This window comes from Salarias fasciatus, chromosome 16, assembly GCF_902148845.1.
Source record: "Salarias fasciatus chromosome 16, fSalaFa1.1, whole genome shotgun sequence".
In the NCBI taxonomy this organism is placed as follows: domain Eukaryota; kingdom Metazoa; phylum Chordata; class Actinopteri; order Blenniiformes; family Blenniidae; genus Salarias; species Salarias fasciatus.
The window spans coordinates 27041048-27093592 of NC_043760.1; the positions used below are offsets into that span (position 1 = coordinate 27041048).

The 52545-nt window shown below is 43.6% G+C and overlaps 3 protein-coding genes across 5 annotated transcripts; 2 read left to right on the forward strand and 1 right to left on the reverse strand.

The window, feature by feature from the left end:
* Positions 1–4488: 4488 nt before the first annotated feature.
* LOC115402946 (uncharacterized) lies at positions 4489–7789 on the reverse strand. Its single transcript, XM_030111646.1, has 5 exons — positions 7694–7789; positions 7292–7612; positions 7122–7203; positions 4996–5065; positions 4489–4889 (listed from the first exon to the last, which is right to left on the reverse strand). The coding sequence occupies exons 1-5, from the start codon at positions 7758–7760 to the stop codon at positions 4788–4790; spliced, it is 642 nt and encodes a 213-aa protein (XP_029967506.1). The 5' UTR covers positions 7761–7789; the 3' UTR covers positions 4489–4787.
* Positions 7790–16491: 8702 nt separating this feature from the next.
* fstl1b (follistatin-like 1b) lies at positions 16492–37457 on the forward strand. Of its 3 annotated transcripts, none has more exons than XM_030111797.1 (11): positions 16492–16634; positions 16768–16824; positions 29630–29731; positions 29870–29999; positions 31573–31605; positions 32113–32243; positions 32896–33014; positions 33326–33438; positions 34455–34565; positions 34665–34759; positions 36089–37457. In XM_030111797.1, exons 2-11 carry the CDS (start codon positions 16768–16770, stop codon positions 36128–36130), a joined length of 933 nt encoding a protein of 310 aa, XP_029967657.1. In that variant the 5' UTR covers positions 16492–16634; the 3' UTR covers positions 36131–37457. The 3 variants fall into 3 exon arrangements, with proteins under 3 accessions (XP_029967657.1, XP_029967658.1, XP_029967656.1); XM_030111798.1 differs by having other exon boundaries at positions 16493–16640; positions 16766–16824; XM_030111796.1 differs by having other exon boundaries at positions 16516–16600; positions 16756–16824.
* A 1643-nt stretch (positions 37458–39100) lies between these two features.
* On the forward strand, positions 39101–46158 carry lrrc58b (leucine rich repeat containing 58b). The gene is made up of 4 exons (XM_030112704.1): positions 39101–39822; positions 43755–43883; positions 44001–44278; positions 44356–46158. The coding sequence occupies exons 1-4, from the start codon at positions 39371–39373 to the stop codon at positions 44547–44549; spliced, it is 1053 nt and encodes a 350-aa protein (XP_029968564.1). The 5' UTR covers positions 39101–39370; the 3' UTR covers positions 44550–46158.
* The last annotated feature ends 6387 nt before the right edge of the window (positions 46159–52545 follow it).

Here is a 52545-nt window from a genome sequence, read left to right on the forward strand (position 1 = left end):
AGCTACTTTTTTAAATCAACAAATATCTTAAGTCATTCTTTATGTCCACAGATTTGATAGTTTACACCAGAATAAAAACACGTTGAGCTTTGATTAGGAAGTTTCATTATAGTCCGCTCTGCCTCTGAAGGCACGGAGTCAGAGGAAAGTTTTTTTTTCTTTTATTATTATAAAAAGACGTGGCGCCCGAGGCGGACGTCTAGTTCGCCTATGCCGAGAGCCGGTGTCGTGCCGAAAACAGACTGCCTGCCGAAAAATGACTGCCCCGGCGCGGGAGCGCGCATCAGCGTGTTTCTCTATTTCTCCACTGTTCTCACTCGCTGTGCGGTAGTTGCTTCCCTGTTTTTACTTCTGGCATTGTTATTGTTGTCGTTAGCTACTCCTGCGAGATGAAAAGCATGTTGATTTGTTTTGTAACGTGATTTTGCACCATTTTAACGTAGAAACAAAGAAGTTTTTCTTCTTCTTCTTTTTCCTTTTCTGTTGTTTTGCTCTGTTCACCGTCAGCTGTAAACTGTTTATGTAGGGATATTTTTTGTGGTTATGATTTTAACATTTTGTAAAACGTTTATATATATATGTGTGTGCGTGTATAATATATATATATATATATATATATATATATATATATATATATATATATATATATATATATATATATATATATATATATATATACATATGTATTGTGAATAACAACGGGTTTTAGCCTCCATTAAATGTCCAGTTCTTTCAGTTTCATTGACTTATGAAGATGAATAATTTGATGGCATCCTGTAATACAATAATGAGCAATTTGTGATAATTATCAGGGATCCACAGCAACAAGGAGCAGATCTGGAGGGACTGCAGAAGCAGGTTGCAGGGCAGGAAGCAGAGGGGATGAGGTGCATGTAGAGTGGTTTTGGTCAGTGTCACCCCTCACCTCCCTCGGTTACAGGGGCAGTCACTTTTCGGCAGCCGCCTGCCGAAAAGTGACTGCCCCCCTGCAGCTGAGGGAGGTGACGAGTGATCTTCACAGTAATTGCAGGGCAGGAAGCAGAGGGGATGAGGTGCATGTAGAGTGGTTTTGGTCAGTGTCACCCCTCACCTCCCGCAGTTACAGGGGCAGTCACTTTTCGGCAGCCGCCTGCCGAGGGAGGTGAGGGGTGACACTGACCAAAACCACTCTACATGCACCTCATCCCCTCTGCTTCCTGCCCTGCAACCTGCCTCTGCAGTCCCTCCAGATCTGCTCCTTGTTGCTGTGGATCCCTGATAATTATCACATATTGCTCATTATTGTATTACAGGATGCCATCAAAGTAATTTTATTCATCTTCATAAGTCAATGAAACTGAAAGAACTGGACATTTAATGGAGGCTAAAACCCGTTTTTATTCACAATACACACACATATATATATATATATATATATATATATATATATATATATATATATATATATATGTGTGTGTATACATATATATATATATATATATATATATATATATATGTATATATGTAATGTATATATATATTATACACACACACACACACACACACACACACACACACACACACACACATATATAAACGTTTTACAAAATGTTAAAATCATAACCACAAAAAATATCCCTACATAAACAGTTTACAGCTGACGGTGAACAGAGCAAAACAACAGAAAAGGAAAAAGAAGAAGAAGAAAAACTTCTTTGTTTCTACGTTAAAATGGTGCAGAATCACGTTACAGAACAAATCAACATGCTTTTCATCTCGCAGTAGTAGCTAACGACAACAATAACAATGCCAGAAGTAAAAACAGGGAAGCAACTACCGCACAGCGAGTGAGAACAGTGGAGAAATAGAGAAACACGCTGATGCGCGCTCCCGCGTCAGGGCAGTCATTTTTCGGCAGGCAGTCTGTTTTCGGCACGACACCGGCTCACCACTGCCTGCCACGCTCCTATGTCCCGAGGAGTCTGATTTCAGCTAAGTACATGTTTATTCAGCACGACGCCCACCGGGCCCCCTGCAGTCTCCTTATGATGGCCCCCTCTGTGTCCTGGAGGATGAGCTCACGGATTTTGTGGCGGACATGTGCAGAAAGCAGGTCCAGGTTTCAGTGGACCATCTGAAGCCTGACATGACTCCAGAGGAACCTGTGGAGGTCGCGCAAATACATTTCATTTAAATTATTACTTCTAATAAATACAAAGGATGTCTGTAGTTTTATTCCTGTCCAATGTGTCATGTTGGTCATTTTTCCTCTGATTATTATAGTCAGTTCGAATCTGCACCTCAGTGATTGGAGGTGTTTAGTGGGATTTTTCCACTCCACTGACGGGGAGCGTCTCAAGCCTCGCCTGTGGAACAGAGGCCGACCGGCAGAGCGCTTGCTGCTGAGTGTATCATGAAGATCTTTGAACACTATTTGAGCAGATATCCATCAGGTAAAAGCACTGCTAGGGGCTGAAGACTGCTGACTACAAAGCTGAACATCAGAACCTGGAAACTGGAGAGAGACCTTCAGCTCATGTCACAGATACTGAATAATCCGCTTCACCTGGGAGGATTGAACCTGGATTGCTTTATAGATGCTTTTAACACATTTATTTTTAATCTGAGTGGAGGGCTGCAGCCAGACACTCTTGGTTGGAGGAAGATCCACTCAACTCTTGGCATCTTGGATTTGGATGAAGTTTTCTAAGACTTTAATATTTTCATTAAAACGTATCTGAACTTTGCAATTTCTGTCTCTGCTTTTCACACACGAGCCTCTGACACGCACTGTGACATGCACAGCCACTCTCACTCTTATCACTTTCATTTCTTTTCAGTTATTTTCCTACATATTTTCTTTGTATTTTAACAACAACCTGGCTTTAATCACTTTTTTGAATCGACCACGTGAACTACATTTGATTCCTTGTCTACATTTTTTCAATAACTAAACCCCTTTTAGCAAAATGCAACATTCCCCCATTTTGTTCCTAAATTTTGTTTTTATGAAGATCTGTTTAGTGTAGCTTAATGTTAATGTTGAATTCGTTTTATTTTTCTCCAGTAAATTTTCTTCTTTTTTCATCATTGATAACATCAGCAGCATGTTACAACTCTACATGTCTAAAAGCTGCTTCCCTTTACGAAAAGTGTGAACCTGATAACAGGTCTTTCTGACTTTCTTTCAACAGCAGACTCGTGAAGATAAACAGGGCCGCTGCAACTCTTCCTTGTATACTTTAAAGAGTTTGCGGTTTGAAAAGCTGCAAGTGATATTTCATATCACTTAAAGTGGTCTTACCTGCAAGTGAGACACTAGCTTCACCTCACTGGTTTTTTTTTTTTCTGTTTTCCGCCCCCAATGACACTTATGAAGGCTTCGGTTGTTTACTGCGATCTGTCGTTGTTGAGGCGGCAGCCTCCACCAGGGCAGACCACTTTACTTTTTGAACAGGGTGGGGGGTTGAAGCGAGGCGTTAATCTTCTTCTCAAACAAATGTGTCAGAACTAGTTTTTATATCTTTAAACATATATTTGGACAGATGAAGACGTATTATGGACCAGAGATTTTGACCTAATTCCGCCCCCACCACCCCCCCACGAGGCCCTACATGCAGTGCATGGTGTGTGGTGGAAGCGGCGGCGCTGAAGATAAATGTCATGAGTGCTCAAAGAACAAATTTTCTGCAGACCAGACCTCTTCTGAAGACAGTGTGGGTGTGCAAACACTGCTCTGGGGGAAGGTGGACTCCTTAAGAGCAGTTTCGTACTCAAACTATTCAACAAAATGCATGTCAGTTTAGATACATTGCTGAGAATATCTCCAGTTGGTTCTGCTTTGCAGAGAGCATGAGAGCATGAGAGAATGCATTTCAAATCAATGTCTTGTGGAATGACCAGAAGATGGGGAAATTGTTATTTTTAATAGGTCTTGCTTCATATATGTGCCAACGCAGTGACACTCCTGTAAATGCTTGGTTTGGTTAGAGGCCACGCGACATGGCTGTGGGTTACTGACGGTCTTTTGCTCTGCAACAGGAAGTAAAAATCTCCCACATGTTGAAGCTGATGAAATCTGTATGCCCAGAGCTTGTTGTGTTTTCAGGTTTATTCCACTATATATGAACAGTTACATGGAAAGGTCGAGTGGAGAGACTGAATTTTATATAAGATACCAAGAAGACTGAACACTGAACACAAAGCGAAGCAAAGCACTTGGACCAGCATTTTATTTGTCTTGCAATGGATTAGACTGAAGCAACAGTGTTAAAAAGTTGTGGTTCAACTTGTGAGATTCTATTGAGAGAAAAAGTGTTTCATCAATGAGCAGTTTCTAGGAATTTGTGGCATAATTAGATTCAGGCCAAGCTGACAGAAATATATATATATATATGTGTATACATATATATATATATATATATATATATATATATATATATATATATATATATATATATATATATATATATATATATACATATATATATGTATATAAAGCTTCCTTCTTTTTTTTCTGGTACAAATTTTCAATTTCAATTTTCAGCAACTTACACAAACTCACAAAGCAGCATGAGAGCCCAAAATTGAAAACAAACAAGATTATATTAAATTACTGAAAGCAACATAAATAAAACAGATAAAGTAAAAATCCAATCCATCATCTGGAGTTGCTTTCATACTGTAATGATAATGCCATGGCTTCATCAATGTCCTTCCTGCTTTTCTTTCAGCACATATTTGGAAACTGAATCTTGAAATGTCTGTCATCATTTATCTCTGTTTCTTCATTCGAAAGACTCTCCAGCTCAGATGTGATTGTAGATTGAATTGTGTCGTTCAAAGTATTGACTCCGCCGACTGTTTTCCGTCCTTTGACCTGTGTGTGTTTGTGGTCGAGTCGGGTCTGCCTGCAAAGACAGAAAATAAAAACAGAGATCCAACGTTGGTTTTAAGACAGAAGAATAACGGACTGAAATGATGGGAACTCTTTTAGACAAGTTCTTGTTTTTTTACCACTTCCGCTGACTGTGGTTGACACTGGTCTTGCACTGGATCCTGATTGGTGGTTCTCGTCTTACATTTTCTGCAAAGATGAAGTGAAGAACATCATCGACAAGACAGCTGAAGGCTCATCTAGTTCATGTATTAGATGAGACCCAGCCGTTAAACTTTGAAACGTAAAGTAGATTTATCTCACTGCGTTTCTTGGAAATAACCCTTTGCTGCACAACATGGGCCCAAATGGACCTGACTGAGTTTTCGTGTTCCATATCTTTTATATAATTGAATTCCATTGTTCAGTATTCAGGTATTCCTCTATTAACTTGTTTTTGATCATGCATCCTCCCTCTTTTTAAAAAAAAAAAAAAAAATCTTATCCTCTCTTACTTTTAAAATACGGACACTTCTTATATCACGAGTCTTCTAATGTGCAGCATGGCTCCAGATAGACCCATGTGCATTTCCTGTGGTTACATGCTTGTGTGTGTATGTTTAGTTAAATGTATTTGATCAAGTGTTCAGTCAATATTCTCTTTTTTTAGTAGCAATCTCTTTTTTTTTTACCTTTATTACTTCATGAACCAGTTTAACCTTTGTATGTCTACAATACATCAAGTTTACACAGGATTCTAAAATGTCCCACATGCAGACAGGACATTATTTCGTAGGAACCTTTGAAATTTGTGCTTTTGCAGTCAAGAATGTTTTTACTGCAGATAGCTATTTGTCTGCCTGGCCAGACATTTCACAGGCTAGCACTGCTTCTTTCTTTTTGTTGTTGTTTTTTTTTTTTGAACAAGGTTTCTTTATTAATTTGCAGTTCATCTTTAACAATTTACAATCATGTAACTGTAGTATATGGAAAGCACCTACAGAAATAAAAGTAGGCGAACTATATAAAATAAATGAATAAAATTAAATACAATAAAGCACCCCGCTTCTTTTACATCTGTTCCAAGTCTTGTTTTATTTATTTAAATCTTACCAACTAAAAAAATGTATGAAATGTGAAAGATGTGTATAATAATTGATTAGGTTTAAGTTACTTTGAGAATCACCACGTTATTTTTTCAGAAAGGGAAATATGTTCAATCCTGTTAACCAGCTTTACTACTATAGTTACCACAGGTCACCAAAATTAAGCTCAAACTGGCGCCCAGGGCTGCAACACCACAAATGCACATTGACATGCATTTAAAAATGTTTTGTGCTTCATTTTCAGTCCTCAGGTCATGACTGTTAGCAGATCAGCCGTCAGATTCATAGCTCTGAATTTGGGTTCAGTGTCAACATGACCACAGTGTGTTATGTCCAGAAGAAGAGCAGGAGTGTTTTCCTCCTGAGTGCCAGGTACAAAGCAGTGGATGACAGCAGTGAGAAGAAGGAACCAGAATTGATCCAAACTACAACTAAACCAACGGAGGAGTGGACACGATGGATCAGACGGTTAGAACCCGCTCTTACCAGTGTAGAACCCGGAGGTGGCCACTGGTGCTTTGGTACAACATGCTGGATGGTGCCACCTTCAATGCCGACACCTACTTTACTGCACAACACCCGGATTACATGAGCGGCGTAAACAACGCACGCCGACTGTTCATCAAGGAGCTGGGCAAAGAGCCTGTCATGCCACATATGAAGAGGCGTATGGAGGATACGCTCAAACTATACAAACATATCTTGGAGGGAATGGCAAGACAACTCAGCCACCACACAGCGACAGGAGAACATCCACATGCGGCCCTTCAGTCCAGCCTGACCGGCCGTCTGGGTTTCAGAGGGAAACTATGAACCAAATGAAAATTAGCGTACATGATGCAAGCAACCCGTCTGCTTTTCTTTCATTTTAAGGTCTCTGATTTTTAAGGTTTGTGCTTGTAGGGATCTTAACCTGCAGAGCTGTCAGTCTTTTCAATGCAAATTTGAATAAATATACTAATTTTACTGAACAAAACTCAGGTCAACATCTTGCTCGGTCCTTCACAGTGACACTATTTGTGATGTGGCCGATTGGGAAAAAACAATTACCCGCCCCGTTTTGGACCCATGTTGTGCATTAGAAGGGGTAAATAATCAAGTGTTTGTAGTTTAGGGTAAACTGACTTTTAAATTACAGATCATCTCATACTTTCACTCACCTGTAGATGCAGACAGTTAATATCATGCAGCAGAGAGGAAATCCTACGGCGAGAATAATCAGAAATTCCCATGAATCTGCATCTAAACAGAAGAGAATTAGATCTCGGCAGCATGTGGATTATATTTTATCTTCTGTGGAGTTACTGAGTCATCCAGAAGGTTTACCTACCTTCCTCAGGTTTCTCAGTCACAGTTACATTCCATTCAATTCCATTTATGCCACTTTTCCTGATTACAGAGCATAAATAAAGTCCTTCATCTTCAGCCTGAGCATTCAGAATACTGAGCCTGGTGAAAGAGTCCTGATGTATGATTTGTCTTGGAGAGGAGAGGTTACAAAAAGTCTCATTACTAAAGATGGAAAAAATCAGAACTTTGTCTTTCATCCAGGTGAGTTGTGGTGTATTTCTTGTTGATATATTACAGTTGAGCTCTACTGGTTCTCCTCTGAACACCTCCACCGTCCTCCTCTGCTGAACTGAAACATCCACTAAAGAAAACATCCAGTCAGCACTAAAGACAATCTGAACTTGAATTGAATTTGTTATCAGTAATGTAAACCTTGCCGTACCTCCAAAGACACGATGCATCCCCAGCAGCTGGAAGAAGAGCAGAGCTGCTTGGTTTGAACTGAACATTGTGTCGTTCAGACAGAGAGTGAGAAGAGTCTCATCAGCCCTGAATGCATCTGCAGAGGAGGCTCCACACGAGGAAGTGGTTAGTCGCTGTTTTACTCAGCTCAGAGCAGAATGGACGCCTTTTGAGGAATAAAATATTAAACCATGTGTCAGCACTGTGAAAAACAAAGAAATTGGTATCATTGATCCATCAATGATTTCTTCGTGTGAAAAAGAAAATGTAGCTGATAAACACAGTAAACCACAGGAAGACCACTTCTTCATATTCCTCAATTCAAGAATCTCCTCCAGAGATTAACAAAGTATTTTGATTCCAAAATGCAAATGTGACCATATGTGGTCACTCCTATGATACATGACTAAACTGTGAGAAAGTATTTATATAATTTAAAGAAGGCTTCTTATGGGTTACATGGTCACTCTGTCATGACAGATGACTTTTTTCATCACTGATAACATCAGCAGCATGTTCTAACTCTACATGTCAAAAAGCTGCTTCCCTTTTAGAAAAGTGTGACCCTGATATCAGGTCTTCATATCTTTCTTTCTTCAGCAGATTGGATGACAGACTCATAAAGTTTTCTTTAGACCAGACCTCTTCTCAAGAAGGTGTGGGTGTGCAAAGACCGCACTGGGATGCCTTAAGATCAGTTTTGCACTCAAACTATTCAGCAAAGTGTTTGATGCATTGATGAAATTATCTCTGGCTTGATTCTTGCACGTCTTTACATGTGACATTTGGATGTCACTCTTCAGTTCACTTCTTTGCATGATTGTCCAAAAAAGAGCATGTGAGCATGTATTTCAGGCCACCATCAGAAGATAGAGAAAGTATCATTTTTTTAAAGAATAGTAACTAATCCAGTCTCATAGTAACAAATGCATGGATTATTTCTCAGTATCACTCTGAGCCGACATGTTGCTGATCCGGAACGCATTTTTGAGTCCTGGTCAAAAGTAACTCCCAGGTTCCTCACAGAGGTTCTGGAGCTCAGAGTCAAACCATCCAGTGTTTCTATGTTTAGATAATTCACCTCTCAGACGTTTTATCAAAACACTGTTACTGCCACCAGAGGGCAGTGTAATGGAATATTATACAGGAAGTTTTTATGGGAAGTCTGGATGACATTTATAAGTTGGTAAAACAGAGACTTTAAAACATGCTATTATATGTAGAAAAATAAATGTGTGTTTTTTTAAATATCGGTTAATTTTGTCCGTAATTTGTGAGATGTTGCAGGAACATGTTCAGTCTCTTCATGTTTCCAACCTTTTGCATTACTGATGATGAATGTTGCTCCATGTTATCAGAGAGTCACTGCAGTCCTGAAAAGCAACATCCTGTGTCCTGTCCTGGTTTAATTTCACCCGACTACATATATTTTATTTTTCTGTTTTTGCCTCTTTGCTGTCTGGTGCAGAAAACCGCTTAATTTTTAATAGTCCTCGTTTTTACATTTAATCAGAATTCATCAGACAAAACTCACATGCTGTGTGTCACAGTGCTGTAAAGCCTCATTGACTTTAGTAATTCATATTTCCATTTGTATATCCACCACACCCTTCAGCTGAGGCTAAACCACAGGATGTCTCATGTCTTCAAAATCTGCACACAAAAGTTTCACACTTGTACGTGTCAAGAAAAACAGGTAGAAGAAACTCACACTTTGACAGCAGTGCCAAACAGACACTGAACCGTGTCAGACTTCAAGCAGACTCACAAAGCCCCGACAGTTCTCCGGTTTATGCTAAACAACACACCTCAACACTCTTGTTGAATCATTTTGGGTTCAGCCATTCAGATTCTGATTTGATAAATTCCATTTTGGAATTTTCTGGAAGTCTTGCTGATCTTCCAGCCATGCTTTAGGTATAAATTCACCAGACAAAAATCACTTTGAATGTAAAAGCAACACCCGTGAGGCTTGCAACGCGTCCGGTGTGAACACACCATAAGAGTACTATCGAGCCTCACTGACATGTAGTAATTCATATTTTGATTGATAAATTCCATTTTGGTCAATAACCACAACACACACCACTGTGTCAATGCGTCTGGCAGTGAGAGGAGCAGAGTGTGAATATCTTTACAGAGTGAAATGGCAGTGGAGGGTTCATACAGAATACAAGTTAAAAGGTGTGTGATGCAATGAGGAAGTGTTTTAATTGTACTTCTTGCCAGCAGGGGGTGCTATGATCACCTCTGTTCTTCCTGTTTGAGCTTCTCTTCACAAGAGCAAAGCAGCAGGTCAGTAAATCCGAAGGTAATGTGTGTTGCAGGTTTTATTCATGTTTTGGACACAGTTTGTGATGTTTCATCTTCATAATATGCAAAGTAATTCAACTTATAGAGTATTGTTGAGTTTCAAAGCCTATAAAGGTTTTTGATTTTTTTTTTTTTTTTCAAACAAAGTTGATCATGAGAACTACATCAAAATATTTCAGAGTGGAGAAACTACAGGTGAGGGAAAAACATAATATCTAAAGGAACGTTTGGGTAAAGGAAGGAGACATGAAAAACCTCAGAAAAGCCATCTGGTGATCAGTGGGCCTCTGAGGAAGTGTAGGAGGTTCCCTTTTTTCAGTTGTGGTCGTGGTGACATTTAGATTGATAAATAAGTTACATTGATCTAAACAGTTTGTCAGTGTTTTTGTCTCCTAATGCTTTCTGATCTGGACTGTCTTGTGCCTGAATATATAATGTAACATTTAAACTGCTGCACGAGATCCACTTTATTAAATCCACAGAAAAGTTGTGCATTTTTTTGCACAATTTGATGTAGGATTCTTGCAAATTTTTTTAAAAAAAAGTTATCTATAAGGGAGTCCTGTTTCCTCTGGTTTTCTGTTGACATGCACTGCTTGTCAGGATTTAACCACCGTGACTGCAGAGTCAATCTCAGGGATTTCTTGCTGTTTTTTGCACGTGTTTCCATACAAGCTGAGCTGACACCCTTTTCTCCTCCTCCTCCCTCTCTCCTCTCTCTTCTAATGCTGAGCCGTTGGAGCTGAATTTGATTACATGCTGAGGATCTATTTAAAGGGTTCAGGTTGACAACAGGTCTGTGGAGGGCTGAGACTGCCAGGCATTCAAAGAAAAAGAGAAAAAAAAAAAGCAAGCCTCTTCAATTTATGTGACAGGATGGAGCAGCACATTTGAAATGTATGTCTAATATATTTTGTGTGGAGGAGCATCGGTACTTTATGGGTGCTGTATCTCCTCTTATTCACATGCTTGTTCGAATGCCTGCTCCCTCCCACTCAGTAGAAAGATTTGTGTGTGCGTGTGTTTGTTGTGACTGATTTCGATGCACAGATTTATGTATGAGTGTGTGCCTACTGGCGTCCTGTTTTGTCCAAATGTTGGGTTAATAAATGAGGACTGTGGTAATGGCAGCGGCCGTGGTCTCAGCTCCCCGGCAGAGAGAGACCACTGCTTTTCACCACGGCACCGACCGTCCGCGAACCCCTCCCCTCGACTCACTTCCTCTCATCAGGGCCAGAAAAAAAGAAGGGTCTTATACCACCACCACGACCAGCGCTGATGAACAGTTTTGTTTGCTTTCATTATCGCTCTTTCCCTGCCTTTGATAATTGCAACTGGGAAATAATCAGGGCAGAGCAATATCGTGCGTATCATAGTGAAAGCACAGTCACATTAACCGACGCTGTCTTCCCCCGCACACACACACACACACACACGCACACACAGGACGCCTCAAGTGTTCCAACCACTAACCACACACATCAACAACAACAACAAAAAGTGCTTGGTTGAGTCCATTTAAATGCTGTAATTTGCTGTGGACTCACTCCAAACTCAGCTTTATCTATTACCTGTTACCTGGTTAACCAACCTTAAACATGACACTACTGATTTTCTTCATGTGTTTCCTGGAAATGACCCAGAAATCACTGCAGCCTCAGTATCATCCCTCCCCGAGCCACTTCAGAGTGGAACAGCTACTCTTGAACTGGACCTCAGTGTTTCCACATTGTTTTCATTGTGTTTACATTTTTATTCCTGCCTTAAAAACAACATTTTATCTGAAGGGACTTCCTGGTAAACTAAAAGAAATTCCTAAAATGTCATTATGTGGAGTAGAAGGACTGACCACACATTTCTGCTCTCTGAATCACGTTCAGAGAGCCAACTGATGGATGAATTACCGTGAGTAAAATAAATAAAAACCATACTAATGGAATGTGTGCGGCACGTTTGCGAGCCGGGGGTTGGACGGGTGGGACTCGACGCCGGCTCGTCTCTGACCCTTTCAGGCCGTGATGGATGTTTGTGAATATTTAAGATGCCTGGCGGAGAGGAGAGCCTGTGGAAGAACACAGAGACATCAGAAGGCCTAATAACCCTGCTCTCCGTTCTGAACGCCGCGTGATCCCCTCATGTGTGCAAATGGGCACACGCAGCCCATAAATTTAGATTCATGAAAGAGGAACACGGTTTTAGCTCAAGCAGCTCTCTGACAGCGCGAGGACTGAACATGAGATTTTGAGGAAGGAAAGACTTTCTGTCCGTCTTCTCCCAGCTGCTTGCAGAACACAGTGAACACATGCGTGTCTTTTTCTGACTTCGCGTTTGCTATTTTCACACGGATCTGTGTTGGTGTGAATGACACAGCAGACCAACTGTCTGACAGCTTTTTATATTAACATATCAATCAAGCTCCCCCGAGAAGCATGATGAACATACTTTACATATACTGTATATCAATATCTGGATATACTTTGATTATATGAAGAAAATGCAGTTTTTTTGTGGTTGGATTTTTACATCTGCATTATGACTCTGAGCAGTGGACAGAGGTGCATCCTGTCTGCAAATAAAAACACAGTGCGATGTATACCTGTGGCCAGTTTAGAATCGTCAATTCATCTCATGTGCGTATGTTCTTGGACTGGACTCATTTTTAATACAATTACATTAATTGTTGAAGACTCTAAGGTTAATTTGGTCGAACTCTTTTATAAAACACAATAAATTCCATTTCAAAGTTTTATTTTTGTTATTCATCTTCTTTCAGTGTCGCTTGCTCACCATTATTTTGGTTTTGCTGGATTTTCGAGCTGCTTTCGACACAGCGGACCACAGCGCGCTGTGTGACAGCCTCAAAAGAAGGTTGGGGATTTCTGACACTGCATGACAGGAATAATTCTGTGCCAGTAGATATTTATGAATCACTTGTGGGTTTCCTCAAGGTTTTGTGCTTGAGCCTCTTTAATTTCACGTCCTCATGCTCCCTCTGGCTCAGATCAGGGGACACTACATCTCCTGTCATGATTATCTTCTAATGCTTTTTTTCTTTTATTCAAACTCAATCTAATGTCAGTGTAAAAAAGACAAAAATTAAGAATTCTTTATTCTTTATTGATTCCAATAACATCATATAAAGTAAAAAAAAATAAATTAAAAATGAGAGAAGGTCTGAGTGGTTTGAGCCCAGAGGGTGGGCTCGTCCGTCTCACGCACCGGAATGGAAAAACACAAAGTGCAATGAGACCAGGAAGCAGAAGTGCCAGATGAAGTCAGCGTGGTTCAGCTGAACGTCGGCCGCAGCTGTACCCGGCAGACCGGAGCTCTGAGCTTCTCGCCTCAAGCAGAACTGAGCAACATGCTACAAAGGTTTGGTAAACTCATTTCCTTCCTGCTGCACAGCTCCAGATAAAATTTTTTGTAATTTTCATCCTCAAAGTGCCGGACCCCATGCCATGCTGACACAGGTAATCACTCCAGGCACCTTATCAGACGCCACACGGCGCTCTGTGAAACCACAAAAGACAACCCCCCCCCCAGAAGCTCACTTTGATGTGTAAAATCAGCCCAGATCTCCTTCTACTATTAATGAATCATCTCTTTGCAGGAAGCTTCACTTTACAATATCAGTCAACTAGAAAAAACACAGCAGAGTACAAGGCCACTAAAACACTGCTTTATCCTGCTTTGTTTCCAAACCTCTTCCAAATCATCTGATTTAGCGCTTTATTCAACATGCCACTGCAGACAGAAGATGAAACCAACCAACAAATAATATTTTGTGCACATTTTCACTTCCTTCAACATCAAAGCAACTGCAACAACACCAAACTGTTCACACATTAATACGACAAGCCACAAGGTGCCAAATAATCACACAATCTTCTCAAAGAGGCAGATTTGCTTGAACAGGATTAAGTTATATAAAAAAAATGTAGCCTGAAGTGAGGAAGAAAAATTCAACCTCCTCTCTCCTATTCAGAATTCAGAGTGCTGCCGCGTTCAGTGTCTCAGCCTGTCGTCCTTAATCGCTCTTTAATTACTCCTCACTGGAGCATGCACACCGAAACTGGCCTGCTTTTCTGAAATATTGAAATGATCAGAACCTCCGAGCATTAATCTTCCAGTGCATTCTGATAGAAAGCAGCTCTGCAGAGGACGATCTGACCGGAGGATTCTGCCGCTGCTTGAGCTGCTTTGAAGGCCAAAGACGTGACAGCTTTTACAAAGCTTCGACAGGATTTCATACAAAAATAATAGATAACATGAAAGGGCTACACCTCAGCTGAAACCAGGAGTCCAATCCAATGGATGGATCTTTTCTTTTTCCTTTTATTTTTGCAGTCATACAGTCTTTGACAAAAGGTTGGGACAGTGTTCATCCTTCCATTGCATGTTCAGTCTTTATCTACTGATCTTAGGGGAGGAAGTGAAGGTTCATCTCAGACGGGCTGAAATACCCCGAGAAAACACAAGAAGGCAAAATGTGACATGTAGCCTGATTAAAAACTGAATGCATTCACTTGTAAACCAATATTTATAGAAGTCATAATGTTGAAATGAAGAAATGTGAATACTGCAGAGACACAGCTCAAGACGCTGTGGCAGAGCCCGTTTCCACTGTCGTCTAGAATCCCTCCGGATGGGAAGTGAGAAAAGCAACAGATGGCGTTTTGGACTGATGGAAAAGGCAAAGCCTTTAATGTGTGATATTTTGGTTTATTTGTTTGTTTGTGATTCTTTGCATTATGAAAGTGTTTTAGATTCAGAGCTGCTTTGTTCAAAAGGTTTGTGAGTGAAAAGAGAAAAACAGTGAACTGATTTTGAATGTTAATATTATAACCGGGCTGTTTGTCTCTTTATAACTTTTGCCCTGATAATATGTAATTTTTGTGTTTATTAGTGCAATTTATTTCAAATTCTCTAATCCTGACTAAAACTTCCTGATCTTTTGTTGAACCTGTGTTTTTTTTCCCACCTCATCTATTTCAATCACACCTTCTTGTGGTGTAGAATCAAGGTTTGTCTTCAAGCTGCTTTGATTTGTTTGAGATGTGAAATGAAGATCAGTCATATCTTGCAGCCACATCAATGTTTTTAGCTAATTCGGTGGTGGCATTTTACTGTGACTGATTCAAAAAGGTTCACATGCCTGTTCACATGTGTTTCAGAATTTTATACTAAAGATATTTTCACAAACTCAATTACAAGAGAATTTTTTTGTATTGTTTCATGTGTTTTTATTGTGCATTTTGTGTTTCATTCATATATAAAGAAGACAATTACTCTGTCAACATTTTTTTTCTTTAAAAGTCTAAATAACCAACATTTTACGTGTGTTTCCATGTGTTTTAGCTGCTTTATTTTTGGCATTTTCAGTTTTCATTAACCTGTTTTGTCCAGCTGTTTCTATATTATAGAGATAACAGACATTGATCATTTGACTTTCCTTTGAGAAATCCCTGTTAAAATAGCATAATTTCCTTTGAGTATCAGAGCTGCAGAGACCAACACCAGACAACCATCACACCAGCATGAACCAGTATGAACCAGGATCAGACCAGTATGAACCAATATGAACCAGTATCAGACCAGTATGAACCGGTATGAACCAGTATCAGACCAGTATGAACCAATATGAACCAGTATCAGACCAGTATGAACCGGTATGAACCAGTGCCAGAACAGCTTAGTGCAGAATCAGAACCAACATCCACCAACAAACGTCAGCCAAGCGGCAGCCTCCGCTCATAAAACATGAAGATAATGCGGAAGTGCAAAAAGCTGTAATTCCGGAGAAATTCCAGCAGGGGGCGATGATGCTGATTTCAAAAAGAGCCCTGGTCTCATTGAAACCCATTCAAAAATGCCGATTTTCAGAGTACAAATAAACATATAAAGCGCCCGGTTTCAGAACATGTTTTGGTCTCTATCACTAGTTTTTACAACCGTGCTGGCTTCACCAGACTCTGATTTTCACTTATTATTTACAATCTATGACAGCAGCATCAGGCCAGTATAGACAGCAGAGACCAACTTTGAACAGCAAGGGAATAAAGCTGACCTGTCTATTTTTATGTGTTTATTTATTTATCTATTTCCTTATATCCTGCAATTACAGGTTTGATTTTCTTTTTCCTATTAATGTCCACAAATGAACTGCTTTCACCAACAGGTGACACCAGTCAGCAATTTTTCAAGAACAAAAAAGAAAAAACAGCAATTTGATGTCTTTCTTTTTTTATTTAGAACACAGGATTGTTCATTAATGTGAGATCGTGAGTGATTACCGCGGTGTTCTCCACTGAACGAGCCTTTTCCCAGATGTACCGAGCGTAAAAGCCGTTTATTCGACTTCCCGTGGTTCCTCCCCCTCCGCTGCTCCGCTACTCCTCCGGAGACGTCCTCGGAGGACTGTGGACGTTTTCATTGGCCGCAGTGGAGAGAAGAGGAGGAGGAGAGGAGGAGGAGAGACTGACGGGCTGGCAGGAATTCCTCCGCTCTTCTCATATTTCTTGACATCGCGGATCTTTATTTCTCCTCCACTCCGTCCGGACGTCCTTCCGAGCAGGGTTCAGAGCCGCTTTCGGGGGAAAAAAAAAAAGGTAAAACGCAGCAGAGCGGCTTTATTTCCTCCACACAAGTTTTCTGGTTCGGTGCGAAGGAGGAACGGACGCGTTGTGTTTGTCCCTTCTCCCCCTTCTGAACCGGACTTTCTCTCTTTCTCTGCCCGTCCAGATGTTGCGAAGTGTCGCCGCGATCCTGCTGCTGGCCGCGGCTCTCTGCCGAGCGCAGGTAAGTTCCGCCTCATAACTTCAGATATGTGTGAAAAATGGTTTCCACTGGCATCAAATGTGTTTTAATACACTTTAAAGAGGAATAACGCACCAGCACGTTTGTTCACAAAGGTCTAAATCATCCTGTTATCCCTAACCATAAAGGAAAAATAGAAAAGTACAGATCCTGGAAGAGCTCTGGCACTACTGCTGGCTTCATTACTGAGACAGTTACACCAGAAGAATCCTTGGTTTTCCATTCTTGAAGCACAGTAAAAGTGATGCTTGTTTGCCTGTTAACTCAAACAAAACACACATTCACATTTGCTGCCATCTTGCTGGACCACACACACACACACACACACACACACACACACACACACACACACACACACACACACACACACACACACACACACACACACACACACACATTCCTCCCAGTGTTGTTGTGGAGTTGTGAAGTTCCCAGCTCAGCCAAAGGGAGGACGGCGGTGACAGACAGCTGTGGCAGAAGAGACATGCCGGCCGAGCTGCAGGGTTCGCTCTCCGCCGGGCTTGATGGCCCTTCTTCATCAATATTGTAGGATGTTGTGGAGCGAAACGCTCTGGCAAGTGGCAGCTGCTCTAATGACACACACACTCACTCACTCACACACTCGCACGGTGTTTGGGTGGCCAGTCAGACGGAGCTGGTGTGTGGTGATGCGATGAGACCAGCCTTCCAGTAAACGCAGAGGCAATGTGCTGGGAGGTCATGTGGCCTGATGGCACATTAAGATCATTTCAGATAATTATGACATGATGATGAACAGATGGACATTCACCTGCGTCATATTTTTCCGTTTTCTTAATGTAATTATGTCTGAATTCCTCCTCTGTCCTCATCCGGCTACTTGTCCGCCTACCTAATAAGCTTGTTTTTGGATTGTGAGAGGAAGTGACTGACCACACAGCGTGCAGGCTTCACTGAGTGGGCCAACAGTTTGAAACCAGGAAGCGTCCTGATGAGAGGTGACACTGCAGTCCTCTAATCCACCCCTGCCGCCCTCCTTCTAGCTCCTTCCAGACCAAAAACAGGCTCAAAAACAGCGGCTTTTCTGGCCGAAACAATGAGCTGGACATGTTATGTCTTCATCTTCATTATTGAGTCTTTCAGAGTCAGTGGAGAGGAAACATCTCTAATGTCTTCATGGTGGAAATGAACCAGCAGCAGCTAGTTAGTGCAGTTTAAACTAGACTAGTTGGTCAATCAGTAATGAAAAATCACAATAACAAGGGTCTCCGAAGCATGAAAATAGTCGGCGAGTCGCCTCACAGCTCCCTCGATCCATCCCATAATTTACCATAAAGTTAGCATTTATTCACCAGTTTCCTGCGTTTGTGCAAAAAAACCAGCCTCACTTTTCCAACTTCATGAGGCCTGATCGTTATCAGAAATACGTGGAAGCTGAAACAATGTGCTCAAAAAACCTGTTGAAAGTGATCCATGAAACCTCAAAATGTGCCTCTGAGAAATGGGTACACACACACACACACACACACACACACACACACACACACACACACACACATCCCAGATGTACATTGATGACGTTATTGTGAAGACACACAGCTGTTGCACACCTGGCCCGGCGCTGACGCTGCTGTCCACCAACTCCACAATTGCAGAGTGAAAAAAACAAAGAGGGGAATAACGAATAACTCCGCTCTAATCAGAGCCTCCGTTATTCAATTAGAAACTGCGAATGTGAGACACGGACTCAGCCGGTCGTCTGCCTCTGGGTCTTTCTTTACGGCGTAACGCAGACGGCTGTCAGCGTCGCCGCTGCGCCGGCATCTCCGGCCCTCCCCGCTGACCTTCCTCTGCCGTTTCCCTCTCTGCCCGCCGGCTGCTAAATGTGCCATTGTGTGCGTCTTTATCGAATCTGCGGCCGTGATCTGCGAGGTACGACACACTGCGCTCTGCTGAGCCGACCCAGCAGCAAGAGAACAATAATAAATGGGGAGACGGTGGAGAGGCGCTCAGTCTCCAGAGGTAATTACCTTGATAATATACGTGCTGTCGACTGGCTGTGGGACGGACTGGAGCTGGCATGTGAAGGTTGTCAACAAGTTGGGGGAAAACGCTTGGGTTACGTCTCCATCATGGCTTGTGTGTTAAATTAGAGTTGGGAGGATGGGTGAAATTGTGATTCGCTGTGTGTGGACGGATGTTTGTGTTTGCTGTCATGAGGGCAGGCTATTAAAACCTGGACACTAAGTCCTGATTTGTTATGAAGGAAAAGGCTTGTGTGCTTTCCGGAGTGAGAAATTGCCGTGTTTGAAGATAAGCTGCTCAAAAATGTAGTGTGGCGGGGTGGCCGAGGTCGAGGCTCAGGGAAAATCGTGTGTTTGTGTGTGTGTGTGTGTATGTGTGTGTGTGTGAAAGCTAAGCTGGAAAAGAGATATGCATCTTGTGAATAAAATGTTGATGTTTTAGTCAAACACACCGGGAGCTTGATATGCAAAAGAGGTCGGCTGCAGACACAGTGAAAGTCATGAGAGTTTGTAGCCTTGGGGGACCTGTGTGCACACACCAGCATATAAACAGAGAGCGAGCGAGAGCGAGCGAGAAGTGTTTATTTTCTCCGTTTTTTATGGCTCGCTGATGTTATTGTATTATCCTGCATCATCCGCAGAGCCGGGGTGGAATGACACAGTGGTTAATGGAGTTATCAGCGGGCTGCGTTGTGACAAAACACAGATGTCAGGGTGAAGTACGCCCAACAAGGCAGCCACGCAAACACCAGCTCTCCTCTCCTCCAGCCCAGCAGTTGATGGGATTAAAAACACAAAAAAAGAACCAGGATGTAGAGAAGCAGCAGATCTGTTCCCTGTTAATGTGGCCCTGGATGTGTAGCGGGCTCGCGTTGAGTCACGGCCTCTCAGGCACGCCGCCATGTCGCCGTGTCGGCGCTTGTTCTTTCTCAGTCAAGGTGGGCTAAAAATATCTGCCCAGGTGGAGGGAGCACGAGGGGACGCCGTGTCCTCCGTCTGATTCAGACTGCTCTAATTACTGGAGCTCAGCTCGCAGCCGTGGATCCCGGAGCAGGGATGGTGGAGGGCGTCGAGATGGAGTGATGTAAAGCAGGGAGGAGATGAAGACACCGCCGTGCAATTACAGCAGAGGAGATCGGTGGTGAGGTAAGGCTTGGCTGTGTGGTGAGGGGGTGGGGGTTGGGGGGGGTGGGGGAGAAGAAGGAGAAGAAGTGGGGGTTTGCTGCGTTTCATGTCCCTGCAGTGTTTTCTTTTCACTCTTGGCTTGGCTTTAAAGGAGTCCTCATTTAGCTTACCAGCTGTACTGGTGTCTTATCATTACCGGCACTCTGCACTCAAAGGCACGTATAAATGCGCACGCACACAGACACACACACACACACACACACACACACACACACACACACACACACACACACACACACACACACACACAGTGTCTGCTCGCAGGGTAACAAAGATATATTGAAATCGCTCACCAATACAGACTAAAATTTTAACATGTGTTTTAGTGTAAAGGCTGTTCATTCAGCGATTCCACCAGAAGCAGCGAAGTACAAGTTTTTTTTTCTTTTCTTTTGAGCACTTAAACCCACTTTTTAATGTTCCAGCCAATATTGCAGTGAGGCTGAACTGGCTTGTGTCCTTTGACCTCTGCGATCAGGTCCTGCATGTGATGCCGTTTGCTCGGTGAAAAGAGGTCAGTTCGCTGTGTGGCGTGGTCCTCTTCCCATGCCCTCCTTCAGCCACTCTCACAGCGCCCTGTATTCTATTTATTATATATTATAAGTAAATAACCAGGCATGTAAAGACAGCAAATCTCAGCTGTCTCACATTGGAACTAAAACTCTCCCCCCACATATGGTTTGTCTAATGCAAAATGGTACATTTTGGTTTAATACAGGGTGTTTTCATATAAGGAATAGTTATCGTCGGCTGTTAGAATGTCAAAGCAAATCACAAATACATATACATTTCACAAACTTTCTGCTCTCATATTTATATTGAACGATTAAAAACTACTGGAAAAAACCAGTGAAGCTACATTCATTGCTACCTGTATCAAAGACACTGAAGGTATCAAAGGAATGATGAAATCAGAGGAAAAGTAATGAATTCCAGTGAGAAATGAGTTACCCAGAGTCCAAGAGTGAGTTTGAGGTGAAGGTTGAAGGCGTTAAAGCCATACAGTGACCCAGAGTACATAATGCTCCAACGTAAAGGTTCAGAAGAGCTGGAATGCTTCAGTAAAGAGCAACAAACCTCTTTCCAGAAGATTTGAATGAAAAACCAAATGAGAATAATTTTTCTTGGAATGTATTTCTCTCCCTCGGCAGACCAGATGATTTTAATGGTCTCTGAGAAAAGTGTCCCGCCTCATGTCCGCCGCGCTCACCCCGGCTGTAATGACACCGGCCTGAACGCAGGTCGTTCTGCAGCTGTCATGTTTGGTGGAGAAGAGTTCAGAGGTCCGCCTTGTGTTCGTGGAACCATGTTTAAAAGTGTCCTGAAGCGACTCTAAATGAGTGAAATCCATTGTGCTGGAAAGTCTCCTTCTCTTATTAATCAGGCAGTGAGAACATAAGGCTGAAAAGGCTCCATACCCCTCTTTGAAAGTTTTGTTCTTACATATCTTGACTTAATCCAAGGTCCGTCTGAAAGCTGGTAGCGTTTTATTCCAAGTTTTAATTAGTCGGAGGATAAATAATGGAGCTCGCTTTGATTTTGACGGCATGAATAAGAAGAAAGAGAAGATACATTTACACAGGGGGCAGAGGACCGTCTAGTCCTGGGGTTACCGGTTCGATGCCACATCTCACCTTGTCCCAGTTATGTGTGAAAACTTCACATGGCTGCTGTCAGTAAAGCTGTGTGTGTGTGACTGATCTGATCATATAGACTGTAAAGCAGCAAAGTACACTCCATATATACACTTCTTTTTCAATAGTTTATTTATTGAAGTGGTTACTGTAGCTTCATATAAAGGATGATAAAGGTTTACATCTGTAGTCCTGCACATTTCACACGGTAAACACAGTCTGTAAATTGACTTTTTCCTTGTACAAACACGTTCCGGCCATTAGCCCCGACGCCGGCCTCATGGAGGGAGCGGGGAGGAGGGCACAGCCCGGGCCCTCCCTCCCTCTCACACTCAACTTTCCATCAGCGGCGGTGGAAGAATGCCCAGAGCAGAGCGGGAGTGGGTCAGAGGGGGAGAGAGAGGTGACATGAAGTGGGCAGAGAGAGAGGGAGAAAGTTACAAAGGATTAGAGGAAAAACACCAAGGTTATCTGGCGGAGGAGGAGGAGGAGAGGGGAGGAATACAGAGGAGGATGGCACAGAGGAATGGGGGACAAAAGACAGGTGGCGAAAGACGTGGGACACGGCTGTCCCCGCGGTGTGACGACAGGGCGAGCGGAGGAGACGGGGCCGAGGGGGGGTGGTGCTGCTTTCACGGCGTTTTATGTCCTCTGGTGACGTTTTAACTGCTAGCAGATGTGTTTCTGTGACGTCTTTCTCCTTCTCCCCCCTTCCCTTCCTCCACCTGCCCCATCTTTCTGCCGTCCTTCTCTTCCTCGTCTTCTTGTCCTCATGTTCTCGTTCCTGTTGCTGCTGGGGTTCGGCCGCAGACCGAGGTGACATCATCCCGTCCGTTGGTGCATTCCTTTCACACTGAATAAGAAGCAGGGAGAAGAATAACAGGCAGATTCCTGTAAACTCTCCGTTACCCACAGTGCCTTTTGTTTCCTCGGGTTTTATCTCGGACCTGGCCTCTAATGAGTGTTTGGGACCACCCGCAAAGCTCCGACAAAGCCCCTCTGTCTTTAGAGCAGACTCAAATTAGCTTAGCTTTGGCCTCATTATTCCAAGGACAAATCCTTCTTTTTCCACTACATCCACTGCCACTCAGCTGTCAGCTACTCCATTAAACACAGACGCTGGCGTTCAGAGGAAGGAGCGACGGTCTTTGAGGGAGCCGGACGCCTGTTTCTGAACGGCGGCTTTACAGTACGCCGGATCACAAGAGGCTGTCATGTGGAGAAGAAATTAAACACCAGCTGATTTGATATGAATGAAGATACGGCCGAATGGATGCCGAGAGTCTGAGAAACAGCGGATTAAAATTATTGAGGGCAAATGCTGCAGCTTTCTGTAATGAGTCGAAACTCGAGGCGGTGATAGTCTGTGATGTTTCTCCCATGTGTGATGGATTTAGCCACAAGCTTGCATAAATTCCTTAAAGAGGGAATCTGGATCCCAGTTAGCTGACAGTGCGTGGAGGATGAGAGGTTCATATTCTTCTTTGGCTACGCTCCACTTCTGCTCCGGTGAGGCCCGGTTACACAGACCCAGAGAGGAGGAGGCGTCTGAGGCCTGCAGAAAGCAGCTTGAGCCCTCCCTGTCCTTTTTGCTCTTGGCGCGTGAGCCCACATCTCGTGAAGCTGACGACTGTTGGACAAACTCGAGCTGGAGACACTCCATGGGGAGAAAAAAAAAAGGAAAAAAAGAGGAAATGCTAGAGAGGCGGAGAGCAGAGGCACCTCCATGACCCAGATACTGAAGAGGTTTTTGGCTCAAGACGAACTGTCCTGAACCCCGGCTGGGCTCAGGAATGCAGCCCCCCCCCCCAACACCTCCCCACCTTCCATTCTCTGGATTCTGCCTCTTGTCTTTATCCGCTGTCTTCCTCTCTTGTTTTGCTTCCATCAGTTCAGCCCATTTTCATGAAGAACATAATAGTAAAATGGTAGGTTGCATTCTGAGGCCAAATTTGCTTTCTCGTGTGTCTCGTCCATCACCATCAGTGTCTCTGTGTCGGAATATATGCACACTCGAAAAGTGTAAAAATGAATACTGCTCTCTGTACACTGGATATAAAGCTACAGCCAGGACCATGGAATAGCTGAAAAAGTGCAAACAGGAGGCAAACACTCTCCCGATTTGGTCTGAATGTAAACAAAAACTTTGACTTCCTGAAGCAAAATCCAATTTAAACATCCTTTACTTTGTTTTTCTTGTCTTTTTCATGTGCGTGCCATCAGAGTGATCCAGATTTATTCTGTTTTTTTGAACATCCCTCTGTCCATTTTCTATACCGGCTCAGGAATGCGGCGAGCTGGAGCCAATTACAGATAACTGTAGGTGAAGGCAGGGTAGAGCCGGACAGGCCGCCAGTCCATCACCGGGCAAACACACAGGAACACCGTCACACACACCCACGAGCTATTTTAGAGTCACCAATTAATCTCAAGTGCATGTTTTTTACACTGTGGGAGGAATATAAAAGACCTGGAGAACACACACACACACACACACACACACACACACTGACACACACACTAATGAACACAAGCAGAACATGCACACGAAAGACCCTGGAACACAACCTGGACTCAAACTGCAGACCTTCAAACTATGAGGCAAGAGTACAAAGCACCACACAACCATGCAGCCCTGGAGACAAATTAAAATGACGACATGAGCTTCAGCGGAGCGGCTGCAGGTTATATATATCAGATTGAAAGCTTCGAGGTTGCAGAAGAATTCTACTTTTTGTTGCCAACAAACCAAAACCGTTGCTCACAATAATCTTATTACGTGCAAAATGCTGCCGCCATTCGAACCCCCCCCCCTTCCCCCCCCATAAGACCTATTTGTTACTGATGGAAATACTCAATTTCTGACTTGTCTCCATGATATACTTCTTACCTCACATGCTATATTTTTTTGGCATCATATTCATTTGAAAAACCCGGCCACAGCGGAGATGCACTGTCGTAATATTGTCAGTGAAGTATATAACAATAAACCTTTCTTACACCCACCCACACACACACACACACACACACACGGGCGCTTTTCTTTTATGCCCTTTGATAAAGTATTAAGCTACAGCAAAGCCGACAGCAAAGCTGCTGAAAATCCACCCAAAACACACCAAACAGAAATCAGGCTGTGCTGACGAGACTCAGATGCCCACACAGTTCTAATTAATGCCCATATATCCATATATCTATATATCCATATATCCATATATCCATCTCCTTTACATGTGCATGACACCAGGATGCTTTTCATTGGTCACACGTCTTTAAAATGTCATCACATTCCCTTCTAAAGGTTGAACAGTATGGACACATACACCGGGTTGAGCATTAGATTTGTGTTGTTCTGATTACACGCCTTCAAAGTATGTGAGCTGAGACAGACTGATGCCATCAGGCCACAGCTGGGAGCAGTAATGACTCCGTGCGTCATCGTTTCTCCTAAAAATTACAATTACAGCTCCCCGACGTCTCCTCAAAGTTTCCCAATCAAATTAGAATGTTTTCCTTTCCCTTAATTTAGTTGTGAATGATTCACTAGACATTTCTTGCCTTTTAATGAAAATGCAAAAACAATGTGAAGCTTTTTATTGTTCTCTTCCCTGAAAATACCAGATAGATTGGATATCTGGAAATGTGCTCATCAGGGGGCAAACGGACTGTTGGAGGAAAACCCCCTCATGCATAGGGAAAACATGCAAACTCCACACTAAAAGGCCCCCAATGCCCAGGATCAGATCAGAGTTATTTTTGCAGGAATGTGAGAGGGCTGCTTCACACCACAGCAGAAAATGGAAAGCTAAATGATGTGAAATAATTTCCGTGTCGTTATAGAAATGATAAAGTTATCATGCATTTACCAAACATCTCTGTGGAAAATAGAAAATTGCTCTCAAGCAGAACAAAGCATCGGAAATTAGTCCAATTAATAGTTGAAAGTAAGACTGTGTGGATGAGTTTTACATTTTTATGAGATTTTTTTTTTTTTTTTTCTAAACAGTTACCGGCTGAATAGAAACATGTAGAGACATTTGATAAATTCGACACCTCTGCAGTCAATCCAACTCTATTTAGCTTTTTAACATTCACTTAAAGATCAAAATGTGTCACAGACATGTTGCTGCAACTCCAGCGGAACTGCCTTTCACCTTTTTACAATGCAGTGACATTCTCCGGCGGTGGGAAGTCCAGCCTCCACGCAGAACAGAGCTCTGAATCAACGGCTCTCCAGCACAGCGGCCTGGAATAAAGAGCCAGCTTTGTGGTGCCGGATCGCCATAAGAGCAGCATGATGGACCAAATGAAAAATAATCATGACGATTTCCAAAGCCACATGACCATTAAAAGCACTCATTCCTTAAAGGCGTCCCCATTATGGTGTACACCACTATAAGCGCACTCACAGTGTGTTTACTGTCAGTAAATCGATGTTTTCTATGCTGAAGGGGCGCAGTGTGCACGGTAGGGATGGATTCATGACTCCTGTAAAGTGACATCCACAGGAGATAAGCATTGATTGCTTGATCGGTGGGAACGTCTCTCTAGTATGTATGCATACGTGCACACAAAGAACGTTATTATGCAAAAAAATGCATGCAAACATGCACGTATGCACGGCCCATGCTCCTCACTGCAGCGTTTTTACATATATACAGTGTATGTGTGCAGATAGATGTTTTTTTTATGTGTTACTGTTGGCTGATTCTGTTTCTTTTGGTGCGTTTGTCCTCATGACAATTGAAAATAAAAGAATATTGTTCTTTTGTGAAGCAAGAATACATGACCCTCTAGCTGAAGTGAGCCTCGGCGTGGAGCCATTCAGCATGTAACAGGGGAGAAATCCACTCCAGAGCATAGCCAAGCTTTATCGTTTGTAGCTTCACCTGTCTCTTAACGTTCAGACGCTCTTCACGGCTTCCTCCCATTATCCTTCCTCTCACGACGCCTTTATTTAACACCTTTGGCTTCCAGCTCTCCAAGGCTGCTCTGGATTCACTGGAACTCGACGCTGCAAAAGAGCACAGTGGCCCGGACAGCCTTGACAAAGACTGAGAGAGAACTGTACAAGTGGTGGAGTTGAAGCACACTTAACTTGAAAAAAGAGGGAAGATGAAAATGACGCACGAAGTAAAAAAAAAAAAATCACTTAACAACTAATCTTCTTAAAACATTCAAACGATTCCGTTCCCTCGAAAAAATCCTGCAATGAGGGGAAAAAAAAAAAACAAAAACTGGAAGAAAAGGTCAAGAGTTTAGAAGCGCGAGCTGTGAAATGTGTCTTTATGCAATCGGCGACGGGCTGGAGGCAGCTGTTTGATACGAGGGACTGGCTTTATTTGCTTATGATTCAGCGCTGGCTGCTGTCATTAGCTTTAAATGGGGAGAAGCCACCGTTTGTTGTCACTGAAAGATTTATGTCTTTTAACTGGGACGCTCACTGTGGGGGTGTTTGCTGTGCATTTGCTGAGTTTCTACATTTTTAAATGACTTTCTTTTTGCGGGTGATTAGGTAAATGAGCGTGTTTACACACACTCTAGATATTGCTTTTCGTGTACAACATTTCTATCTGGCAGATTAAGTATTCTTGCTCGATGCAAGAAGTGACGATCCATTGATTTTTTTTTCTTCTTCTTTTTCCGGAGTTGAAAGAGAACATTAATATTACACCCACGTCATGTATAGCGCCTGGAGACCTCTGCTTGTTCATGCATGGAGACGACTCTGTAAGCAGCCGTCGCGATTCTGTCAGTCAATCAATGGGCAGTTGTACTTCCTGAGTATTTTGTTATTTACTTTGCGATGCTGTATGAAGTTCGTAAATTACTGCCTGCAATACAGGTATTGATATTCCTTCATCCAGTTTATAGTTACGGGGTGCTGGAGCAAGAAAAACAGCTCGTGATTTGGGGTTAGACTCGGTTTCTGCTCTTCCAGATGACATCCTGAAACGGCTCTCAGCTCTTCGTGAGTGTTTTCTCCGAATCTGCTCATTTATATAGATTCAGCATGTTTTAATGTGGAGAAGGCGCGAGTTCGTCTTGATTCGCACTGTGGCATCTAACAGCATCTAGTCTAACTCAAAAAAATAACTCAGTGGGATTGTTTAAAGCAAATCTTTGGGTCAGTTTTGCTTGTTTTCATCCATATTCTAAATAAGTGCATCAGCCTGTAACAGCAGAGCGCCTGAGAGCGCTATCAGCCCACACCTGCTCCTATCTGTGAATCATAGCAGCGACGGCCCCGGGCCACATCCTGCCGTGATTTATCACCGCGCATAGCGACCGCCCATTGTTTGGTGGAGGTGAGATCACAGTTGTTTTTGTCCGTTGTTTTCTGCGGTGGCATAAAGTCAAGAGAGATACTTTATAAACTCCGAGCGGCGATCTCATTACGGGACTTTGCCTCGCTCGATTGACACCGTCGTGATCTGACCACAACGGCAGGCCGTGTGTGTGCGCTTCTCCATGGCAACAATCCACTGGAATCGGCTGTGAAAAGAAGACCTCGCAGCCTCCGTGTTCATTAGTTAAATGTCAGCGATCGTCTGCCGGTTTTGCGCCGGCAGAGCGACGGGCGGACGCCGCTCCACGCTCGCGCCCAGCTCGTCTCAGGCACCGGCATCCATTATTCATGTTCCTGTTGGAGGTTTCTACAGGTTTCAGCAGGCCTCCAGCTCATCCGTGTCCAACGGACTGAATTGTCCGACGCGCCGACGGCCACCGGGCTCGCTTTGAAGATTTTTTCCATGACCCCAACTTTGGAGTGCCTTCAGCGCGTTGCATAGGAATGAAGTGAAAGCCCACAATTCCTCTGCTCTCACTCGTTTTGAGTTAGAGTAACTACAGCGTGATGCTCTCATGTGATTCCTCCCCCCGGAGCTCCAGGATCCATCCCGCTTGCTACATTTCATCATTAGAGCTTATGAAAGTTCCCTGCCAACAGTCCGCCCCGGTTTTAACCTACATACCAGAGTCCTGCGCTCACGCAGAAACTTGGAAGTCGGTCCTCGTGCAGTCGCACACTGAAGGCCAACTTTCTGTCTCGGCCCGACAGGAAACCGGGACTCGGGGAGGAGGGAGGGCGTCTACAACGAGCAGGGAGGAGAAAAGATTGTTACAGAGCATGGGAATGAGCCCAAAGGAAAACACAGCTCAGACTCCAGATGTGGAAACACCCCGTACACACACGCACGCACACACACACACACAAACAGAGAGAGGAGGAGGTAATGGGGGTCGTAAAGCAGCTCTCGGAGCTCCGCTTGGCGTCTCGTGATTGGCTGGTCTGTAACTCGGGTGAACTCATTTGTTTGAGACGACTGGCAGCGTTCTGAAATGGAAGAACAAAAGACGAAGAAACAAAGAAAAAAAAAGAAAGAAAGAAGGGTGAATTAAAAACAAGCAGGAGGTTAAAATCTAATAGAAAAAGAAAGTGCCAGAATCCCATGAGACATCTGCATTAAACAAAGGAGGCTTTCTCCAGGCTGGCACTTTCTGAGTGGAATGAAGGCTCACTCTGTTTAACTACTCGGTTCTCAGCCTTGTTTGCGTTCTTTGAAAATGATAGTTGTGTTTTCATCTGCATAATTGTCCTGTTTGAATCAGAGTGGCTTCTCGGTGCAACTCTGCCTTTCATTGATATGGCCGCCGTGTAATCAGTAAATATGCAAACACTAAAAGCAGACATTATGTTGATGATGTCTTTCTTCAAACGCAGCAGGGAAACAGCTCGGCTTTCACTTTGTCGTGTAGTTTAATCTGGAGCACAGCATTTTTCTCTTTATATGTCACCTCAGACTAAAACATTTGTGTGTTTTTTTTCTACCACTTCATGCTTAATAGAGTTGCTTCCAACATATTTTCAGTAACTCTAATGGATCGCGTTGTCGGTGCAACAGCGCCGCCCTGTGTGTGAAACCAGCAGATCTGCAGCCGACGCTGTGTTTTCTCGTCTCTCAGGAGCCGCAGAGCAAGAGCAAAGTGTGTGCCAATGTGTTCTGCGGGGCCGGCAGAGAGTGCGCCGTCACCGAGAAGGGGGAGCCCAGCTGTCTGTGCATAGAGGTAAGGAGAGCTCTCTGCGCTTCCCAGCAAATGGCGTCATGTTTAAGAGAATAGAAAATGGACTTTAAAGTTTGACTTGGTTTTCAGCTCATGTTTTACTCTTGCTCCTCTTCCCCTCTTCTTGTCTTGGTTTTCCAGAGCTGCAAGCCCCACAAGAGGTCAGTGTGTGGCAGCAATGGCAAAACCTACAGGAACCACTGCGAGCTCCACAGAGATGCCTGCCTGACCGGCTTGAAGATCCAGGTGGCTCACGATGGACACTGCCACGGTACGAGCAGCAGCAGCGACGCTGGCCCGCCGCTCAAATAACACAATCATTCTAGATTTATTCATGAAAGCATTTTATCTACTGTTGTATTCGAAAGATGAAAGAATGTGAGTAGATGTATCAAAACACCTCTGAATTCTCTGTGTTCAGTTTAAACATCTGACTGCACTGAAATCGAGACTCACTTTTTTTTTTCACCACAAACCAAAGACTGCTGTGGTCATAAAACCAGATTAAAGGTTTATTGTGAGTTATGAGTAAACCAATGTTACAGATTGAGGAAATAAAGGGAATATAGTTTTTTCTAATGCCTCAGAGGGGCCAGTGTTGAGTTGAAGGCAGGATGGAAGTTGTCATTCAGTTTTATTATTGTTTTTGTTATTTTTGTGAGAAATAAGTTTCATAAAAACTCTCTCTGTAATCCGACATAATATCTCTGAGCTCAATAGAACAAACAGTCAGATAGAATAGGGTAGAATAGAATAGATTACCTTGTAAAAATGTTAAGCAGCACTATTAGGTTATTAAGAGTCCGTATCTCTTTCCAGACAGCAGCAGGGGGGTCAGGGTGAAGATTAGAGTGGCTGAGGTCTTTTAAGTTCTGTCCCTCATGATAAGGTTGGGAGCTCTGCTCTAAAACACAGCTGGCCTTCTCTCGCAGTCGGTCAGTATATACCGTATCTTGTGCAGCCTTCGCCGCAGGTCCCTCCTCTGTACCGCCGGAGAAGCAACAGTGCATCAAAAAGTCCTCGCTGGCTGATTAGCAGGGATGAATCAGGGAGGGAGGAGAGTTTGTTTCAGCTTCTGGAGGAAGTACAGTCTCTGCTGAGCCTCCTTTATCTACCGGGAGATGTTTGTAGTCCAGGTGTCGTGTCGTGTATGGCGACGGCTTCAGACACTAGACTTCAATACTGGAACAGATTCGATCACATCCTTAACTTCCTGGTTATTTGTCAGAAGTACAGCTTCGTGCCAAACGCTGACGTTGTGCTGTTCTATTGTTTGATATCAGCCGTGCTGCGTCGGCGTTGCCAGCAGATGATGACACTACTACGCAGAGGTTTATTTAGCTGATTAGCGTGTGATCTCTGAACTAACGCATGATGGAGGCGCTGATAATCCGAGGTGTGTGAGTTCATTGTGTGCCGGAGTGGCTCTGTGAGCCATCAGTGGCGACGCCCACGCCCCTGGCCTTGACTCATCTTCACCACAATCTAATATCAACATCTTATCTGGACTGAACTTTTACTTCTTCTGTCTCTCTCTATCTCTATCTCTCTCTCTCTGTCCCTCTCTCCCTCTCTCTCTCTCTCTCTCTCTCTCTCTCTCTCTCTCTCTCTCTCTCTCTCTGTCGCTGTCAGCCTGAACATTTATCAGTGACAGGAGCGGCTGTCGGGGAAAGTCATTATGTTGCGCTGTCCTCCTTCCAGACCTTTGGCCAACTCGTCTGTGACAGACAAGTTTATCTGCATTAATCTGAATCAGGCCATTAAATTGATCTTTTGCCTCACGTGTTGTGTTACTCATCTGTCTTTTTATTTATTTATTTATTTTGTTTTTTAATGGCCTTTAGAGAAGAAGACGGAGCAGGCTGCTGCCAGCCCCGGTGAGTCAGCGCTCGTCTACACCTGTTTGTATGTAATCATGTTTACAATGTGAAATATTAAAAAAAAACAACATCAACATATGCTTTTGTTCGATTTTGACTTTTTTTCCCCCCTACATTTGATTCTTGATTAAATCTGCTAGAAATATTCCAGTGTTGTTACAGCTCTTATTCTAATTGCTACTAATTGTTGCCAGCGTCCATGTGGTTTCTATGAATTTGACTTATTCGTAAACAGTATATTTCGTTTATTTGTATGCACCGTGCAGCAGTGTCTGTGTTTAAATATTCATGTTACAATTTAAAATGAAACGAACCCTCATTCCAGCTCTATGTTGCATAATGTCCTAACTCGGTTATGGTCCGATGGAGAATAGGTTATGAAACCAGAGATAAAGAAATGTATACACAAAGGTCGTGTAGCATTTGTAAATGAGTTTTCCCTGATAGATGGGGACTGTTAAATTATGTATGCGGCTGACCTTTGTGAATATTCCCACCGTGCAGTGGTGTGCTACGCCGCCGACCGCAACGAGCTGCGGAGCCGCGTGATCCAGTGGCTGCAGACCGAGATCGTCCCGGACGGCTGGTTCGTGAAGGGCTCCAACTTCTCCGACATCCTCCTCAAGTACTTCAAGGTGGGAGCGGACCCTCGCCGCTCGTCGTCGCTCCACGCCGAATAACCCAGTTTATTCAGGGCCCCCTCCGACTGCATCGATCCTTTGGCGCTGCTTCAGCCTGTGTCTAATTATTCATGTGACAGACCTCTGGAGCGTGTCAGCTGATGGCTGGAGTTCAGCTTAATGAGGATCTCTCACAGCGCGCCGTCAATGGCATTAAAGCAGGGGAGCAAACGCTTCTTGCAAAAACAACTCCGTGTTCCCATCCTGGAAATATACGGCACATGTGAAAAGCCGATTTTATAAATCCTTTCTGCGCTTCAGCCTTTCACAAACTCTTCAGATAATTGCATAAATGATGGATATCTGACAGCGAGCTGCAGTATTTCCTTGGTTAACAGAAGCTGTACGCTCTGCAAACAACCCACTTCTCAAATGTGGAGTTATTCTGAGTCATGAATAGAATTTCATCTCAAATCATGCATCAGAAATAATAACTTTTCATCAAAACTCATTCTTTTCATGTTGTGTTATGCTGCCAGTGCAAATGAATTATTGACTGTGGTTGAAACATATTAGACAGAATCTTTAAAAATCTTATTGTTTGGTGCTTTTTCACTTGAATTATAACTATGTTGGTGTGTGTGTGTGCGTGTGTGTGTTTCCACAGACGTATGACAGCGGCGACTCTCAGCTGGACTCGGCAGAGCTGCTGAAGTTCATCCAGCACAACGACTCGGTGGTGGAGCTGGAGTCCTACGCAGACCAGGAGAGCAACAAGCTGCTCAGGTCAGTGTTTTCCTGGGTTGAGTGTTTGAGTGAAGCCAGTGTAAACCAGTCTCTTTTTATTTTTTTCTCCCTCTTTCCGTACATTTCTTCAGCGGTCATGCTTGTATACATAGAATCCTATCTTAAGTTCCCACAGCGTGTTGCTGAACCTTATCTCCACCAGAGCAATCATTACTGGAGGCCTCCCGTGGGACTCGGCGCTGGCACAAACAGCTGTGTTCCCCCGGCTAATTGCCATTTCCGCACACCGCCTGTTTGCGTGCGGCTGACTTTGTCTGTTCTACATTTGCGTGTGTGTTTGTGCGTCCCAGGAGTTTGTGCGTCGATGCCCTGATCGAGCTCTCTGACGAGAACGCCGACTGGAAGCTGAGCTTTGACGAGTTCCTCAACTGCCTGAAGCCCGGCTTCAACCCTCCAGAGAAGAGTGAGATCAAAGCACCACTCTGTGTATTTTCAGATCATGGAGCAGTAACATAGTTCATATTAGTGCACAGACTGACAGACGCTCGGCGGTGCTGATGTGACAGTGCTGGAGCGCGTTTCCCTCTTTTTTTTTTTTTTCCAAAGAAGACGTAGCCAAAGTTTTCCTGGAGTCACTTCAGCCGAGCCGGACAACTGGTGCCAAAGTATCTGGGGTAAAGTTCACAAGGAACAGAAGCGTAGCGGCACCAAACAGAGCGGAGCTCTGAACCCTGGAGCCTGACCACTCAGATCGGCTCGCCGATGTGGAGTTTATGTTTTAATTCAACTCAGTTTAAGCCTATTAATATTCAAACCTTGAAGATCTGAATGCTATTTAAATTACAAGGATTGTGTTGTTAAAGTTTATGTAGTACACAAACAATGTCTGTGAGGATCGTGCAGTTAACTTTACCACAAACATTCACAAAATACAGGACAAAATAAGAGTCATGAAGCATTTCTTCATTAGAATAATGAGAATGGAGTCACACAGCTCTGAGGAGAGAACTGCACATGAGATGTTTCAGATAAACCATATCCAGGCTCCATAAAGCCATTTCAGATAAGATAAGATAAGATAAAAGTGGCCTTTTTATGTGCCACAGATGTTAAAATTCATGACAGTAAGTCACATCCAGCTTCAAAGAGACTCGTTTTTCGTGTCTTGATGAGTTGAAACAATAATGCTCACTTGACACGTTTTGGCCAAGTCTTTTTTTTTTTTTTTTCTACAGATAATTTTCCAAACTTCCTGCTCTGCGTGGGCGTTGGAGGACTTTGCTGACTCTTACATGATTCAGCTAAAAGTAGCCGAAGGCGTGCAGCGTGGCCAATAAACTGCTGGATGAACGATGTGGCGTTTGGATCGCTGACAAGCCTCGGTCACGGGAATCAGCGTTGCGCCGTTCCCCTTATCGGTCCCCCGCACTCCGTTATCTGCGGCGAAGGACTGATTGGCCGGTTGTGTGTGCTCTGCAGAATGCGCCCTGGAGGATGAGACCTACGAGGATGGAGCCGAGACCCAGGTGGAGTGCAACCGCTGCGTGTGCGCGTGCGGCAACTGGGTGTGCACCGCCATGACCTGCACCGGTGAGGCCGAGTCCTCGAGGGATGTCTCCATCCTTCATCTTTTATAGCCGATTTCTCAAAACGCGTCCTCTGACCGCCGTGCATTCTTTCTGTGTGCAGACAAACAGGCGACAGCCGATGAGTCGGCGGACGCCGGAGCCGAGATGACCGAGGAGGAGTGGAACCTGCGCGTGGCCGAGCTCAACAAGCACCAGGTTGGAATCCGTCTGACAGCAAACAGACACTTTTCATCTGGGATCCAGCTTTGAAGACCTTTTGAAACATGAAAACGTTATCATCCGCCTGGATACAATCAGAAAGGTGTCAAAGTTTAATTGCGGCGTACAGGTCTTATTCTCCTGTCCCCGTTGTTCTCTTTTAAGACAACTTTTACTACCTGCCGTGTACTTTTGAACAAGGAGCGTTTGAAAGGACGCTGCCGGCGTAACACGGTTCACAGAGGAATGGGTCGGTGTAAATTGCGGAGTGACTGTGTACCCGCCTAACGCAGCAGCTTTATTACTCCCGTCATAAAACCCGACTCGGTAAATCAAAAGCCCTGAAATGAAAAATCATTTTCTTTATTAGATCAATAAAACAATGTTATGACTATAAATTAGAGGCCAGGTGGCAGATTAGAAAAGCCGAATGATTGCCGGCGTTTTCATTGTCTTATGGATTTTGAAAAGGGCAGGATGCCCTGGAAAGAGGCTTAATCATCTCCTGCTCCAAAATTTCTCCTCAAAGCTGATCACCGATGACTGATCATGGGCGAATTAGGCGAAGTCGGGAGAGGAGTTATCGGGACGTTGTTCAAATAAAAGGAGCATACGGTTGTTCTTGAAACGATTCTGCCGTTATGCAGATGGGAACTGGAGTGGGAACATTTTCCAGTTCACAGCAGGTAACAGACCAGGTGGTAACGATCAATTCACCGCCTTTAAAAGACACAAGCAGGCTCAACGTCACATAAGCCATAGTTTGTAATGTCAAGTCTTTTCTTGTGACAATGCTCATAAAGATTAGATAAAGTTTTATAACTTAACCAAATCAATAAACGTTGAACCTGCTTCTGGGCAGCTCGGCATGAAAAAAAAAAAAACTTATTGTTTTCCATTCTTAATGTATTCGAAGGATGTAACGATGACAAACTTTCTTGAGTCTCACCTGCTCGTGCTTGTCCTCAGTGGCCTTGTGAGTGAAAAGTGTTTGCAGCGTGTGTGTTTGCCTATGGGTGTGAGCGCCAGCGCGATGCTCTGGGGATCGAGATGAAGGCTTTGCCTGAGTGAGCAAGGTCATGTCATCTTTCCCCCGAAGAACAGCGGGATGCAAATAAACCGTCCTCTTGCGGCTCGTGGGCGAACATTGAGTTCATCTTAATAACACAATTTCCATACCAACAAGGGGAAGAAAAATCAATTGATATGAATATCGTCATAATAGAGTGAGGAGATGCAGATGTACCCTTGTAAATATTTATGCAGTATGTTCAGCGATTCGCTGCGCCGCCTGTTTCCTTAAACTGTTTTTCTTTCCAAATCCAGGAGACAGTTGAGAAGATGAAGAGCAGCACGAAGGAGGCCTGAAGAGGGACGCAGAGAAGGAGAGGATGCATGCCGTCACCCTTCCTCCATACTTGATTTGCCTTTTTGGCTGTGTGTGTGTCATCAAACTGACTTTTTCATGTTTCTCCAGTATGTTAATTATTCTACATTTTTACAGTGTTTCGGCGTTTGTGTTGATGTTTGTTTAGATTTCAGGGGCAACCAATGCATATATTTGGATTCCCTTGTGCTCAGTACTGTCATGTTTGATTGTATTACTTTGCCTCCACACTAGCACCGGGGCTATTTTTACTACAATTCTTATATTTTTACAAGTATGGGAGAAAAAAAAAAATAAACAAGTTGGGTTGTTACTGTTTGGAGGTTTGGCGCTTTGACGTATTGAGAGAGCTGACTGCTTGACACCTGGTGCTGCGTGTTCCTTCATCCGCCCTCGGTTGCAGACGGTTGAAGCAGAAGTTGGGATGAAAGAGTAAAACTACTCCTGCTCATAGGTTTCCTGTCATTTAGTACTGCCACAGTTGGCCAATACTTGACCATTGCACTTCTCTTTCTTTCTCTTGAGCTTCATTAGGTTTTAGATCATCACAAGGCTGAACTTTATTTGTATTGTACTGCTAAGTAATTATTTTATGTCTGTGTACAGTGTGTTATTGGCTTGAGTTGAAATTCTTTTTTGCTCCCATGTTATTTTCAGGCAAGTCTCTCTGGTGCTTTTTTTTTGGTTTGACGTCCCACCGGTGCGAGACCTGATCTGACCGCATAGCGTGGCGGAAATTAAAAACCAAAGTCTTGTTGAAGTGTTTGAACGATGTACAAACTTCTCCGGGTAAAACATTACTCTGGACCCAGCAACAACACTATACCTGTGCTTTCAGAATCACTCTAACAGAAGGACGAGCCTCACTGTCCGCTGAAGTAGCTTAGACGCATCAATAACCGGGTGCAAGTAAAGCGTGTGTGCGTCTGTGTGTGTGTGTGTGTGTGTGTCGGTGTGAATGTTGCTAATAGAATACAAATGCTGAGTGTAGCTGGTTTTTGTTAAATGTGTTATTTTTTATCTAAATTGGGATAAAACTCAGTGCCTTAAACCTGCAAGCTATAGAGGCGTCTCTCTCCTTTGCCTGCACGTGGGCTGTTCCCGCCGCGTCGCGTGATGAGAACGAGCGCACTTTGCTAAAGTTTAGCAGTATTGTAATGTTTCGTGACTCCATCCCTGATAAATGTCTGTGTGAAAGTTACATTACGAAGATCATGCTAAAACTTTATACTCCACCTAAATACTTAAAGAGTGCAGAGACTGTAAGGAAATGTACGTATGTATGAAAATAAAGCCCATACACCACTATACTGATGTGTCATCTTCTTTGTGTCTGTGATAATTAATAAGAATACATTTTTAAAAAAAAATGAAACAAATGTAAATTATCATTGATTTTCCTAAAATACTCTTCTTCTTTTGCTCCACTTGAGCTGTTCACAATTCTGTTTTACACTGCTCTTGAAGAGACGAATGTTGAATTATAAATGGGACATGTTCAGAATCATATTAATGTGCTCAGTAGGAAATGAAGCCGTCTGAAGTCTCTTTACAAAAAGAGTTTGTAGTCAGTTGTAGTAGTTAACTAAAACCTTGAAGATAGGGTAGTGAATGCAGTGTCTGGTTCTCAAAGTGCTGAGGAACACCAGGAGATCTTCAGGAAATTAAAAGGTCAGGGGGCATGTCTTTTAAATTTCTGAGAAGAAATTCTCATTTTCCAGCACTTTGAGAACCGATAGTGAACATGCTCATTACTGTTCAACACTACTTCAGAGAGATGCCAGTGAAAGCCATTTTCATCACTTTACAGTACACAGTATATGGCCCAGGGACTGTGTGACCTTGCAAAGAGCGGAATTACAAAAACAACATTAAACAACTTTATCAGCTTAAATAACTCTTTCTAATTTATTGACTGAGGATCACATCGTAGACATACAACTCTGAGAACAAAGATAAGACTTCAGTGATTCAATATTTAAAGCATCAGCATTTTTTTTTTTTATTTAAATATTGGATGCAACTTTAGTCGAGAACAAACCAGAGCAGCAAATGAAGTATTTTTCACCAAGAAGCCTCAGTAAAGAACTGTAAATGAAGTTGTAGCTATTTCACTTCTACTTGCTGAGGCTTGTAAAAAGACATTTGATCAGATATTGATGTTTTCACAATACTTCTTTGCATTTGATCATAGAGAAACGTTTTCAGCTGTATTTATAAGTTATTTTGCTCTCATTTCTCTGGTTCGATCTGAAGACCAAATTGAGATGTGCCTGCTCAAGTTAAATGAGCTGAGATTGGCTTTTTATTTACTCATTTAAACATTGAACTCCTTCATAACACCTGCAAATAAAATAAGAAGTAAGAACTGATTCTATATTTTCATCAAATATGATCGCAAGTGTTGCAATCAGGGCCGGCCCGGGCTTCAGAGGTCCCGACATTTGTTGAGTGAACAATGTTAGAGAAAAAAAATCAATCCACCAGCATTAAGGATGAGTGACTGTCTGGACCAGACTCTCTCTCTCTCTATTAAATGAGACTGTGGTAGTATTGTGGCCGTGGAGCACTGGAGTCAGAAGGAGAGGTCGGAATACTGTGAAGCTGTTTCTCATTCCAGGCACAGCGAGCAGCCAGCAGAGGGTTGCATAATGTGACAGAGGAGGGATGTTGCATAAGAGTTGGAGAAAAATGCAGCTGACACGATGCGTCGCTCTCATGTATCTACAGGTTTAAAGAAAAAAAATAGAAAGTCGGTCTTGGTTTTCCCACACGGCGACGTGGAAACTTTACGGCTGTAAAGCCACAATAAAGACTTTTCTTCTCTCAACTTGTTGCGAGTGTTAATTACACGCATCTGCAACGTGACGGATCGGGAAAGGAGCCAATCGGAGCGGATGTGGGCGGGGCTTCGGGCAGACATCAGCCAATCGGTGAAGACGTCCGCTGCCTTTCCCTTCAGCCAGCAGCACGGCGCTGTGCTCGGTTAAATGTGGCCCCAGTATTCCGATGCCACGGTTCTAGGTTAGTGACCTAGATTTTACCAGAGATGCTGTTTAATGTCGCCGGCAGGTGTGTAGAAATCCATCCTTTGTCCATGTCAGAACGAGGCAAAAGGTGCTGGAAGTGACTCGGAGCTCACACGGGGACGTTTGGCGGACCGGGGCGGACTTTTGGCAGGACTTCGCGTTGAGGTAGAAAGTTACGCTAAAGTTACCAAAATGGAGATTCACGAAGGAGCGGCGGGCGACTGCGTGCTGGACTTCTCTCGCCTCAGTCTGGAGAGCCTGAGCGTTGACAGCGTCCGCGACGAGAGGAGACGGGACACCCGGCAGATCTACCTGAGCTACAACCGGCTGACCTCGCTCCCCTCGTCGGTCGCGGTGTTCTGCAACCTGGAGTTCCTGGACATCAGCAACAACCGGCTGTCGGTCATCTGCGAGGACCTGAGCCGGCTGGCCAAGCTGAAAACCCTCATCGCCAAGAACAACCGCCTGGACGAGTTCTCCCTGCCCAAAGACTTCGGCTCGCTGCCGCTCGAGGTGCTGAACTTTAGCGGGAACCGGTTCGAGGAGATCCCGCTGCAGTGCACCAAACTGCTGCGTCTGCAGTCGCTCTCGCTCGGCGGAAACAGACTGAAAAGTATCCCTGCGGAGATAGAGAACCTGGTCAGGTGGGTCAGTCCGCGAACACTGATCGGTTTGATTAGTTCAGTTTAGTTAAGCTTATTCCAGATTAGAGCTGCCTTTCCATTGAGGTGAGTTTTTTGACAAGCTAAGTTGACTTAGTTGACATCAATATCGCACAATTTTCACAGATTTATCAGCATGAATAACCACGTGGAGACACGACAGCAGCTCCGGGTTTAGTGTTTACTCTGCCTCCCATCCCATATTGTCAAGTTTCTTCCCTTTAACTTGTTCGGACTGTTTGAAATTCCCTCGATTAGCTTAGCTGGAGTTTACCTGTTGAACTCTGGGGCCGTTGCCATGGTTACTGTGTTGACATCGACCTGAGAAATACCCACACTGGGGTTGTTGTTCCGGGTTAACCTGGATTAAGGAGGAATAGGGAAAAAACATGCAAATAAAACCCACGAAGTATTACTTAACCTTTTAATTTGACCCAAATTAGAATGCGGTGTGAAAGGTATTTTTTCCCCATAAGATGATACAGTTAAATACAAACTATAGGTTTATTACACATGACTCAACATGTATTTAGGACCTTTATTTTAGCTTGTAAGTCACAGGAATCCAAAATAATGTATCTTGAAATATTACAATCAATTAAATAAATATTACAAATCAGATTATTCTTATTTTCTTCACCTGACATTTAATTTCCTCAGTATAAACTATTTCAATGATCGAAACCTTTTAGTTTGCCTTTTTTATTGGTGTAGAAACAACTCAAGAAGCAATTTTCATAATCCTCCACTTTTTTTTAAGTACATTTCTGAGTTGAGTGGTTGAGACATTTATTCGTTGTAGTTTTCCTTCCTTCCAAAGATACCTCTCTTTTTTAGAGTTTAGGTTTTGTTCATGCATCCATCCATCCATCCATCCATCTTCTGTGCCATTCTCTGTCGTGTGCAGGGTCGCAGGCGCTGGAGTCAGTCCCAGGTTACTCTGAGTGAGGGCAGGTTTCACTCTGGACAGGTCGCCACTCCATCACAGAGCAAACAGATGGCAAAACTATTCTCATTCACATGCATTTTTTTAGACTGTGGGAGGAAGCTCACAGAAATAGAGAGCATCCACTATCAAATGTCCTTCTTCACAAGAACATCTAATGGCTTTTTTTCAACTGATGTGGGAATAAATAAACACAACGAGCAATTATGATACTCTAAAAATGTAACAACAGATAAGACTTGATAAATTAATAATTTTGGGGAGTGAACTCTTGCATGATACATCTGTTCCAACAGTATTTGAGATTTTTAATGAAGTGGACATCTGGGAAGTTGGCAAGCAAGCTGAAATTTACTTTTTTTCCAGATATAATATGACTATCTTTTCACTGTTAAAAGAATCAAACACAATTTCTGACCAGATTTTCAGGTTAATAATAAAAGGCATTGAATAAACTATGATAGTGGTTCTAATTTCAGCCTGATATAAGATAAACCAACAAAGTGCTTCAGTTCACATGTTGAAATTATTAACGATTTGTTGCATTTGATTTCTATTATTTTGAGTTGTCATATAAAGTATTATAAATCCAGTTTTATTAAAAGTTGATCCAGTTATGTAACCTATCAGGAGTTGCAGTCACTCTAAATCAAAAAGTTAAAGGAAAGTCACTGTTTTATAACCCTTCAAACGTGTCTTTTTCTGCGTATTACGAGTCTGTTTACTCTGGAGACACCTTGCGTCACCATCTGGCAGGATAATTGTGGACTTAAACTGTTCCTCTGAATATCCTGCTGTGGGTTTGGAGGCTCACCAACTGCTCTCATTACCAGGGGTTCATTTCAGTCCACTTTCAATTTGGTTAACTATTGTAGGAAAATGTAATAAACCTAATGAATGACACAGATACAGCAGGAAAAACTGGCGACAGGGAAATTAATTGTTCCAGGTCTTTCCCGTTAAGAGAGTTGTAGTAAATGGAGAAAGCAACACGTGGTAGATCGTAAGCAAAGGGCACAATTCTCTGAATATCACGTAACTAAATTAAATGTTAAAGTCCAACTCTCTTCGGGGGGGTGTTGTTTGTTTGTTTGTTTTTGTGGGATGTGTTACGGGCATTCACGGTGACCTTGTGTCAGGCCAGTGATCCAGCGGTCTTTTTAAATGTTTACTTACGCACACTAGTGTGTGAAAATCGATTTTATGAGCAGGTTATTAGAAATAACTGAATTTCATTTGAAAAGAAGTGCTCAGATTTCCAGATTGAGTCTCGTGGATGCGACCGGAAAGCTTCAACCAGCTGTTTCTCGGCTGTAACTTCCCATAAAACAGGCTCTCAGTTTTGCTTGGCTGTGAAAATCCTCTCCCTCCGCTTCGTCCTTGATGCCACCCCATTACCAAGCGGCCGGCGCCGGCGTCTGCCGCTTGATTTGTGTTACTGTGTCAGCGTGGGCAGAGAGCAGATCCCGGATGTCTCAGTCCCCATCGCGCTGCTCGGCCACCAAGGACAGTATAATGGCTCCGTGTCTCACAGCCGCTGTGTCATCAGTTCCAGCAGGCAGATGGCCTGACAGCTTACTTTTGCTGACCAGCCACCCATGGCTCTCTCCCCGTCTCTCTCTCTGACTCCCCATTATTCCTCTGTGTACTCCATTAACATGGCAGGCCCATCTGCACTCTTAATAACACTGACATGTTCACATCAACTGTATTCCCAACTTAAACTGTACACACTTTTTTTTTAAAATTCAGTTTGACTTGAATTACAACCATTACAGCATAATCACCACTCTGTACTTTACAGCTTAATAAATATGTGTTTAAAATAGAGTAAAGGCTGAGACGTGCAGTACAGAACCAACCTCAGGACTCTAGCCTTCTAGCTGGAGTTGGGGAATCGCAGGAGAGAAAAGACAAGGCCAGGGAAGGACAAAACAAACAAGTGAGCAAGAGAATGCTTCAACCCCCCCTGCAGATGGATGGGGGTAGAAACCACATACCACAGGGGTGCCGAGCTCCTTTCAGTTCATCGGCCACATTATGTCATGTTGAATAGACCGGAACATGTCCAAGTTCACGTTAAAAATATTCTCTAAGCTTTAACAGATCTGTTATCACAAAGCCATAATCACACGGTTTCCACAAAGACAAAGAAAAGAGCAGCATGCATACTGAGACTCTGGTCTCAGTTTTGTGGTATGCATGCTGCTCTTTTCTTTTTCTTTGTGGTTTTTTTAAATGTTCCCTCCCGTCCTGCAGTGGATCCTTCAGCTGGGTTGTCGTGGCCTCCTGGCAGCACGTCTGATCCTCCTGACACGTCGCATTCTCTGAGCTCTACAGCTGGAAATATCAGCACCAAGATCCAGAAAGACGAGAGCAAGGAGAGAGATCAGACAGTAAACTCATGGCAGCATAAAATAACTTTATCATTCACATTATTTCTCATTTCATGTATAGTTCAGTTTAGGATTTCAAATGTCATTTGGCTCTTTTTGGTGTGAAGGCTTCTCAGTCAGATTTAGGCAGAAACTCACATGAACTTTGACCATACACAGTGTACCTTTAGCTCCCTCTTGTGGTTGGTTTCCTAACTGCAGTCTGCAGACGTTTAGATGTGCAAGAAATACAACTGAACTCCTACAAACAGTGAAGACATTTTACTTCACGAAACACTCGGTGGCTTTTTCTTCTTTCATCAGATACATTTAAACACATGTTGATGAAAGAAAATGTTTAATTGTTTGGAACATTGGAATACATTTGGAATCAGTAAGTCAACCTGCGTCGGTGTAATAACCACCAAAGTCATCTGAATTGAAAACTGTTTGATAAAGAATATGTGGCATTTCTCACTTTAATCTTATAATTTTGGGTGAGTTAGAACTCTGCGAAGCTTCTTGCACTCTAAGTGTTTGACCTTCCAAAAAGCCTTGACCTCAACTCAAACGGTTTCCTTGTCCTCTGGCAGTTTGGAGATGTTGTACCTGGGTGGAAATCTCATCACAGCCATTCCTCCTGAAGTAGCCAACCTGCCCTACCTCAGCTACCTGGTTCTGTGTGACAACCGCATCCAAAGCGTCCCACCGCAGCTCACCAGGTAACAAAACCACCCGGACGCCACCAGGACGCCACCCATCAAAGCACTGTTTGGGATACTTCCACCCTTCTCCGGTCATGCGTGTCGAATGTTAACGGCCTCCCGTGTCTTTCACAGGCTCCACTCGCTGCGCTCTCTGAGTCTCCACAACAACCTGCTGACGTACCTCCCCAGGGAGATCCTCAGCCTGGTGCACCTGCAGGAGCTCAGTCTCCGTGGCAACCCGCTGGTGGTCCGCTTCGTCAAGGAGATGATCTACGACCCGCCCTCGCTGCTGGAGCTGGCGGGACGCACCATCAAGAGCAGGAACGTCCCCTACTCGGCCAGCGACCTGCCCTCCAACCTGCTGCTCTACCTCAACCTGGCCAGCAAGTGTCCCAACCCCAAGTGTGCAGGTGAGATTCCCCCTGTTGGCGCTGGCCGCCGGGCTGAGCGGCGGTCCCTGACCTGTCGTTCGTCCACCTCCTTTCAGGCGTGTACTTCGATTCCTGCGTGCGCCAGATCAAGTTCGTGGACTTCTGTGGGAAGTACCGGCTGCCCCTCATGCACTACCTGTGCTCCCCGGAGTGCACGTCCCCCTGCAGCTCCAACCCGCAGAGCGACGCCGAGTCGGAGGAGGAGAACAGCGTCCCGGCCGACCGCCTGCAGCGAGTGCTGCTGGGGTAGCGACCGCGGGGGGAACCTCCTCGTCAGCCGCCCGCACTTCTACAGGAGCCTGCTCTGGACTTCACCACATGCTCACACACCCACACTTCTTTTTTTTTTTTACTTTAACTCACAGGATGTGAGAAACGGAACATGTTTAATCCATTTTTCCAGTTTTTTATTTTGGGGAAACGTCTGTTTTGTCACATTTACACATTATTCTGCCCGACGGCTGAAGGAAGAGTCCGGTTGACCTAAAAAGACCTGCTGGTCTCAGGACTGACCACAGGGGGGCAGTAAAACTCTGGTTTGGACTGTGAAGACAGATCCTGCAACATGCTTCATTATTCCGACACATTCTGCTTTTTATTGGCTGCGGTACGACATCCTGAGCGGTGAACATCGCTCTGCTTATTCCAGATGTTGGAAATACGCTTTTCTTCATTTCTGACTGACCAACGGAAAATCGGGGCCAAGATGAAGTTTTTAGAGATGACATTTCAAACACTAAAAGTGGTTTTCTACTCAACATCTCTGAATTGATTATGAAGTGGAAGAGTGTGTTATTTACAAGACACAATGGATAATCTTCCATCAGTGTTTTTGGCAGCACTGCGGTCGTCGTGTAGTATTTTGAACTGGCTCCGGAGTAAAATGAGGTTTTGCTGGTGGAGAAATGCCGGTGCAGGCTGGCTCACAGGAAGTGGAAGTGGGGTGGACCAGGGAAAAGCGTTTGCCGTGTTAGCACAGGAACAATAGGTATTCAGCAGGACGCGGCGGTCGGCTTCACCTCCGATTTCTCCGAGCGTAAACAGACGAATGCGACTGAAGCCCACACTCAAGGCTCAGTTTTTTATTTTTTAGGATTTAACAGCGGTGTAGTGGTTAGCACACTAGTCTCTTAGTGAGGGGTCCCTGGTTTGAGTCCGGGTTTGGTTAGTTTGCATGTTCTCAATATGTGCTTGAGGTTCCTCCACCGACAGCCAGAGAAAAACACACGTTTCAGATGAATCGGTGGATCGAAATCGCACATAATGGTGAATGTGGGTGTGTGTGTGGGTTTGTGTGTCTGTGTGTGTTTGCCCTGGGATGGACCGTGACCTTTCCCGGACGCACTCTGCCTTCGCCCGTAGTCGCCCCCCCCACCCCGCTCCTGTGCTGATAATGAAGATGATATGATGGATGTTTAGAAACATGAAGAACTTTACCCTTCATGGTCCTGTAGCAGATCCTAAGTGCCTTACTAATGCTAACGGTTACTTAAAACAGAGTAGCAAACTAAAAGAAATATGTCCGAGTCTAAAAAAAATAAAGTGATATATGCACCCTGAAATGTGAAACGTTTAATACAAAAAAAAGACTGATTTAGTACTCATCTGCTAAACCACAGATAATGAGAAGGTTACCTTTTCTTTCTTTTTTTTTTAACAAAATGTATGGCTTTTATATAAATTTTGCTTTTGAAACGTTGAACCTACTACATTTCAAATTACCTGCAGAATAACCGGCACTTACACAGAAATGGTATTGATATGATAATTATATGTACTTTCTCCCTAATGAGGTAATGTAAGTAGATGGGACAGTATATAATTACAATGATATTAATAAAGACTGGTTGTTATCTTTACATTGTGTTTGTTTTTTTTAAATACAGTCAAGTTGTGATTGTAAAACAATATTGATCATTGTGATACTTTATATTTAGTAACTTAAAGAACCAGACATGTTTACCAGTAGCTCAAGCTGTGCAGGTTTTCATCTGTCTGGGAGTTTTAAGTGTGATTTTTCTTTTTCTGGTTCTACTTCAGTCAGTCCAGGTTCATTTGCATATGAAGGTGCGTTCGTTCTCCAGTCCTCGTCTTTAAACGCGTCCTGCTGCCTCCCACAACCTGCTAATCCTTCAAAACGTTACCTGCCAAGCGCTGCTGACTACATTATTTCTTTTCACACTTTTCATCCATACGTTTTGTTTTTTCTCTCCCTCTTTTCATTTCTTTCAACATCACTGTTTCTTTTAGGCCTGCTGGCAAAGAAAAAGAGGCAGTTTGGAGCTAAGCTGTGGTTTTGAATGGTTTTTGATGCCAGCAGTAGAAACACTTCAGGATATTACACAGAGTTGTGTTACAGGTGTGTGTGTGTGCACTGTGTTTCAGTCATCTGTAATTATAAGTGTGTTCTCACTGCTGAAGAAGAATACACACATCTCTGCAGGTGATCAGAGGGCAAACTTGCTTCAGCGTTCTGGGGGAGTTCTGGGGGAGTTGAGATGCTCTGATGGTCTTATCGGCCCCGGCCAGACGCACGGCGGACGCAGCGAGCTCTAACAGGCGTGCCAGTCCTCGCACATGACTCCTTTCACATTCACGCTGAGCTGATCCTTCACATGCGGCGTCCGCGCAGGCTGGACGCCATGACGACAATCCAGCTGATCTTTCCCGCTTCTAATCCCTCCAGGAGAAATTCAGAATAACACAATCAGCTCAGAAACTATGAGCTACTTTCTAAACTCATTTAATTCTATTCCAAACAGTAAAGTGTATAAAAGAAATTAAAGTTACCGGCTTCTAAAGTCAAGATGAAAAGATGTAAATATTACTTTGTGGCCATGCTCACCAGCAATTTGTGATCTTAAAGGTTATGAAGGAGATTACGTTGTGTAAATTGTTCTTAAGAATGAGTCAAATTACATACTTGGAAATAAATACAAGTCCCACAAAATCCTACTTAATTATAGTCATGTAATTTAATTCTTCCCTTCCCGATGATGTGCTGATGTTTCCTCTGTTACTGGTGAGATAGGAAACTTATGGATCAGTTTTAACTTTCGTCTTCACTCAATCTATTATATTTATATCTCTGGCAGTGTAACCGGAGGTGAACAAATGATTTCCAAAAAAAAAGCTCTTAAAGTTACTACACTGAATAATTATGGAGTCATTCTGTAAATGCAGTTCACTTGTTACTGACAGCAGCAGTCTTGGTCTTGTTTGTTTTGAACTCTGTGTTGGTCTGGTGTTGTTATGCATCTTAGACCTGGCAGCCCTGCTGTGACCCTTGACCTTAGACAAAAGAGTTTTCAGAGAATCGTTTCCACTTTACAACAGTTCAGTTGTACTCTATTAAGTTTTACACCATGATCTTCAGAAACGTCTTCATCCTTTGTGACCTGGTCAACAGAAAAGAGATCAAAGCTCCAGATCGATTTCTGTCTGCCTGAGTGCTTCTTTCTGCTTTCTGTGCTGCAGCTGCAGTTCGCTCCCAGGTCGGCATTAACTGTAGCTGGAGGATCATCAGTTTCCAAGCTGCTGGTTTTCTATTAGCAGACAAACACAGAAAGCTGTAATGAGTGAGCGTATTCTGGTGCTTTTCCCCTTCATTTATCATTATAATTACCGCGCGCCACTAGAAACACCACGACTAGAAACTTTCTCGGGAGCTTAACTCCTCTGCTGCTAATCCCGGGCCATGGAAACGGGGCAGGAGGAGCCGCGGCGTTCCAGGGGAGGATTTGTCTCTGGGTATATGACTGGGCAAACCCGGGCATGCCACAGGGGAGCGTCCAGGCTCGGGCTGGCAGAGGCCCGGCGATGCCTCACTCTCATGGAACAATGCGTCTTCACCCACACGGGGCCTTCGCTGGGCGCCGCGACTCGCCGGCAGCGCGATCAGATGTTCAGTCGCAGTTCCAGATGCTTCCCTGTCAGGAAGCAGCAGCCGGGCCGGTCTGGAGCAGGAAGCGGCCCGACACCCTGCCTGAAAGCTTTGCTTGTTTTTTGTTTGGTTTGGTGGACCTCCAGCCGCTACATGTGCACAAACAACATGGCAGTCCAGGAACAAAAAAAAGAAAAAAGAAAGAAAACAAGGGCCTGTTACTGACACCTGTATTTGGTAATTATACGGTTTTAATGTTTCAATTGATCCCCGGTAACCTCAGTAGAACGGCGCGTGTCCCGTTTCATACAGCCCATCGTCTCCTCTCCTCTTTGACTCCTGCTTTTTGAGCGACGGCCTCGTGTCTCCACATGAAATATTCAAGCCCCAAGTAACCCGAGCGCCGGTACGGTCCACCTGCTGCCGCTGCAGACCGCTGGAACCCGACCTGAGGGGAAACCTGAGAGCTGCTGCCACGCTCTGGGTGTAACAGAGCTGCCGACAGAGCCTCGGCCCTCCAATGGGTCTCGAACACGGTGTCATCCGATCTTCAATCGCCAGTGAAAATAGTTACTTTAAAGGCTTTTGTCACTTCATCTGCAGGAGTTCACTGTTTGTGTGTGTCAGACTTTGACCTAATTAAGTTGTACTTATTAAAGACCTGTCCCGTTCTTATTGTATGTGTGTTTCCTGGATCAATGATGCTATCTGAACCCAATTAGATGTGCATGCATGATGAAATAGTAGCACTGTATATATATATATACATATATATATATATGTATGTATACTTAAAACCTTTCTACAGTTAAAGCTTAAAAGCTTGAAGGCTTGGGTTCTTACATCTCATTTTTACATTGCTCAATAGTCTAATAACTGAGGGAATTTTATTTTTCTGTGTCAAATTATCTCATTTTTTTTAGTCTCCATAATTACACACAATGTCACATTTGAACAGTAATATCCCAAAATATTAATTCACTGAATGACGTCACTGACAGTAATACAAATTACAATCCATCCATCCTGATGGAGAACGTTTATTTCCTCCATATTAAATTCTCCACCTGGCACTGCTTCCCCTCTGAGGCGTTATAACTCAGAAACCAGTGGCTGATTATGCAATGATCCGTTTCTTTCTCTCTTGAAACATAATGTTTTATATCTATATGTGTTAATTTCCAGATTTTTCAGCAGCCCACCTTGTTCTTCTCATGTAACTGAATTGTGAAGGAATAGGGAGCAGCGGAGGCATGTGACTGACTGCCTGCTGGGGTTGCTGAGTGCGCTGATATCCAGATATCCCTCCTATGTGATAACCTCTCTGTTTCTCCGTTTCCCCTCCGTCTCACAGCTGTCAGGAGTCTTGGCACTCCCTCATCAGGAATGACCCTGTGCAGGCTCACACTGTAAATCTCTGTGACGTCTTAATAACAGCTTTATGCCTCTTATAGCTGGCGGAACAAATGCTGAAATATTTTCACTGGCTCAATGTGCTCAGAGAGCCCTTCTTGTTTTGTTTGTTTTTTTGTGATTTATCATGCTGCAGAACTTTTCCCCCTCCAGATATCTCCACTCCAAACTCCTATATGTCTGCTTATGAAGAGCAAAACAGGTGATGCATGTTTCTCTTTCCATTAGCACGGTATTTATTTGCACTGTGGATTGAGAGCGAGCCGCCCTGTCCCGTGTGCCACCCAACCCCCTGAGGCCCCGGGGCAGGGCGTCCACGGCGGCACAGAGGGAGGGGAGCCCTGTATTCCCACTGACCAACCAACAAGTCCCGTTGGTTCAAAGTGATGTCAACCTGGAAATAATTTCTTAATGACTCTTATTATGTCCTTTATTTTACCTTTGTGACACTTCTGTGTATTCACTGAAAACAAAATCAACCAAACGGTGTGAATTTACTATTTGTTTATATCTTTAAATCTGAGGTCTGAAGTCGTACAGTGAGAGGGGTTTGCAGGAGCATTCAGGTCTGCTCAGTGCCGAGAGCCCACAGGCACAAAATGAGAGATGGACGTTTTGGTGGAGGATGCCAACAAAAAGAAATTATACAGCAAATAATAGTGGATTTAGCAGCTGTGGGATGACAGTGGTGACCTCCTGGTTCCTTCTCCTGAAGAACCGTCTGGATCGAGCCCTGGTCACAGGTCCTCGTGCGCCACAGGGGGCTGTTACAGTGTTACACCACTATAACCCCTGTTAGTGGGGCAATTACTCTCTCTCTCTCTCTCTCTCTCTCTCTCTCTCTCTCTCTCTCTCTCTCTCAGAGAGAACACCTCCTCCTCCTCCTCCTCCTCCTCTTCCTCCCTGTGCGTCTTTACGCACAATTTCGACTCCGGCTCTCGGCTGAACTTTTCCTGAGTGACAGAATCCCCTCGAACTGACACTTCTGACGGCGAGTTTAAATCATGGAAACCGATTTCAGGGAAGAAGCCGCGGAAACCACGTAGCGATGTCAGGTCGTGGTTCATCTTTTACCTCGTTCTCACAGTCGATTCCAACTTTTCGGAGCGTCGCGCGATGGAGTCCGAGGCGGGACGCGGCGATGGGAACCTGCACGCGCTCTGAAGACCGAGGTTTGACTCTTTACACTTCTCTTTTATGCTCTCCTGTCTTTCTACCTGCCACTCCCAAAGCCGCCTGATTTATAACGACATTGCATTTGTTACAAACCGTCGCCTCAATTCAAGCCCGACTCGTGCACACTTTCGTGCACGTTCACGTACGGATACGTCAATTTGCATAAATTATTAGTAATCAGTCTGCTGAGCTGCATATATATTACTTTAATATATTCCTATAATTTGTTTAATTAATATTTAACCCTTTCAGTAACACTCAATGAAGTAATTAGAGCTCAGAAACGTCAACCTTATGTTGTTGAGTATTTAAAGTTAGTTTCTGTTCAAACCAAAGTTTCAAAAAGTAGATTGCCTTCACTTTTCTTTACAAGTCTCAGCTCTAAAAGCATGTCTTAATTGAAGACAGCTCTCCCTCTATTTTCGCCTCATGTTTTAAAATCCTGTAACCACATCTTAGATGCTGTTTCACCATCTATCCTGCAATAAAAAGAGCACCCAAAGTGCTCTATATAACTTGGTGCATAGAGTTTGCCTTTTAACATAAACAGTTTCTCTTGTTTTATGTGTGAAGTGCAGATGTTCAGTGGCATTGTGCACTAATAATGGATCCTTGTTAGATTCCTTGCAAGTCAGAAATCTATAAAGGGCCAAGAAAAAGGAATAAAGGGATCAGTGTGTCTTACAGTCTTACAGTAGTCAGCAGTGTATTTCATAACTTTCACTGATTCTACAAATCCCGTTCAAACTAAACATACAGTATCAAGATCTTTAACGGCATTAAATTCCAAACTGTCGAAATTACAATACAGACTTTTAAAAGAAACTGTGAAATACAAATGTTAAAGTCATTATACAAATAAACAATCGAAAGACAAGTAGAGACTTCCACCTGAGGTGAATTTCAGAGACATTGTGTCATAGTGTGGGATTGATTCACAGTTAATTCACAGAATAATAAATGTAATTTGAATAAATATTGGTGATTAATCTGCAGCAGGCTGCAAAGTGCACCATGTGCTCTCCTGTGGCTCGCTCCTGGCTTGAAGTGGGATTGCACTGCCAGTAATTGCATTCTAAGGCAGCTTAAGGAATAAACTTCTAACCGGATTACTAACACAAAAGGAATGTTTCAATTTTGCAACTCTGATCTTTTCAGATAAAGTGACTGTTTGACAGGACAATGAATGGACTTGATTCGATCTTTATTAGGAGCTATTTCTGCATTTGACTTGTCAGAAATAGTAAAATATTCCCAAGTGGCCAATAGATTGAAGAATAAAGAGGGTTCTAAAAGGAAGTGAACAAGTGAAAGCAGAGCTGCAGGCAGGTTAGGCCCAGCCCACATATAAGTTTGACTTCTGAGGCCACAGGTAGCTCAGGCATTACTTGCGGTTTAGCCTTCAAGATTTCAAAAGACACTCCTCGTGACTGTTTTGAACTGTCAAAACATGTCCGTAAACCCTAACTCAGCTTGGAGCAGAGCCCTGTTTGGGCTGCTCACACACTGACCCCTGCAGCTGGATGCTGGCCGACCTTTGTCGACCTCTGCAGGGTGGCGGGTCTGTTCCTGAACGGAGACCTACGGGGGCAGGATTTTGAAAAAGTGGCGGAAATGCCTCTCTCTGTCGGCTTTTCCTGCGGGAAGAAGCGGGGCCGCGATCTAAACTTGGAAAGTGACGACAGAACACGAACAGGAACTCCAGACATTTCCCAGATATGCTGCCCAGAGGGCTTCATTGTTCTGTTAACACCATTCATTTGTCTGAATCGGG

Bases quoted from the DNA above. Each gene is read 5' to 3' on its own strand.
- LOC115402946 (XM_030111646.1), bottom strand. From the start codon at position 7,760: ATGTTCAGTTCAAACCAAGCAGCTCTGCTCTTCTTCCAGCTGCTGGGG. The intron at 7,204-7,291 runs GTAGGTAAACCT...TCTTCTGTTTAG, and splicing joins GACTGAGAAACCTGAGGAAG to ATGCAGATTCATGGGAATTT. The intron at 5,066-7,121 runs GTGAGTGAAAGT...TCATCTTTGCAG, and splicing joins TTAACTGTCTGCATCTACAG to AAAATGTAAGACGAGAACCA.
- fstl1b (XM_030111797.1), top strand. From the start codon at position 16,768: ATGTTGCGAAGTGTCGCCGCGATCCTGCTGCTGGCCGCGGCTCTCTGC. The intron at 29,732-29,869 runs GTAAGGAGAGCT...TTGGTTTTCCAG, and splicing joins CCAGCTGTCTGTGCATAGAG to AGCTGCAAGCCCCACAAGAG. The intron at 33,015-33,325 runs GTCAGTGTTTTC...TGTGCGTCCCAG, and splicing joins GAGAGCAACAAGCTGCTCAG to GAGTTTGTGCGTCGATGCCC.
- lrrc58b (XM_030112704.1), top strand. From the start codon at position 39,371: ATGGAGATTCACGAAGGAGCGGCGGGCGACTGCGTGCTGGACTTCTCT. The intron at 39,823-43,754 runs GTGGGTCAGTCC...GTCCTCTGGCAG, and splicing joins GAGATAGAGAACCTGGTCAG to TTTGGAGATGTTGTACCTGG. The intron at 43,884-44,000 runs GTAACAAAACCA...TGTCTTTCACAG, and splicing joins GTCCCACCGCAGCTCACCAG to GCTCCACTCGCTGCGCTCTC.